The sequence below is a fragment of the Charadrius vociferus genome, unplaced genomic scaffold (genome assembly GCF_000708025.1).
Source record: "Charadrius vociferus isolate BGI_N301 unplaced genomic scaffold, ASM70802v2 scaffold413, whole genome shotgun sequence".
Taxonomy (NCBI): domain Eukaryota; kingdom Metazoa; phylum Chordata; class Aves; order Charadriiformes; family Charadriidae; genus Charadrius; species Charadrius vociferus.
The window spans coordinates 1,705,648-1,772,736 of NW_009647738.1; the positions used below are offsets into that span (position 1 = coordinate 1,705,648).

A 67,089-nucleotide genomic window follows, 5' to 3' on the forward strand; every position below is an offset into this window, starting at 1 on the left:
GCAAACAGATAATGTTCTATGCTCTTAGCAGTTGCTAAACACTGTAATCAAAAGGAAGGGACCTTATAGCAGAGGCAGCTTTTAGACCTTTCCAACCCAAGCTTGTTTCCAGGCTTTTGGGAAGCACTTGATGCTTGAAGTAGGAGAGGAGCGTGTGAAGTGTCTCATAATTCAAGCCTTAAGGCTATGAAATTGTAGGAGGATAAGGCAAAATTCTGTCCATATGATTGTATTCAAATGAGGGGTTTGGGTAATTCTGCCTAGTTCAAAGGGAATGCGTGGCATCTTAACTTAAAGCCAGTGTTTAATTTATTCATTTCAAAAGAATCTGCAGGGAAATATGTAAGGGGTTCTTGAATATTTTTTTTTTTTAAGGTTGGACTACGTATTAATGTCTTGGTCCTGCCCTATTTATGACTGTAGAGATTGCTTTGCCTTCATCTATAACTGTATGGCATCTTTGTGGCAGCTATGTAGTTATGTTAAGTGGCAAAAGAATGTCTTTTGGCATCTGAAATAATGGAAAACAAGCAAAGTTTGACCAGCCTGTTCCTCAGACTGCTATAAACCACAATAAGAGAGCATATTGGGTTAACAGGGAAGTGACTAGTATTTCATTTTTGGAAACAATACTAGGAAGGAGGCATTTGAACTCAAAACAAGGATGGTCTGTCTTCCTTCTGTATTTTTTGGTCTTCTTACATATAGACTGGTGTTGCATGAAAAAGAATATTGTTAACGGTACTCTCATCTGACAGTTGCACAATATCCATGTGAAGATAAATGTCTTTGCCCACATAATTATCTGCACCCAAAATGCAAACTACTAGGCAAACAAATTGCTTCCTAATTTGTTCCTAAAATGGTAATGACTTGCATTCGTTGTGAGTTGCTGTAAGGCTGCAGGAGCTTACTGCACTTACTTCCTTAGCCGCTTAAGGGTTTTTTAGAAATGCCCAGTAAAATGCAGCATAAGCTAGGAAGATAAGTTCCATCTCACGAGCTCCAAAACTTGCTGAATCTGATTCCTCTGGTACTGTTCTTGTGGAGAAGGCAAATTAATGGTTGGTTTGTGGTATTGCTAGTTTAGAGGCCCTGTGGGTTAGAAGCCAGCCTCGAGAATAGCACTGATACTGTGTTATCTTAGCATGATCCTCCAGTTTTTTAGTTCTAGTACCTGATGGGTCTGTTCTGGAGCATGCGAAAACTAGTTTGAGATGGCGATAAGACGACTTTGTTGCTATCATGCAGTAGGGTAATTTTCAATTCTGTTTAAAGTTTGAGGTGCAGACCATCTTTGAATCCCCTCGCTATTTGGTAGTGCTGGCATAAAAAAGTTAGTTTGGTGAGATTTTAGAATAGCTGTGTTAGACTATTTATCTTCTTACTGTGGAAGTTGTTTTCAGTCCTGGGAATAAAAAGGGATAGATGCTATAGAATGATTCCTTGCTGGCTGAAGAACGCAATCTTGCTGTATGTGAGATAATGTGGTGCTCTCCTCCTGTGAGGAATTTGATTAACCTCTCTGTAGCTATCTTCTTTCCTTAGTTCTCTTCAGATCTAGAACTGGCTGGGGATACCCCTTGAAAGATTTCTTGTGGTCTTATGTATTTCATGTCCAAAAAGAATTAGTCTTTATCCCAGAATAAATCTCGTAGGTGTATTGAATGCATGTACTCTAACAGTAAGGGAGTGAGGAATATGTTTCAGTGTAATGTAGGACACTTCAGATGGCTGGTTACTTAGGATTCCTCAGGAAATGATGAAACTGAATTTAGCTGAAGCATACTGCCTCTGTGTCCTGCCTGATTATAGCCAAAAAAGGCAACTGGTTAGATTCTGGGAGTTGCATAGGCAGGAAACTGTGTAATGGAGGGTAGAGCACAGCTGTTGCTTTGCCAAACCTGATACAACTCTGAACACAATTGAATATTTATTTCTTTTTTTTTTTTTTTTTTTTCTTTTCCCCTCCTTCCCTCCACTCCCTTTTTTTAACCCTTTGATCACAAACTACAGATGATACTTTGCAGTGTCATGGAATCTCAGTATCTTTTGTTGAATTGTTAGTCGTCTTTATTTCCTACATACTCTGTAAGGCTAGCTGTTGTAGGGTGGTCTTGGAGCTCTCTTGACAGCTGACATTTTTGATGGCAGCCTCCTGATTACTACATTTTATTTCTGCAAGAAATCTCTTCATTGTGTATCCATTAAAATCTGAATTTTCAATAAAAATATGAAAAGCCAGGGAGGAGGAGTTGCTCTGAGAATCACCATTGGTGACTAAAGTGGAAGTGTCAGTGACCCTGTGGGGAAGGAAAGATGAGGTAAAGTGTGGAATAACTGCTTGGCTTGTCCTGTGAGGCTTAAGACAAAGATTTTAAACTCAAGCTAAAGGAAGTGGTTATTTATAGCGTAATTTTCTCTTTGTTTGCTAAAGAATTTTTGACCGTGAATATACAGCTATCCATACAGTCTCTGGCACAAAGTTGCATACCACCTATAGTGATACATTTGTTGAAAGGAATTTCCCTACATGCTCACAAATGACTGGTGTGGGCATTTGTGCCCATCGATATTATAGCGATGTTTTTCTGGCTTCGTTCACTGCTTGCTAATGCTGGGACTCAACATCTATTGTTGCTGTCATGCATGTTTTGGGAGTTGAACTGCTTCTGTCCTGCTCTCAATACCTTTTTCTCTGCTGTATCTATAGTCAGACTTCACCTATTTGATTTGCAGGCTGGTTCGTAAATATGGGTACGTTCTGTAGAAAAGTTATCCCTGTAGATCCTGACAGCCTTCCATGACATGAATATTGATAACTTCATTTCCTGTTCTTTTGATGGTAAAGAGCTCTAGCTTCTATCCAAGTTATGAAAAGCATAAATTGAGGACACTGGTATCTTTGTGAGGAAGGATCCAAGAAGTAATGTTTATGGGATCTTGTAAAGAGCCAGCTGTTACATGGTTAATAACCCTTGACGCATGCAGTTCTGTCTTCTTATTGAAAAGATACTGAATGGCACCAATAAAATTGCTGCCTTATAAACTAGAAAATCCCTGGCGGTAGTGTTCTGGTTTTGATGAAACACTAAATCTAGGGTGAAATTTTCTGAGCATGCTGCTTAAATCTCCCTCTTGTAGGAGTGGTACTCTCTCCTCTACCTGACCACAGCGTCATAGAAGGATCCCAATAGAGAATTTTTGGCTGTAAAATTTCTTACCACGTTTATTCTTTTACTGTCTCTGAGATATTTTGCTACTGAACATTATATAGAAAAAGATATGAACTGGTGGGCTGGGTGTTGCTGCTAAGCTAGTGATGGAAAGTATCTAATGTCGGTCTTAACTGATGTCCTCAAATTATCGATGATGTCTTTAAGAAGCAAAGTGTGTCCAATACATTGTCTAGACTGGTATATGGCGTTTCTAAGAAGTTGTGGTATTTGGTTTATAGCTTATCATAAGAACAAGGAAATATGAAGTAAAAGTGTTGATTAAACATTTATGATTATATTTCTGAGCTAATATCTCTACCAAGTAGAGCAGTGAAGAGCTAATCTTGACCTGAACGTTACAGACATAGTATCTGTTGTTAAGAGTATTGGCACATCTTACAAGTTGTTTGATGCTTGCCACTTTAATGTGCTTTCTCTTTTCTTCTAAATAATGGCTTCCAAATGCTTAACGGTCAGTGTTTTGTTGTAGGGTTTTCTTTTTAACTGCTTGCTAGTTTGTTATTTTTCATCCCTTGGCAAGCAAAACCTTGACCTTATTGGAAGTTTGACAAGTTACCAGTGCTTGCTAACATGAAACTAAAGGAGGGGGAGGCATGCTCTGATGACCAGGGACTGAGAGTTACTTAGCATATGCCTGTTTGCCTCTAGGAATTTGCAAGGCAACTTGAGGCTTTAAAAATATCTTCTCTCTTCCCCCCCGCCCTCTTTTTACAGGTCCCTAATTCTAAAACACAATGTCGCAAAGAGATGCAGATAAGTACCTTTATGTGGACAAAAACATCATTAATAACCCCCTGACTCAGGCTGACTGGGCAGCTAAGAAGCTGGTATGGGTTCCCTCAGAGAAGAATGGGTTTGAGGCAGCTAGCCTGAAGGAAGAAGTCGGAGATGAGGCCATCGTGGAACTGGCAGAGAATGGGAAGAAAGTGAAAGTAAATAAAGATGACATCCAGAAGATGAACCCCCCCAAATTCTCTAAAGTGGAAGATATGGCGGAGCTGACATGCCTAAATGAGGCTTCTGTGCTTCACAACTTGAAGGAGAGATACTACTCGGGACTGATCTATGTAAGTAATCTTTTCTATTGGGGTAAGAGCTCTTGATTACATAGCATGTGAACTTACTGTAATCACTTTGCTTTTCAAATGTGTATGTTAACCTTTCATTGCCCCTATATGCAACTCTCATGTGACTTAGCTTCTTCCCTCTACTTAAAATTTTTTCACTAAACTATGCCAATCCCCCTCTAGTTCATGTTGAAGCTTTCAAGGAATGCTGTGGTAAATCTGTCTTTACATTTTAATGTCTTCATTTGCAGGATGTTTTGAATGCCGTTTAATTTTCTTTTACCAAGAAGTGAGAGCAGTTGGAAAGTGGTAAACAGGGAGTGTGATCTGAACTGAACCAAATAATAATAAAAACACAGTCCTAATATACCCAACATCTGAATTGCATTTTCCCATGTCTGGAGCTTCAGTGGGAAAGAATGCTAATGCCAAGCTTTTTGTGTTACAAAGATTGAGGATCTCGGAGTGTCTTACTGAGAAGGCACATATGGGCCTGCATGTGCTTACAGATAGGAAATACTTCCTTTTCTTTCCACCCCGAAATGGACAAGAGCAGAGATTCCTGTTTCTTATTGCTGTGGAAATGACGAAGATACCATTTATGGGACCGATGGTCATACCCAATGAAGCATGCAGCAGCTACTTCACTGAACAACGAAAGCGATAAATAGGGAAGGTGGGGAAGGAGAACTTGGAACCTTGACCTGGTTCTTCAGTTCATTTCTGATTTTCCTCTTCATGTGGCCTCTGTTTAGTCAGCAGATGTTGGTCTTGATAGCCTCTACTTTAATAATAATGTAAAATCTGGGTGCAGTGACTGGTTAAAACAGGAATTAGTGTTTGACAGTTTGTTTATCTCAGACTAGCCTCTGCTTACAGAACTAAAACGGGACTGCCTGAGATGGAATCCCGAGGGATGTTGAAATGCTGGATGTTCGGTATTTTTAGGCACTATGAAATCTTCTTCACAGTAGATTAGAAGATCTATTAAAATAAAATGTATTTAAGAATAAATTTCATATCTAAACATGTATATTAATACAGTCCTTGAAGAAAGTCTATCTGGATTTCCCTCTTCCCCTTTTTTGTGCTGCCAAAACCCAAAAGCTACCACTCTTGTCATATGGAGGAGACAACGCAAGTAAAAACTCTCTGCAATATCTATCTGTATGTTTTGGGGTTTTTTTGAATGCTTGCTACGTCTTCATGCCCAAAGGGATATAGTCTTTTCTGTAGTCATCTTATGTGGCAAGCTATAGATGATCTCTTCTGCCCTGACAGGGACTGGTGGTATCTAAGACACCACGTAGCAGGAATTCACCCTGGCTACCCATCTTGGGTAGAAACCTTTGTAAACTGTTGTCTTCTAAGTTAGGGAGCATGAACACAAGCTAGAAACTCTGGCTGGTGCTGTGAGCACTGGAGTAGCACGAAGGCATATAAACAACTGTTGCAGAAGTTATCAGAGAACATCTGAAGGATGCAAAGCTGATACAAATTTAGTGTGACTCCCACTGTCTGATGTCAAAATTTTGAGACCTAATGGGGGTGGAGGTTGATGCAGTTAATTATTCTGTGTTGTCAGTAACTGCTTTGACTATTGGTCAAAATCTATTCTCAGAGGGAAGATTCTTGGTATTAAGATGAAATAAGATGTGTAAGATTATGTGTAACATTTTTAGAACAGGAAACATTGCTAGGTTATGTAGTAAGTTGTTGAAAATTCATCAGCATCTTAAAGGCTGTTGCATACTATGCAATGGGTTGTTTTGCATCTCTTGCAAGATATCCTCTGAAATTTCAGACATGATCTGTGACTGTAATAAATTGAGTTCTTCTAATTGGATTGTAAGAAGTGTAAAAAAAAAAATCCACACACCCTTCACCCAAGTAAACGTAGCATAGTAATGCTCTATCACAGAATCTTAGTCTTGCCAAAACTGTGTTTCTGTGCACTTGTGAAATGGACTGATCTCACCTGTCAGCAGTTCTCAGCAAGTCAGAAGATTAATGTGAAGGCTTAAAATACTTTCATTGGAGTGGCTGTTAGTTGATCATTAATCCTCTTGAAGAAAGAGAATACATGCAATGTATCTCAAGCACAAATGTCTCTGGAAAGATCATAACCATAACTTAGCTCTGCTGTTGTCCTTTCTTTCTTCTTTGCCAGCAGGACTGTGTGTTTTTGTGTTTTTTTTCTTTTCCTTTTTTTTAACTTTATTTTTCTGTCTACCCGTGCTATAAAAGGAATGGGGAAATCTTATGGCTGATGCAGACAAATTTTGAGCAAGGAGTGTCAAACACTTCAAAAACTAAGAGCTTAAGTCTGACACCAATTTGCTGTTTACATGTGCCGATTGGCTCTTCACTGAGGTGACTTGCTAATAGAGTGGTTTTCATATTAACTCTTTCCATGTTGAACGGTTTATTAGAAGATCATTTTCAGCTTCTATATTCATTGCCTGAACTGCTTTGTATTCACTGTGAAACTCAAAACTCAACCTTACACATTCCAGTTATTTCATTGAAGTTAATTTTCTGATGCCGTCAGCTTCGTGCCATGCTTTCAGCTCTTCAGAGCTAGTTTAGCAGTTAGAAAAATAAACCTAGTTCCAGTTTGGCCTCTGTGTCAGTTGAAATAGTTAGTGAAAGGTAATGCCAGAATTCTATTTTGAGATAGTAATGTCTGAAACAAAGTACAGATTTCCAAGCCAGCTATGCTTATAATAGATTAGCCTTTCAATTGGAGCCTTGGGTTCAATTCAGGGATTTATGCATATACGTCTTTACTTGTACTTTAATAAGATGAAGATGACTCTTGTCTTCTCTGTGATAGTGCTGGCACCTTCTGCTTGATATAATTCAACTTGATTCCTGTGTACAACTCTGTCAGTGTGCTTGACCAGCAGTTGTGACATGGTGGTCTCGCTCAGTTGCATATCCCAGCCATGATTGCCTGTCTTTATTAGACAAAAAATTCACCTCACACATCTGTCTGAGATCATTATACTGCAAGGAAACTTCTCTTAAGTATTTCTCCTGGCAACCAGAATGCTGGAAGAAGGTGATGGCTTCTTCCTGCATACCTGCTTCATGGCTTCATCACTCTAATTGAAATTAATGTCTTCCATTTTCTAAAGTGCTGCTCTCATCTGTAAGACTAGTTCAGTTCAGCTTTCAGACCTTTACACTGTTCTTACTTGAAAAGCAACAATTCTAATTTGTCAGCAAACGTGGCCATAAAAAGTCACACAAATACAGACAAGAAAACTAAATTCCTTGTGGAATATTACCACATCACTTGCTGCCACTTTTCTTTTGCTCTCACTTCTAATCCTCAAAAGCAGCAAACAGGGATTTAGCTTTATTAACATTTTCAAAGGAGAGGTAGGTTTGGTCTGTGGCATGAGTAACAGTTTTGTTGCAGGAAGGAACAGGGACTATAGAGGGCATCTTCTTTTGATTACTATGTGCATGTTGCTGCTGCCGTGGGATTTGAGGCAAGATGGTTGCTAATGCAGACAGCTGGAACTGGCAGCCTAGAGGTTTTTTTTTTTTGTTTAATTGTTTTCCAGAACTCTGATAAAATTACAGCTTTTCTTCTAACAGTTCAGTTGACTCCAGTGTCAATTATTTCCGTGCCAGAATAAGGAAAAGGTGTATTGCACGTACTGTGAACATGCTACTGTTGAGTCGACTCCTTTCTACCTCTTGGTCTTACTCTCTTCCACTAGTGTAGTCAAAGGTCAGGAAAGCAGGACGCAGTCTTTCAGCTGCTATTCTGTGCTGTACAAGTACTGTCTGACATGATGGAGAGCTAAGGCTGAGGCAAAAGGAGCTAAAGGAACTAGCATTGCCAAGCTGGTTTCTGAACCTCCTTAAACTGTTCCTTTCAAGCACTACCTCAAACCTAACCTGACTAGAATGTCTCACTGAAGCTGAGCTTCCTGGAACTTTAGAAGTCCTCCGCTTAAAAGGTTTTTAGCCAACTTCCATAGTTTCCCACTTTGGAAAGAAGAAGAAAAAAAAAAAAAGGGTAGGAGGTCTGGAAACATTTCCTGATAGTTTATACTGGGTTATGGAAAAGGAACCTTAAATACCTATAAAAATTTTGCTTTCTGTGGGACATAGAGTGAAAGCTGTATCTGAATCTGCTGCATATAAGAGTGGGCTAATTACTTAATGTCAAGCCAGCGTGTAGAAAATTTGGATATAAGACTGTAAACTGTGTAGTAGATGCTATTTTCACCCTTCTGATCACTGTAGTCTAATCCTTACCTTTATCTAGCTAAAGAGGCTAAATCTGATTAAGTACTCTCTGCGCTCATTGTGGAGAACTCTTTACCACTCTGAAGCACTCTTCATTGAGCAAACAATAGAAGAGATAGTAGTAATAGAAATAAAGTGCCAAAAGTAGTCTCTTCTGGTAGCACCGCAAGTTGCTATAGAAAGCTGCTCCTCTCCAGATGTTTCAAACAGCTGCCTCTAAAATTGACAAGGAGCTAGGGTAGCTCTAAACTCCAGGAGCAAGGCTTGGAATGCTATTCTTAGAATATCTAGGAAATATCTAAGCAGCTACTCCAATTCCCTTTGCAAATAAAATGTTTGTTATGGGTTTTCTTTAGGTATTGAGACCTTAAAGATTTTTTTTTCTCCTTTCAGAAGCTTGGTATTTTCACTAGAAGTATTTTCACAGTTGTCTTCCATTAGAACTGTAGCATTTAAGCCAGTGGAAACCAACTGAGAAATCGAGATTTGCTGTCACAGATCAATGAATTAACTGTTTGAGATTAATTCCAAGTAAACTTTGGCAAATGTTGCTGACTCTTTGAGCATGGAATACTTTAGAAGTGTTTTCTTTATTGACTAGTTCAGAACTATACTACACTAATGACCTTACAGTTTTGAATCTAGTTCTGCTGGTTGTATTATAAATCATAGAATTGTCTACTTTGAAAGGGATCAGGCTGGAAGGGTCTTTAGGAGGCCAGAGCGGGGTCAACACAGAATTCAGCCTAGTCCAGTGATCTTGAAAACCTCTAAGGAGTACACTGGTCTTATTTTTCTTTCAGTAACTATTTTGGCTTGAAATTTATTATGTTGTAGTTGATCAATTACTGGATAAATCCATAGCAAACATGAGGCAGAATGTAATTAAATGCATGTTTCTAGTAGCTGGGCACCTACCTTATATAATGAAATGGACACTTGACAAATATAGAACTTTGAAACAAAGAAAAGCCAGTCTTAGTGGACTATTAATTAGCTAGGGAGCAGGCCAGTTTGCTATCAGTATGACTATCTGTCGATGCTATTTGTGTACTTGGAAAAGTTGAGTACTAGTCAAATTGATACGATTTTAGTTGTTGCTCAGATTCTAATACTGCTTAGTGGGAAGCATCCCACATGGCATCACTGGAAGAAGCACTTAAAAAAGGACTGGTTTGTTTGTTTCTTTTTACAGGAAATATGCTGTTAAAAGGTGCGAGTAGACAAAATTTTTAATTCCTGTCTTTATTTGCTGGGGCGTTTTCTTTCCAGACCTACTCAGGCCTCTTCTGTGTGGTAATCAATCCTTACAAGAACCTGCCCATATACTCAGAAGAAATAGTGGAGATGTACAAAGGCAAAAAGAGACATGAGATGCCCCCTCATATCTATGCCATCACAGACACAGCCTACAGGAGTATGATGCAAGGTGAGTGCTGACTGAGATAATGACACTTGTTGAAATCACAAATCAAGGTTGCAGTCAAAACACTGTAGGAGAACAACTCACTGCTATCAAAAGGCATTGTTGCCCTCCCTGTCCTTGCTTACAGGCACCTGACACCTACTTGGTAAGAGTGTTTGTGTTCAGGTGAATAGCTTTCTCCTGCTCTAGTGGGTTGAAGAACCTTACAAAGAGTTTGGCAAGAGCTAAACTTGACATAAAGAACAGACTGATGTGAATGCACAAGATTCAGAGAAGCAGGCAAGGAGAACTGAAGTAGTGAACTTTCCCTGACAGTGATGAGCCTATGGAACAATAGCTGTAGGTGGGCAAGTATCTGTATTGGTTGATGGAGGTTTTTAACGAGAGTATTTTAAATCCAGTCATATACTCTGGTTGGGTGAAACAAGCTTAATATAACCTGCATTTTGAAGTATGATGGTCAGTGGTAGTTTTACTGATCACGAGTTGTTTGGTTACATTCTTATTCTGTTAAGAATAAAACTTACTGTCAGGCAATATTAAATACATCTGTTGCTTTTCATAGGATAAAAGAAAGCAAGCAGATTGACCTGTTTTTTACCTCCTGTGTATTCAAATGAGAAGTAAAGAACCACATATATTATCTGTTGCTCGTTTGTCATTTGAGGATTTTTAAATATGGAGCTCTGAATATCCTGTGTGTGTCCCCTCTTCTGAGAGGAGGTTTTTTAGAGTCAGTGTTTGTGTTTGGAATGCTTGGAGAATGTTCAGGTATGGAGGTATTTTGTGCTTTTCTTCCTGTTTGTAGCTGGATTATATGAAGAGGTGTGCTTTGTAAGGTTTAAAGGCTATAATGGACAGTTTGATTTGGCATGGCTTGTATGAATTTTATTACTCCTTTATTTTCTGATGACTAGCAATGATTAAGGTGTTTGTCTCTCCCAGGTGTTGTCATTAGCTGTGCTTTTTTGAACAAAAGCCGGGTATAATAAAACCATGCTTTAAAGTATTCTAATTAGAATTAGAGGTTTTAAAGAGTTCTGCTGTTCTCCTGCTCTCACTACCACGTGCATCTCCAAGCACTATAGCATTATGGTTGCCAAGAGTGGAAGGGGAGCAAGAAAAACTCCTTCCGCTTACCTGCAGTAGTGGCTTTAAACAAATTTTACACGTGGAGAATGCTGAGAAAGGTTGGTGAAACCTGGTGCCATGCAGAGCATGTGGAAGAGCTAACATGATGGATTGATTAAGCTGTATTTGTAAAAGCCTTGGGTGGGGAGGGGTGAGCCATGCAGAGATGCTGCAGCGGACTGGTGGCAGGGTACTGATGGCAATTTGTTGACCATGTGGCAGCTCTTGAAGAAATAGCTATACTCTGATGTGTTACTCTGAAAGGAATGCTGTATCCAGAGGAAAAAATCTGTGAAACTGGACCACCATAGGACCCCAATTACCTCAAAGACTGGAACTGCCGTGAAGGACAAGGACAGATGCACTGTCTATACTGTACATGGCAGCATGGTTGTCCATAAACCTCTTATCACTGTTTCACTTCCTTTATTACTTCCTTGTCTCCCTTGCCCACTCCTTGTCAGATCAAGTACCAACGTATATTTTTCTTGAACAGCTTATTGACTTAACCCTACTGGAGTTACTGTTCCCTAAAAAGAAACCTTTTCTACACAGAATCAGGAAGTTTCTTTGACACTGTTGTAAGGAGACTGAAGAAAGTTCTCCCTCTACACACAACACTTAAATCATTTGGAACTGCACGTGCATGCATCTTGTGCTTCATCCCTGCCAGATGTATCAGTATGTGGCAGTGGATATCCAGACAGCTGCAATTCTGCAATAAAGGGCAGGTGACCTTCCCTAATCTGATGGTCGTTCAGAAGCAGTGATTAAAAGGATATTTTCTTTCCTTTTGAAATAGAAGGTGTCTCTGTCAGACCACTGCTTGAGTGATGTCTAAAACTCAGAAATCCCAAACTTGAATTGCTTTGCTATTGCTAAAGAATAGCAGCCCTACCTCTGTTTTCCTAGCACAGGAAAGTTGCTATGAGCTCTGCTGCAGTGTTTATCTTTCCCAGAACAATTCTAGCTATGCAGTATCGACAGTCTACAGGTTTACCCCAGCTCTTCTTTGCCTGGGTTGGGGTACCTTATCGCTGACTTTTTGGAATGCGTGCTGGATATGAATGTCATTTCCAGTTAGCTTTTGAACTAGCCTGCTTTGACCTGTTTAATTAGGATTGGAAAGATTTTTGTGTGTGTCTCCCTTCACATGTGCGCATGTGTGCTAGCCAGAACCCTAGAAATCATTTTAAGGTTATCTGCTTCCCTATTTCCTTATTGCAAAGGGTAACAATAGCATTCTGATGTCTGCTACTGGGAGTGAAGGTGAGTAGGGTGCTGCAGTGTCTCTGGTCCTGACTAGCCTCTAGGGCAATGGAAAGCAACATTCCTATTCCACTTACTCGGTTTTGCTTAGCAGTGGGGGAGGCTTGGTGCAGCAGCCAGTGGTATGGCAGGAATCTGTACAGAGAATAGAAGATGAAAGGGTCCGGTGCTCCACGTGAGCCGGAGGCATTTAGGATTAAGCTGCTTTCCCTAGGTTACTTTCAGAGCCCTGAAGACTGGGAATCCTTCTTGGTCTGGAGAAGGATAGCAAGCTGTTGACTCTGACTTCTGTCAGCATGGGGTATAGTTATCTCTTAAGCTGACAGAGCGGAAAAGCCTTGCATGTTAATTGATTTGGACTCTGAATTTTTTCTGGTTTTCAGTCAATTTATGGTATTCTAATAAGCAGGCCATTCAAAGGAATGTTCATCAGGAGAGGAACTGGGGAGGGAGAGGAAGATGAGAGCTTTATTCCAACCTCTGCTAATCCAGAAACTATTTAACCCTTTTTGGGCATCTATGCTCATGCATTATAGGTGAGCTTAGTCTTCCTTTTGTGTCTACCCTGGTTACTCCATTCACAAAAGTGTCATGTGGCATTTATATATTCCAAGAGGTTAAATTGTTTTTTGTTAAATTTCACCAGAAGTACTTCCTTGAAGCAATAACATGATGGAGAACGTATTCAGAGTGGTTATTTTTTCTTTTTTTTTCTGCTTTCTCCAACCCAAGACATTAAGACTCAGAAATGAGATGAAAACATTATTTTGCTGCATGGTACTTGGAGAGACTTCCTGTGCTTCAAGAGTAGAACTATGGAAAAAGTGTAACATTTTTGTTTTCCAAGAAAACAACCATTTGTCTTAATGTTTCTGTTCCCTGGGTAACCTGGATGCCAGAAGCCTCAGGTCTGACTGCTTTCAGAAGAATTATTCTTCTGGTGCTGATGACTGAAGCACAGTGCCTGCAAGTGGAGTGGTGTCTTGAGCAAACAAATCATTATTCTAATGCAGCAGATGTACACTGAAGGGGTGCATTCTTTACCTCAATTTATAGTCTCCAGGGGATCTATTCAGAAAAACATATTTTAAAGCTGTTAAACAGCACCTGTTTGTCTATTTGGAACACATATAGGGAATTTTCTACGTTAAACACCGGTAGAAGCTAGATTTCATTGTTGTTTGGAGCACTGTGGCTGTTTTAATGCCATCGTCTGAAACTTCTGTAATAGGTGAGATCAATATGGTTATTCTGATTTGCAAAGATGAACCTGCTCAACTAAGAGGCAGATAGGAGAGGGAATAGACAGCACACTGCTAATGAATGTACGCGGTCTCCTTTCTCATCCTGTTTCTCCACATACTAGTGTAGGGCTCCTAACAGTTCACTGAGCAAAACTTTTAAAAGTCATTGTGCGGTGATTAAACCATCCTTGACCTTGATGGATTAGTCTGCAAAGGAGCCTGTGCAGGCAGCACCTTGCTAGTATTCACTTGGGAGTTAGGTATTCTCTGGGTTTGGTGTTTAAAAGAAAAAATTCTGAAGCATAGTAACTGGATGATTTTTATTGGCCTTGTTACATTAAGGGAGGAAACAATATTAGCTATTGTAAGACATATCACTTGCTATTGTAGATCTTCAGGCCCAGTTGTGATTTTCACAAGAAACAGTCCTCTATATCTGCTTCTATAGAACATGACCTTGAAGTATTTTATTTGTAATTCGTAGATGTTTATATATTTCTTAAGTTTCCAAGCTAGTAGAACACTTTTGTTTCAACTTTCTTGGTGTCAGGTCGTCTTTCTCAGCTTGCTTCTTAGCATTGGTCTGCTATGCTGCACTGTATATTGTGCTGTCCCAAAGTGCGTCTTTATTTTCTGTACAATATTCTCTGAGTGTTTACCAATTCAGGGGTACTTGATTGACAGGGCTGTTCAGATTATCTAGAGGCACAGATGTCTCTTTCAAGTTGCATGTAAAGGTCAAGTTCTGTTTCCACTAAACCCAAAAGAATAGAGCTTGTGGTTTCACTACTTTGTTTCCAAGATTTGTCCAAATTTCTGATGCAAAGGGCAATGTTAAGTTTGGATACTAATTGTGGAGGATGTTTGTTTTGATGGTGTTTATATACAAATGGCAAGAAAAGATGTACATAGTTTCTGATTTTCTTAAGAAATGTTTTACGTGCTCTGAATTGCTTGAGATTTCTAAATGCAGCTCTCAAAATCTGTGTCTTGAAATGTGGTTTTCAATAGAACAAGGAGCTAAAAAAGAGTCTGCTGCCCGCTTGTTTTCTAGTAGCTACCACACCCTTTTTGCTTCATTCCTGTAAACCAGAGCAGGAGCTCTCCGGCAGTCACTTCTGTAGTGGTTCAGCCCTTGCTGTCAGTCTCCCTGTAGTTCATTGTTTTAGTATCATGAGCAGCCTGAGCTTTTGCAGGCTGTATACCAGTTTTTCTTTCCTGTCAGAACTTCATAAACATTTGTGTAACCTAAAATTACAGCCTAACTTGGTTTTTCTGTTTTGCTATCTCCAGATTCAGTTAAGGAATGCTAGAGAAAGAGGTACGGGCTTTAGTCCAAAAATGGCTTGGGGAAATAAATATTTTGCATTTGACCCAGTAGGATATATTTCATTTTTTTTTAAATGAAACTTACTTTTCTCCTCGTGACTTCAGATAATGCAAAGTTGAGTTGGCAGGAACACTGCAGTGCCAAGATTCAAGTGATTTTTCTCCTTTTTTACATCTTGAAGTTCTGTTGTTCAAAGCTGTCTTGGATATGCTATGTTTGGCCTTCATTTGATTTCTCTCTTTTTTTTTTTTGGTACATGATGCTAGGTTATTAGCATTTTGAAACTTCTCTGTAATGCATTTCTTAAATAATATTGCAAAAACAGGCTCTCGGGCTCTGTTCTGGTGTTCCCCTGGAGTGTTTTTGATCCTACTGAAACCAGCATGTAGGTTAAAGCACCACAGTGAACATATTTGATCAGGTTTTTATGCCAGTGGGGTTGTTCCGTGTAGCAGAGTGTGTCAAGTGCCTGGGGCTCCTGCTGTGTTAGAGCCCTGAGGGAATGACATAGGTTGTAAGACTATGTTGAGGTCAGAAGAGAAGTTTGAGGAGGGACTGAGGAACTGAAAACACTGCATGATTGAAGCATGTACACGCATTTAAGACTAATTCTTGCTTTAGGTCAACTCTCTAGCTTGGTCAGCCGCCTGAGTCGGGCTACTGGCGTTGACGTTGATGCTAGGGGAGCAGTATAGTAACGGAAACCTAGAGGGCCAGACTGCTCCGTTCTGCCAGACGCTTGGTGGTTAGGAGGTGGGTGGTACCATCTAGCTATGGTTAGGCTTTTAGCCTTAATGAGTCAGCTATAGGCAGGGGACTGCAAGCCAAGCCTTTGCCTTTCAGCTACGCTTCCTCTTAGCTGGAGAGATGATGTCACCGTTGTGTGAATGCTATATTACTTCTCCTTTTATGGAGATGAACAGGCTTGAAACTGGAGTCACTCATGCAGAGGAAGTGGGTGATAAAGGCCTGCTAGGGTGTTCTCTGAGATGTGGAGCTTAAATTGCACATTCTCTTCTAGCCTCTCAACCTTTTTCTTCTCCTATCCCAAGACACCTAAAACCAAAATTCAAGAGTTTGGAGCTCTGTTAATTTATCAATTATGCCAATATATTTGACCACAGCAGTTCAGCATTCAGATTTGTTGTTTTGCAGTAGAATATTTGGCTGAGGACTTTTTATGTAAAAGATGGCTCTCTTGTGAAAACAGATTTTGGTTTAATTAAGTTTTTAATGTATGCTGAAGGTCCTGGAAGCAGTCTAAAATGCAGTCTTTTATTTTTGGACTGAAGAAAGTCAAGAATGAATTAGATACTATGGGTTTTTTTAGATAGTAAAACAAATCTACTGATCTTATTATACCATACTGCTATATAGCTTAAATTTAAAGGATGTTTTGCTTCCTGAATTTCTGGATGCTTGAGGCTGCTGCTTCTTGTGATCACTTGATTACTATGCTGATGAGAGCTAAAGAAGAGCCTACATAAAAAGCATTCCTTTCCAGCTGGTCTGAAATACAGAACTGTTGCTATAATTAACTAATGAGTTGTTATTCTGGATTGTTTGTAATAAGTGACTCTGTTTAGGATTGAAAAGCAGATGCAGATTTCTTTTAATCAGGCATTTCTTGATTGTGTTATTATAAGCAACTGAGTTTATGGTACCCAGCACATTCTCTTTTGCTGAGTAGGTTGCTTGCACAACTGACAATGGAGTAAAGGCAAGCGCTGTCTGAAGTTGTGCAGTACGCCCATGTTGAATGATCCTTTAAAAAAAAAAAAAAGAGGGGTGGAGGTGGCCTCATGTCTGGGCAACTGAATTCTGATTCGTGATGGCACAAGTCAGTATTGTATGGAGAATGAATATTGGCACTTAAAGCAATTCTTAATTGGAAGTGTATCTAAGAGTTATGCTTTTGTATGCGTTAGCTCTTTGGCCCTTTGGTCAGCTCCAGTTTCCTGTTGCTCAACACTTTATTCGAGTTGTCTGTCTGTACACAATTAGAAGAATTCCAGCTATCCCAATGACTGCTGCTTTGCAGTCCTGGGAAAGAATTTCCCCTGGATTGCAAACAGGAATGTTGCCTTTTATGGCAGTGTCTGCACACTGCCGGTGACTTGCCTGCACTCGCAGGTACGTTCCTGCTGGCTTAAAGCAGAGGTGACTAACGCAGCTGCAGCGGGCCACCAGGAAATTATGTTGGGGGAGGAAAACGTAGTGCTGAGAGGATTTTGAACACTGTCTGTGACTTTTCCTGCCTGAGTAGCTTTCAACACCTTGCTCTGTGTTCAGAAAAATCCCATGCTTGCCCCTTGGACACTTCCTCAGGTCACTCCAGGGTGCTTTTACTACATTGCCTCATTGGAAGAAGGCTCAAAAAGAGCTTCTCAATTAAGTGCAACAAAACTTGTCATGGTTAAGAAGTGTTTGGTGCCAGAGAGCTTCTGAGTATTACTTGATGTTGATCACCTTTTTCTGTTGGGCAGTTGGTTTATCTGTCTGCTTACCAACTTTTTTTTTTTTTATGCTGGATTAAGGATCTTCACCAGGAGGAGAGGGAAGGGGAAGGCATGCACTTTTCAAGTGCTTAGGGCTCCATTGCCTATATGAGGAGCCCCAGCTCATAATTCCAACACTAGAGTTGGCTACTAGGAGTAAGGACTGCCTTCCTTCGGGTTATCCACCCACCCCCACCCCAATTTGTCATCTTAGAAGAGCCTCCGTTAGTACCTGAATGCGAGTATAACCTTTTCTCAGAGAAGCGGCCTGCTTGTTTATAGTCAAGCTGTCAAAAGTCAGATGTTATTCAGAAGCATGGTCTTTTCCTTTCACATAGCTGCTTTGTGATAGAGGCTTGCACCCAGGTGTTGCACTACTGAAGAATATGTTTCCTTAGGCAATCCATAAATGAGTCATTAGTTATTCCCCTGATCCACCCTCAAAGTGCCCAGTCACGCAGAGGGCTGGTGTGAGCCTGCTGAGCCCTTGACCCACTGGGAACCTTGAACGGGTGGGGCCTTTGGAGCTGGCTAACATCTACTCTTTGCCTGTCCCTCAGCAACAGGGGTGCATATCTTCAAGGCAATGAATAAAATTCAGCACTTGGAAAAATGAATATGCAATGCTGGTAGAGCTGCAGTATATAGTTTTGAATGCTTAAGAATTTGCTCGGCCAAAACCATTTGAGTGATGATTTTGTTCTCCTTGCTTTCTTCCAGTCTTAGGGCTGATCAGCTCTTGCTGAGAGCAGTATTAACAGGGATAAAACAGATTATTTTACTCTACATTTTTGTGCTCATCTGCATACAATCAGTTTCCAGTAAAGAAGCTTAGGAGCAGGAGTTACCTATCTGTAGTGTGTGACCCTAATGTTTCCATTACTGGTTTCAAAATAATTTAGGAAAAGATAGAATCTCAAATTTGGTAGGTTTACCTGCTTTCATTATACCATGAAAATGAGTCCAAAGGCTAGATATACTTCTGTCTTTATAAACAGAGTTTATACAAGCTTTTTCTTGATGAATATGGCATTGATGACATTAGGACTGAAATGCTAAATTCACTTGCAGTAGCAGTGTTTAAGGGTGTAGAAAGTGGTTTCAGATACTTGGACTCTCTCTGACTATAAAGCCCTCCCTACTTACAGCTCAGTCTCTTGAATGGTGACTCAATTATATTGTCGAAGTACTCTCTGGTGTGGAGAATACTGAGTGCTCTTGGGTTCTTTAAGCTACTGGAGAAAGGAATAGAAAGAAACAGTAGCTAAAATATGGAGACAGTCCCGTCCGTAAACGTACTGATGAAGGTTACCAATTGCTGAAGTAATTTTAGAGCAATCCAGTGAATTTTATACTCTTACGGATGTTTGAGGCTTGCTCTCTCTTTAGAGATTAAACTTCAGTCCAACACAAAATTGGGGCTAAGTGTGGAAAAAGGAAAGAATGACACCAACCGGATAAAATCTAGCTGCTGTGTTAACTGAGGTTCTCAAGCTGGATGATCTTGTAGTCCTCTGGTCTTGAACTGAAGAGGGAAAAAAAAAACAACAACCAAACCCAAAAATCAAACAAAACCAAAAAAGAACCCGCACCCAAAGGGATAACTTCCAAACTAATGGGGATTTTGAGTTTGGTAGCACAGTCTGTTCTGTGAGTGCCCCAATAGCTATTGTGGCCTGTCTGTGAAGGACTTGCAGCGCCCAAGTCTGTTCCATGTCTGAACAGGTCTTGCTGCCCCTGTGATGACTACAAGCTACTAAGGCTGTTGTGGTGTAGGCACAGCACTCTCCAGTCTACCCAGTGCTCCCAGGTGGTTCCTGGTGTGATGGGGGTGGAATGGGATGCAGACTGGAGGTGGGGGGGGCACAGGGTGGAGGGGTGGATGAAAGGTGAAACCAAGGCAGAAGCAGGGGACTGTGTTCATGCAGAAGTGGTGGGGGAGCAGTGGGATGAAGGCATGGTGGAAGGACTAATCAGGATTGCGTATGAGGAAGTGGAATCAGCGGTGAAAGCTGAAAGGAGGTTAAAGATGTGGGAGAAGATAGCGGTGGATAGGCTGGGTGAAGTAAGTTCTGTAACTGGAAAGATGTTATCCACAGCTGGGAATTGAACACAGGAATTAGTATGTCTACTGGTATGTCAACATGAAAAAGAAAAGGTTTCTACTGTTACCAGCTGCTCCATTAATACAATAGGGGATGGTGCCACAAATAAATTAGCTGTATAGGACTTAGGCATCTGCTCAGCATTGTAGTTTTCAAATCCATTCTGTACAAAACAAGTAACAAAAATGTCTCACTGGCCTTTCAGTGTTTCTTTTGGGGATGAAAGCCTCTGTTTGATGTGAGGTTTTGGCACTTTGGGATTTGCAATGGTTCCTGTTACCCTTCTCCCTCCCCCCTTCCATTTCTACTGCTCTGCTAACTTTTAGAAGTCATTACGGGCCCAATATAATGGGGGGAGAGGACTGAAGAACAACAAATGTACATCAAATTATCACTGTGATAAAGAAACATTCAGTGAGAGTTCTGTATTGTTTCTAGAAAAAAATTGTAATGCAAACAATATTCTTTCTGGATGAAGACAACTAAATTGTGATGGTGCCATTATATTTTGGCAGACGGTGGGAGGTTGGCATCTGTTGCCAGAAAAGGGGTTACTTGGCCATATTTCTGAAGATACCTGGCAGAGTTTACTAGTTCCTGTTTTTCTCTTTGGTGTTGATATTGTACTGTCACAGAAATTGAATTTTAGAGTCTCAGTCTAACTACTTTTTTTTAAACTTTATTCTAGATCGAGAGGATCAGTCCATCCTTTGCACGTGAGTATTACAGTTGTCAGCTTGGCTGGATGTCAAAGTCTGTTAAAAATCTTGGTTGGAGGACTGTCTTAATTGTAAATGCCGGGGATGGGTTCAGTAAATCAGGTACTAGTGGAGAGTCAAGGAAGGTGTCAATACATTTCCTCCAATATATATGTAATCCTTTCTGGAGAATAATTTTTATAAGAATTGGAGGAAGAAGGAAGGTTTTGAAACAGCCCCTGTGCTCAAACTCCTAAAGAAATACAGCTTTGTCAATGGAAAAGGCTTGGAGAAGTCCTTCAGATTTGATGCAGCTGTTGTGTTTAGGCATATTCATACTGATGAGGCTGATACAGTAACAGATACTCTTGAAAAGGCAGTTTCTCTTCTAGACACAGCAAAATTTGTTGGTCCTCAGTTCTGCTTAAGGAATTGGTATGTTTCTTCTTGCAGTCAGGAGGCTTCCTTTTGAAAGACTCACTTCATTACCTTTCACCCCTAGCTCTACAGCAGCCTCCGGATTATTCCTCAGCCACCTGGCAATCTTTGTATCCAAATGACTAGAAAGCATAATTCTTTATTGCTTTCCCTCCTCTGTGCACATTTACAGAACCTGCACCCAGTGGCAAACTGGATGAGGGCTAGCCTGCAGTCCAGCTATGCTGCTACCGCTTGCCAGTACAACTTGTTTTTTCTTGGTTTTGAGGGAGGTGCCATAATGGCCAGAATGCAGCTAAGGAGCTCTGTAACTCTTTTGGGATTAGAAATATATGTCCCCCTATGTCTTGTTTGTGAATGAATTGCAGATTTTCTTTACAGAGGTGAATCGGGAGCTGGTAAGACTGAGAACACCAAGAAGGTCATTCAGTATCTGGCTCATGTTGCTTCCTCACACAAGTCTAAAAAAGACCAGGTAAGACCCTGTGTTTAATAATTTATTTCTGTGCTGACTTTGGACAATAAATATATATTGGCTGATGTTGGTAAAAGCCACATTGCTTAATAAAAGCCTAGATACTGACATTTATCAGAGGACTGAGGAGGACAGTGAACTATGAAATAATAAAACTTTGTCAAAAATTGCAAGCCAGGGAACATTGTTCTAAGTCATAAGTCCTTTGAATTCAGTGGAGCTACAGTGGGGATAAACTCATCCACAACCTCTTGGATTCGTAGCAAGTGCATGGGCAAGAGACTATAAATGAAGCATCACCCATACTGATCTTTTTACACAGATGTATTGCTTATAACCAGTCCAGGCAGTGTAAAACCTGTATAGATTAGGTCTGGCTATAATATATACTGTCTCAAAACTGGAGCATACAGTGATAGGCTAATGGACATCAGCTGAAAACTTTAAAATTCTAGGAAAACATTAAAAGGGTGGAAAACAGCCAAGTGTTAGCAGCACATGAAAGGAGGGTGGTGGTGATGGTGGGAGGACTTTTAAGATGTCTCACTTATATTTTTTTCCCCCTCCCTCTCCCCCGATGGACTATTGCCGAATTCGTCAGTTGTATCCTCGTAGGTGAGCTGCACGTTTACTGCACGTTCTGCACCAGGAATGCGTTTTCTGTCCCATTGTGTGATTTTTTTGAGCAGCTTTTCACTCCACACCAATATCACTTTCTGCAGCTAAACCAAATCCATAGACAATTCACAATTTTTTTTTTTTTTTTTGTGTGGTGCAAGTAATCTTTTTGTGAGGATGTTCAATTGGAGACTAAAGTAATATCAAGAGTACTTGTGTTCTGTGCTCAATGCTAGTTTGCATTTAAAGTTTTTCTTGCAAGGTTTTCCCAGATATACCAATTGACAAGTATTCCCCAAAGGCAATAGGACTGGACCAGGCTTTCCTAGAACCATAAGTGTCTAGTGTGTGTGGTGTTCCTAGTAAGATAAATGTAGTTAGGTATTTCACTTTCTATTCCCTGCAGTGAGATGTGGCTGCAGGTTGCCAAGAAATGTCAGGGGGAACGCTGCCCTGCCGGTGTTCCAGGACTGTGAGCTTGTTAGCCAGAGCTGAACACGTTGGAAATGTTCACTGGTGAGCTGTGTAATGAAAGCTAGGTGCCAAGTGTGTCCACTGTACCTCTACATAAAAGTTTTCCCATAGTAGCTTAATGTATAGGCATGTCTTATGTGTGTTGAGTATATGAACAAGAAGGCATCTCTGCATGCAGGCATACTATGTGTTTGCACACACATAGTAATAAGTAACTTCTGGAATCCAACCAAAAAAACACTTTCTGTGTGCCAAACTTCCAGACATATGAAGGCTTTTTCCATGGTCTGTCAGTAGCTGTATTTAGAAACATTCTCCTTTTTTCTTTTTCTTTTTTTAAGTCTGGAAAATAGAATCATGGGGTTGAGTTAAGTATTCTTCCACTGCTTATCCTCGAGCAAAATTTCAACCACCAAAGCAGAACAGGCAGTCTGCTTAGGAGAATAAAACAGTCCTAAGTTGGACAGGTTGGTGATTTGCCCAAGTTTGATGGTTTGGGCCCAAGTTTTGATTCTTCTGAAAAGTCCTGCAGCTCATGTTTTGCTCTACTTTTGTGACTATACGGTAGCACTGGCCTTACCAGAGGCGATTGAGAACTGGAGTCTTTGAATGTTAATTGGAAATGAGTGCTCTATGCAACAATTCTTTACAAACCTTAAACTTGGAACCAGATTTTTAGAGTTTGTGAAGATGAATACGTTAAAATTTTTTGAGGATCTCAGGTAGACTGGTCACAGCAGATTTCTTTAGCGTCGAATACGATAGTGTTGAATCTTTATGCTGCAAGACTAGGCACGGAACTTAACCAATGATAATATAGAAAGCAGTGGTACTTAATCTGTCAGAAAAATTTCTTGACTGTCTCCTATTAGAAGTTTTGGATGTAAACCCCTGTTTTTCCAAGTATCGGACCAAAATCGGATTTATAAAGCATATTCTTCAACTCTAGCTCTCTTGTTTTGGAGGTAGTGGCAGCTTCCACCGATCCCAGTGCATTAGAATATTCAGCTAAATAGCTTCGAGCTGCATGGTGCAACTACTAAGCACATTAAGGCTGCTTTTGGGGACTACTGAATCTAATTATAGAAGCACTTTTTTCAGTTAATGAAACTTTATTTATGGAAGTTGAGGTTGGTGTTTTCTCATGTTTAGTCTCTGCTTCTGTACTGACTTTTTAAATCATGTAATAGTTTTTTCAAGATGAGAATCTTTGCAGCTAATCAGAAATTCACAGGTAATAGTTGCTAATGCTTAAATATTTGTAATAAAGATTAGGTTATTGATCTTTCTCCCTTCCCCATCCAACCTACTGTTGCTGGGACTCAGTTATCTGAGAATATCTCACATAACTGCGGAGAAAAATACAAAAGCAAATCTCTAGAGTGTAAAAACCAAAACAACAAAAAACCTCAAACACCTTCCCTTGTCTTTTAGTTTTTTAAATCGCATGCTGTTAAAGCTAGCTGTGTTTTCTAGGTGCCTTTCTCTGTACTTCCTGAAGAATAAATGGCTGGCAAAACTTCTACCTTGGGTAGAAATCATTCCAAAAAGTGTATGAGATGCAAAAAAAATTCAGAGTACAAGATAGATGTTGAGGATTTTAGTTGCTTTAAATTGGTGGTGTAACTTCAGAGCAGTAGGAGAGCGTATTGAAGAGTGTGAGCTGCCCAGCCACGGGCTAACAGATCCAGTGGCTGTTACTGCTTCTGTTTTCATGAGGAATATTGTACATACTTCAAATGCATGCCAAGTATTAAACAAATTTGTTTCAGGTCAAGGAATGGCAGTTACAGATGTCAGAAAATTGGCAGCGTCTTAGTGATAGGAACCTTAGATTTTCTAGAAAGCTTGTGGTGGACGGCTCTGTGTTGCAGTGGTTTTGCTATGCAAAATTACCCGTTGTATAATAATAAAGTGTCTTACTTCAGTGAAAGGTGACTGTCAAAATTTAAGGTAAAAAAACCTCAATGACCCACACCCCAAATCTTCTTTTAAAATTTTAGAGATAAAAGGATTTTCTTTTTAAACAAAGACAGTGTATAGTGCGTGCCAGTGAGGAATGGATACATGGCAGTAATTGCAGCCACTTAATCTTATGTGCTATTGCCATGGTGTACTGAGAACTTGCTCGTTCCGCTGTATCATGGTACTAAGGCAAGTCATGAGAGCTAACTGACTTGACCAACTAACTCTTTAGCATTTTCCTTTCCCCTGAGCTCTATATTGCTGTGTCGCTGAGCTGGTGTTCTCTATGCATAGTGCTACCTTGGTGGTTCAAGAGACCTAATTGCCTCTAAGCTGCAGTTTACCAACACCTACTTGACAGTAATGACGCTTTCTTCCTGAGGTGCAAAGTAACAGGAGGGTCTGTAGTATGGATTTTATAAACTTTTGATCTTCGTGTAGCTAGGCATGACCTTAGTTTTATTTTTAGCCAAATAATTAAAATAGATACGATGTCAAAGCCTGACTTCTGTTTAGAGGAAAAAAAATGGGCTTTTTTAATCTCTTCCCTCCTTGTTCCGTAGTTGGGTTGAAATGCTATGTTGCTGGCATCTCTCACTTGCATAGTAAGAGATTGCAGTGACAAAGGCCTAGGACTTCCCTCACCCCATTCCTCCTCCCCATCCTGCAGCGAAGAGTGTTCCAGCTTCAGTACATGTACCAGAATAGGAGGGGAAATGTGACTGCCACACACTTTCAAGGACTGAACCCTAGTTTCAAGGTTTTCTCCTTACAAAGCTGCACGCTGGCTCTTCTGTGAGAGAGCAGATGTCCCAGCTCGGGTACCCATCCCGGGCCTAACCCCCTTGTTATATATACTTGACAGTGAATGAAAGTGTTCACAGCAGCTGCCCCTTCTGTATAGGTGCAGTTCTGCAGGGACTGAGGGTCTTGTTTGGCCTTGCACTTTGCAAGCATGACCTGAGGTGATTGTGGAAGTAAGAAATAAAGATTTGTAGTGCTTTGTACAGTTTCTCATGTATCTTCCTCTTTTTCTTTTTTTATTGCATGTATTTTTAGACAGACTGTGTAAGGACTAATCTGTTTTATAATGCACTTTAAGAATGAATGGGAACAATTTTCCTTTAGAAATACCCTTAAATAATTTGCCCATAAATTCCAGTTCTCCTGAATCAAAATTCTTTTCCATCCGTTATGCACAGGAAGTCTTCAGTACTTACTGATAACTGCTAAAAAGAGAAACATTAAACTGTCATTTTCTGTCTCCAGAAGCTTTTTAGGTAATCTTGAAATACATAGAACTCTGTGCTTTTAGCACAGAGGACAAGTAATTTTTAAAAACAGCCAGGGATTTATCTAGAGCCTGCAGGGAAAGGTGTATATGCCCCAATGGTCTAGTACTTGGCAGGAATAAAGGTTCTGAATTTTCTTTTTCTACAGTTCCAGCATTTTGTGTTCCTTGAGGGGAGGAGTGTGCGAATATGGCAGCAGAATGCAAGTGATCATGCAGTTTGTGGGATACCACTAATTCTCTTTTTTTTTTGTGTGTGCCTCCTTACAAAGGAGGTTTTTGCTTGTTTGTATTTTGGAAGATGTAGACTTTTAGTGCAAGCTTTTTGTTTTGTTTTTGGTTGTTTGTTTTGGGTTTTTTTAAGCATTAGACCTTTTCAGACTAGCTTCTTAACCTACTACTAGCAGAATTCCAGCCTAGATGGCAAGCCACTTCTGGGATGAGGGCCTGATCTTGGATGGTACGGTGTTTTGCTTTGATCCTGGGAAGTTTGTGGGATGTTACGGCCAAGTGGCTTTCTTGTTAAAAGAAGAACAGCACTGGGATGCCCTTGTGCTGAGAAGGGAATAAGGCATATTTGTGAATGTTTCTGTTTTACCAAGGTAACTAATGAGTCTCCTTTGAAGGTTTAAGGGATCATCTCCTAAGGTTTAATATGGCTTCTCTACAACAGATGACAAGCTAGTGTGAATTGAAACTTCAGCGCTGGTTTGACCCAAAGTTAATGCGGTAAACCACTATGTACTTTATTAATTTCTGACTTCTCTCTAGGGAGAACTGGAGAGACAGTTGCTCCAGGCTAATCCCATCCTGGAGGCCTTTGGAAATGCCAAGACAGTAAAGAATGACAACTCCTCAAGATTTGTGAGTATTACTATGGCATGGGTGCCAGTATTCTATACTTTCCAGAGGGAAGACTTGGTCTGCTTTTGGGTAAATTGCTGTCAGGGGTAGGACAACTGTCTGTGAGTGACTTCCCTCAAGTTAATCTGGGATGTGAATTTTAATTCAGTGAATTATCTAGAATAGATCTGATAGGTCTCTGGAATGAAGCAACCTGACACTGTGCCGGGATCATCTATGCTGATTCTTATTGTAAGTTTATTACAGTCAGTTTTATCTCGGAGAGCAAATACTGATCCTTATTTCACTTGCTCTGGAGAGCAATGGACGGTGTCTGAGAGGCAGATGGGGGAGCTAGAGCTGGAACTAAATGCAAATGGTTGAAGCTAACATCGAGGGAGGCAGAACTGTCCAGATCATATAGCACGTGAAACTGAAGGGACCCTGGTTGTGGGAAATCTAGGCTGAAACATAATGGATTTGAATTGTAGGCTGTCTGAACGTCAGAAATGTCTGAAAGTGTTCAGTGTCTTGTTAAATCGCTGTTGTGATCAGGAGGCATTGCCTATTGGCTGACCTTCTGTTTTGCCTAAAACCTGCCTGACCTGTTCTGAATTTCCTTTGCTGGATTAAAAAGAGGTTAACCTTCGCTGTGTTTACTGCTTTTACCAGATAGAATGAATACTAATTTTAATGCTATTACCTTGCTCTTAGGGCAAGTTCATCAGAATCAACTTTGATGTCAACGGCTACATTGTTGGAGCCAATATCGAGACCTGTATCCTTTCTGTAACCACTTAAAAGAAGTTAAAGGCTACAGAGGTGGCAATAGTGGTACCTAGCAATCTGTTCACAACCTACTTTCTGTTTGCCAGGTTGAGAAAGTGCTAGGAAACACTTAAATTTATGCTAGCGAGATTACTTTTGTAGTCTTCTGTTTCTTCATATTTTGTGACCTTTGTTATCATGGTGGAAATCTTTTCTGAATGAATGAATTCTAATCTTAGGAGGCTGAAATGGAAGCATAAACTGGAATAAGATTAATAGCTTTGGAATTTCATAAGCCATTCTGACTTCTGTCCAAGGCAAGTAGGGATGCATGTCCGCTGTTTTGGGGTTTTTTTAATCAATTAAGTCTCTCTTACCATAGCCATCATTCAGAGGCTGGCAGAACTGAGACCAGAAGCTCAGTGGGTTGTTGACTGGTTGCTAAATCAATACCCCTGTTAATTGGCATGAGGGGAACATCAGGTTGTACGAGTTTTGTCTCTTGCCACAAAATAGGAAGAGATTTTTATGTCCTGCTGTGTGCCTTGACTCTCTGAAGATCTACTGGAGAAGTCACGTGCAATTCGTCAAGCCAAAGAGGAGAGAACTTTCCACATCTTTTACTACCTGCTATCTGGGGCAGGCGAGCATTTAAAGAGTAAGTATGATTTTGTTGTAGTTACAGATTCCTTCATCACAATGACGGAAGGTCGAAAACACTTGTAGACTAGGACTGTTCCTTCATAGTTTCTAGGCTCTGCCTTTTAGATATGGTCACCCCTCCTCCAGCTCTTCGCTACACTCATACATCCCTCTGCCCTCCCCCTGCACTTCTCAGTTCCTGAAAACTTGCTTCTCTAGTTCCTTCCTGCACTTGTCTCCTTGCCAGCAATGACTCTACACCCTTCCTTATCTAAATCACTGTCCCATGTTTAGTCTCGTCTTGGATGATGCAAACCCTTCTAGTGCAGGAAGGGTCCTACTGTGATGTGTTTGGCATTTAACTGGATGGAGCAAAGCTGCTGGCACCTAAGCAGCTCTATAAGTCTCGGATCCTAGTGCACCTAGCTCAGCCTAGTCATCAGGGTTCATGTTGTGTGAGTGCTGCAAATTGATTTGGAGGAAAGACAGAAAGAGAGGACTTTTCTTATAGTTACTACTGTTTCAAGAGCTATATATTAACTTTCACCTGACTTGAAACAAATGAGGTGTCTGAAATTAAAGGCAAATTTACTTTCAAGTTAATCCCTGCTTCTTATAGACTTAGGGCATAATGATGATTGATGCTTCTTTGGTGAAGTAGTCCAGAGAAGGGAATAGAAAGAAATAAGGCAGAAAAACTCTAATTTTATCTAAAATACATTAAATGTTCAGCCCCCGGTAAAATTGGGCTTAGTTCCAGATCCATCCACGACCTGCTGGCACATGCAAGTCAGAAATTTGATCTCAGTGGTAGCTTGTTACCTATTTGGGGAAAAAAAAAGGGAGCGCCATAGTAACTTCTTTCTCAATTCTTTCCTAAGCTGATCTGCTGCTTGAGCCTTACAACAAATATCGCTTCCTCTCCAATGGGCATGTTACGATCCCGGGTCAGCAAGACAAAGATATGTTTCAGGAGACCATGGAGGCAATGAAGATCATGGGCATCCCGGATGAGGAGCAGATAGGTATGAATCCTCTGAAGGGCTTGAAAATGGAAGGAAATGAAAGAGAGAACAGATCATATCTCTGTGGATTTTTTTTTTTTTTTTTTTTTTTTTGTTCTGGGGTTCTTTGGTTGGTTTGGGGGTTTTTTGTTGGTTTTGTTTTGTCTGGTATGCACCCCCACCCACCCCCCTCATCCCCCCTCAAGTGAACAGTGTGTATGTAAAAAACTTTAGTGACTTCAGAGTGATGCACCTCAGGATCTACCAGCGCAGTTTCACTTTATACAGTTAAGGTTAGAAGTCAAGCAGCTAATGAAAACACGCTTCTGCTTGCTGTTTTTGTTCCCAGTTTTAAGGCTGTATATCCAGTTTGTGAATAACACATCCAAGATACAAGAATCCCCTCATTCTCTTGTGCAATGCGTGGCTTGTGTGCTCCCCCTATCCCTAAGCAGTGGCTTTAAACTATCTAATCCAACCACTGCTGGATTAGTACTTTGAGAATAGCCTGGCCGTAGTGCTTTTCTTTCCAGCTTAACACTGAACTGCTGATCAGAAATTAATATTGTCTGATTCTGGGAGCACAGTACCATGACAGTGAAGCTAGAATTGCACGCAGCCAACACAAAGTGCAGTGATACGTATTCACTAGAGCTCTGTGCTGTCGCATTCATGATCTGCCTCACTGGTTGGGAACCAGTGTTCTGCAAAATCTTAGTGTCTAAATGTATAAGGTTTTTTGACTGTTTTTATTCTACACTGAAGCAAGCATCTGTGGTGGTTTGAGGTCACCATGTCCTCTGCTGGAGACTGCAGCTCTTTTGGCTGTAGGGGGTATGTGCCTGTGCCTTAACTATAGCTTTTCATGGTCCAGCCTGCTGTAAATCCTCACTGTCGGTATCCACAGTTTAATACGCTTTTTGATATCCTGAAGCATCTGAGACTGAACATGCTGTATGGACGTGAAGAGAAATTTGCCTAAACTGAATAGTTCTTTAACTGACAGACTAATTTATTGTCAGGATGTCCTGCTATGCCCAGTTTTTTTGAGTTGGGGTTTTTAATGTATGAGCTAGGGCATGTCTTTGCTGTCACATAGATGAGCTATTGGTTACAGCCACTACAGCAAAGATAGCTTTAGTGTTTTGCACTTGCTGTTCAAAGTGTGAAGTGCATTATTGTTCCTTATAGGCTTAGAACAGTAATATGTACACTGTCTGGCTGGATGGTAGTCTTACTTAGTTTTGATGTAAAGTCCAAACACTAACTACCCTCATTTATGAGACAACATCAAAATAGGCTGTCTGTCCAAGTGCCAGGACTCCAGATTCAGCTGTGAAACCACTGGATTTCATAACATGCCCCTAGGAACATCTATGTTTCTTTTCTGTTAGTCCTGATGTAGCATATATGGAGCTTTTGTTCACTCTGCTATCAAAAGGATATTGTTTTAAAACAAATGTTTCTGTAACAGATAGAAATTAGGGGATGGAAGAATCTTTGGTACAAGATCCCTTTTGCCAAGTGACTGGCAGTTTACTTTGCTCAAGGCAACTAGAAGCTGTTATGCAATGAGCTTTGATTGATAGACGGTGGAAACTGAATTGATGCTATGGTATTGAAAAATGTCTTTCCTGTTCTAGCATCTGATGCTGCTTTTGTGATGTGCACCATTTGAAGAGTATGAATATATCATTAGCAATGGGTGGGGTGCTTCAGCATGCAATTAGTATTGGTTATGGTAAAGGCACTTTCACCCACATCCCGGTGCCCTTCATACATTTGAATGTATGTCTGTATGGACTACAGACCTTGGTCAGGGAGCTGAAAGTGATGTGTGGTTAAAGGAACAAAATCTACCTTCTCTTAATTGGTTTGTACTCTTAATAACTGTCTCTTTCCTGTGTTTAACAGTAGTCATTGAGGAAAATGGTGAATTTTGGCTCTCTAACAGAGAACAAACGTTTTATCAAAAAAGTATAGATGTCGCAGGATGTCACATTACCCTCAATCCTGTCTCTTTACTCACTGTACTATAGTGATGTTGAGAATAGGTAATTTCTAGACTGTATAGTCTTACATAGGAGGGACAGTCCTGTGTCCTGAATGGGAGTTATGTAGAGGAATTATCTGTGGTGTTTTTTCCCAAATGCCAGAAAGATCTTTAGGATGTTGAGAAGGGCCTCTTAACCATGTCAGAAAAGGTAGCTAGGTCTTATCAGGGCTTTTGGTGGTGTCTGACACTAAGCTATTATTATTACTTTAAAAGGTCTGCTGAAGGTTATCTCAGGTGTTCTTCAACTTGGCAACATAGTCTTCAAGAAGGAGCGTAACACAGACCAAGCCTCTATGCCAGACAATACAGGTAACCAATCTCCTTTTCCCACCCCAAAGAAAATGCAAAAAAAAAAAAAAAAGCCTACAGGAAGTTCTTGCAAGTAGAAGAATGTATTACAGTATGTAGAGAATGCTGGAGTCTTGTTTTTCTGTGAGGTGAATTATTTGTCAAAGGAGCTGACATGCTCCTTTGTACAAATACGCACTGTTTTGCCAGGCGTGGGTTTGCAGCCACCCATGGGCTGGAATGTGGCACTGTTCTTGTGACAGGGCTAGGCAGGAAGAACACGTGATGACCAGATGAAAAGGATTACTCCACTGGAATATGTAGTGTGTGTGTGTGTTTTAACCAAGCTAGGAATGATTGCTCCTACAAACTTATATTTTCAGGCTTTAAGGAGTGTTTTTTGCTGACTTTGTAGGTAGACTTGTAACTGTAAGAGTAAGGTGTATAGTTTGTGGTGGGTATAAAGTACGTGTACATATTTTAACTGCACTGTCCATTGTTGCATGTGTCTATTGTACCATGTTTCATGTGACAGAAGGCTATCTGTTGGAAGGCTTAGCTCTTAGACCTTTATTATAGATGTACTGCAGAAATATAAGAGGTTGCTAATTTACCTTTAAGTGTTTATATTTTGGGCTGTTATTATTATGGAAAATATGCTCTCTTTTTTATATTTTATATTTTTGGCTGTTATTAGTATGGTGTTATTTGGCTGTTATTATTATGGTCTTTATATTTTTGGCTGTTATTATTATGGAAAATATGCTCTAAATGGCATTTTGGGGAGGAGAGTAAACCATTTGGCTTTTAGATCTTGAATCTGAAATACAAAGTTACCTCAAAGACTAATCAGTAGGTGAAGGCAGAACAGTTAGCTTAAGAAGTCCGTTACTTGACATATCTTTAAATTGATTACAGACTATGAACTTTCTAAAGCTTGCGTATTATGACTTAGTGGTATGAGAGTATTGCTTCCAATTTACTCTTGTGGCTTCAATAACCTGTAGTATGGGTTGCCAGAGTTTTGGGGGAATTTTTTGATTTTGAAGATGCCTTTCTTTGTCTTATTAACCGGTTCTTTATTTAACATTTTTTAGAAGCAGTTTCATAACTATTGGGAAGGCAGTTGCAGGAATGTTTTTCGTTTTCTCTTGCTTTCTGTGAGAAAAACAAAAGAATGATAATCTCTTTGTTGTTTCTTCCTACCATCTTCAGCTGCTCAGAAAGTCTCTCACCTTTTGGGTATCAATGTGACTGATTTCACTAGAGGTATCCTGACTCCTCGCATCAAAGTTGGACGAGATTATGTCCAGAAAGCTCAGACCAAAGAGCAGGTATGCTAAAAATGAACGAGTACTTTAGGCTTTAATCTTACTGCCACAAAGCTAACAAACATGGTAGAGATTTCTGTAACCATCTTTATGCCTGCAGTGTATGGCAGCCATACTCAAATAATGTGGCATACATATTGCTTCTAGTATTTGCTCACTTATAGTATAGAAATCACCCTTTCCCTGCAGTTCTTTTTGTCATCTGGACCAAAAAAAAAAAAAAAAAAAAAAAAAAAAAAAAAGAGAAAGAGACCACAACTTCTCTCATTTTAGTGACTGGCTGTCCCAAGGAAGTAAGTTCCTTCAGTGCTGTATGAAAGGATGACATTTTCAAGTTGCTGTAATTTAGAATGCACCGGTTTTGAGTAGGTCAGCTACTAGGGTGGAAGAATTTGCTGCACATCCTTGAAACTGATTGTAAATTTTGTGACACTCTTGAATCAGGTTGTGCTCTAAATGAAACCTGACCTAGGAACTAGTGGCCTCCTGAACGGAGCAAAGCTCCTGTGCTTACTCACTGCACGCCTTCTTTATGAACACAGCCTTATTCTCTAGATAAACATGCCTCCATAACATGGAAGGGATTGGGAAGAAAGTGAAGTCTAGAAATAATCACAGGCTGCCTTTCCATTTTGATATTTAATTTCTTACTGTACACAGTAGTTCTGTGTAAATCACAGGTAGGATAGTGGCATGGGGGGAGGGGATTGGGTTTCACAAATCCTAAATTACAGAAGAATTTACATGCTTTTCTTTGGGCCTATGAAACATGCTATGTTTCTGTAGTCTTTGAAGGTGCCTGGGCATCACTTTTCTTTATTGAATACTAGGCATTGGTTTCTCCAACAGGCAGGATCATGAAATTTGGCTTTGACAGACTAATTTAGTAAGACAAATTCTTCACTCTTTGGAGTATCGCTATGCCATCTACTTTTCATTGGGAACATACTCTGAAATGAGCCTTGTTCAGTGAGTTTGGTGGTGGAGAGAAAAATTGCAGACTAGAGTTGACCATTAGATGCCAAAACAATGTAATCTTTGCCTTCCTTTGGATTATAATGTAGCTTGTGATCTTTGTCTTTTTTCTATTTAGGCTGACTTTGCCATTGAAGCGCTGGCTAAAGCCACATATGAACGTATGTTCCGGTGGCTGGTTATGCGTATCAACAAGGCATTGGATAAGACCAAGCGACAGGGTGCGTCCTTCATTGGAATCCTTGACATTGCTGGCTTTGAGATTTTTGAGGTAAGAAGTCAGGCCCTTGCACTCAGCACAGTTTACCATGGAGCAAAGACCGCTAAAGGAAATCACTTTAAAGCTGGAAAAGAATAGTATAGTTTTGGAAAGGATGTGTATTCCACATTTGTTATTCAAGACCCCTGCTGATGTGAACTGTCAGATATGTTATTAAATAACGTAAGTGGTTCATTCTTTAGTATTTTATGTATCTGCAAATGTTTTATCTCATTGCTATATATTTTGGTGCTTGCATCTTTTTTGGCACATGCATCAGAATTATTTTAATTTCACAGTTCCAGGTTTTCTTGTTTCTTTATAGCTCACAGCTTAAGAGTTTGCTAACCTACCAAAAAGTCTTTAAAAATGTCATGTAGAGTTATGGATCACCACTGGACTTAAAATTTTATGTCCCATTAATCTGTCCCAAAACATTTAAAGAATTGTCCACTGAAACCTTTTGGCATCATTAAAAATTGTAAGAAATTGTTTCTTCTTCCTCCTGATGAGTTTTGGAAAAAGACAAAGACAGGGTAGACCAAATCAGTGCCAAATATATTCTGACCTATGTATGCTCCTTTCTGCAAGAAGCATGAAAATCAGGGATCAAAAGTGTGGTTTCACATATGGCTAAACCGATTTAACAGCTCCTTGATGCAGAAAAGGGGTGAACTTGCTCCTTTTCCTCTTTGCTGCTCCTGGCTGCAGCTGCTTGTAGTGTTCACCTCTAGCCCTGCAGAGAATATTTTCTTTGGGTGTTTTATAATTGAAACAGTTTGCAAAGGGGAATCTGAGCATAAAAACTGATGCAAGGTAAATGTAGGAGAGAAAGAGCTGGAAGAAAGTTGAGGGAGAGATAGAAAAGAGGGGAAGTGGTAGCCCCCGCTATAGGTGGCAGTGAACTGTTAGGCCAAACCATTATGTCTATGAAACAACAATTTTAGAATGTGGTTTTGCATTATACTTAGTAACCACAGGCTGCAATCAGAAAAGGACTATTCTGCCATCCCCAGTATCCCAGCCAGGCAGCTTCTATCAACCTGTGTTACGCTGGATCTAGCTCATGTGCAGCTGCAGGGTGAATTGAACCAATTGATTCATGAAGTGGAAAACTAAGCCACAGAAAAGTTGATTTTTATTTTTATTCCCGCTCTCTCCCTTCCCTGTCCCGATCAAGTCTACCTTTGGTTTCATGGTGGCTTGATCTCATGAAAACGAGGGGAGTGGAAACACATGGTTAGGAATTACTGAAGCATGGAGGAAGTAGAACAGGACCATTCTCTTCAGCAGCTGCATTGTATTTAGTGTGGTCTAACATGAAAATGCACCCTTGGTTATTAACCTTGTCCGTACAGTTTGAAGAAATCTGGTGATATTGAAGAAATTTCCCTCACTTTCCTTGCTCTGATTTTATATATGAGGATTAAAAAGGGACTTTCCAGTACACATGCTTCTAGGAGTGCGTCTTCAGGCTTCTGTTGTTTCCTCTTCCTATGAAGAGGACCTGCCAGCTCTGAGTTTGTGAGAAAACCAGAGTCTTTTCTGCTGTTTACAACTAAACATTCTTTTTCAAAGTCTGAGGAACAGTGTGTATGAACTTCCCTAGGGATTGCAGCAGTGATGCAGTAGCACATGACAGGAAAGGCATTTCATAAGCAAATGGGGTTATTGACAAAGGGCTGTCCACCCCACACAAAACACTAGCTTAAATTCCTGAACTATGGATGTGATCTTTTGTGCTAATAGAATAGTAGGTGTGTCTTCAAAAGAATTGTTTAAACGTATTTCTATCTTTTTCTTCATTAGCTGAACTCCTTTGAGCAATTGTGTATTAACTACACCAATGAAAAGTTGCAGCAGCTCTTTAACCACACCATGTTCATTTTGGAGCAAGAGGAGTACCAGAGGGAGGGCATAGAGTGGAATTTCATTGACTTTGGCCTGGATCTGCAGCCCTGCATTGATCTCATAGAGAAGCCGGTAAGCTTGTTCTTCTACTGTTGTGCAGCAAGAAATGGCTGCAGTAATTTTGTCATTGAGTGCATAACCCCTACCTTTAGACTGGAAACTAGCTTTCTAGCTTTTGTAATCCTCTACTGACACTGTGGTATGCTTAGAAGCAGAAGTGAACAGTTTCCTCTCTGTCTGAAAGTATGTCACCAATAAATCTGTTAGTATCAGTTCTGTAGGAAATACTGTGTGAAAATAGATCTAGTCAGCCACTTCTTCCTCTCACAAAATTGTCTTCATCTGTGTAGATCTGCATGGTGCTAGATGTATGCATGGCTTACCATAAGTAGTGTGAATTTCCTTACTTAACTATAAGTGTGATGAGAAGTCGTGAATCTCTGTTGCTTCTATTCTGGTCTAATGAAACTTGGAAAATTTTAAATTTCATAGTAGATGTTCCAATAGTAAGGACTGATTTGTGAAATGTTCTGCTGTGGTCTTCTGCATTTAGACACCTGGATATCTGCAGAACAGTGTGATAGTGTTCCTTCTATTGAAAAGATTTTTTTTTTTTTCCCACGTAAAACAACCTACACAAATGTCGTGGAAGAGACCTTCTCATAAATATCTTCAGAATTTAGTTGAAGATTTTGAAGAATTATCAACAATTTCTATTAGTATGGAAGTTGTTGAACTGATACCACACAATAGGTGAATGTGATGGGGATCAGGCTTAGGTACCCTTTTTTTTTTCTAGCCATCTAAAGGTGTTAATTATTGGTGTAGTCATGCATTTAATGATGTTTTGATGTTTCTTTCTTTAAGGCTGGGCCTCCTGGTATACTGGCCCTGCTGGATGAAGAGTGCTGGTTCCCAAAAGCAACAGACAAAAGCTTTGTGGAAAAAGTTGTACAAGAGCAAGGCACCCACCCAAAATTTCAGAAGCCAAAACAGCTGAAAGACAAAGCTGACTTCTGTATCATACATTATGCTGGCAAGGTAAAGAATTAGTAGTTAAAATGTGAACACTGGCATGTCTGCTGTATTTTCTAATGCGTAACACTGCTTCTTAGAAATGTCTGCTTACCAAAATGGCTGCCTATGGGAAATCAGTGAAAGATTTCATGAAGTTGTTCCATTGCTGTGGACCTTACAAGGGCTTAAGGGGATTTGCTGGCAATTTGTATGTGTCTAGTTGAAGACGTGTCAAACTGACACCAATATAAATTTTTTCGATATGACTTGGTGAGATTGGACGTACTTTTCAGAAACCTTGCATCAAGACTTCATCACAAAAAATGATGATGCAGTTGGTTTTTTTGTGTCACACCGGGTGGTGCAAACTAGCATTGCAAATCTGTTCCCTTTACTGACAGAACATGCAGCTGTTTGTTAGGGTTTGAAACTTACAGGTATGCTTGCTTAGATGGCAAATCTAAGAATGATTAGGTAATCTGGTGTTGATTGTGCAAACCTCAGTGTTACTTTTATAGACTTTGCAGGATCTTGCTGAATCTTGTGCTGCAAAAAAATCCCCCCCCAAGTTTCTTGACGTGTTTATCTTCTCCAGGTGGATTATAAAGCAGATGAATGGCTGATGAAGAACATGGATCCATTGAATGATAATATTGCTACTCTTCTCCACCAGTCATCAGATAAATTTGTGTCTGAGCTGTGGAAAGATGGTATGTAATTAAACTTAATCTCATTTGTTTTCTCTTGTTTTATGTGGAAGAGTTTGATCATCAAAAGTCTGTGATGAGCTGTGTTGTTTTTTTCCCTGAAGACTAAGCCACCGAAATGAGCATTACCTGGAACATCCTTTGCTTAGATCATGGTATTGCATTAAAAGTTCACTGTAACTCAAGAGAAAGGTTCACTTGCATCAACTTATGTTAATCTTACTGCATATATAGCAATTATTTCTCAAAACCAAGAATGCCAGGATAAAATATGAGTGCACTATTATGTCCCAGCAGCTTGCATAGCTGCAACACTCAAACACAAGATCTGAGGTTGAGTCTATGTTTTCAGTCCTGCAACTAGTGTGTTCTTTCTGCAGTGTTGTTCAGTATTTTACTCTATCTTCTCTGGGTTTATCTGCTTTTGAGTCTTACTGTTGCTGTCACTTTCTGTGGTGGGTTTTCTTTGACGTCTCTGTCTGTTGCAGAGATGCAGAACGTTCAGAGAGCCTATTTCTATCAACACTTTCCTATTCTTCATCTAGAACCAGGTGACTGAGAAACCCAGCTGTCGTGTCATGTGTGTAATGCATCCTAGAGCCATGCAAGAAATGCTTCCTTTAACTTCTCTTTGTCCCTTTGTCATACCTGCTTGTCTTTCTTGTTCATTTCCTCTGCTTTGTGCTAGTAGCTCCTCACAGACTTTAAAACAAAAGCAAAACTCTCACCTTGCAAGTGGGTACAAGAAAAATATGGACATATTCAGGTGCTAAAGGTTGCTCTTGCAAGACTTTTATAGGAACAGCTAAAAGCAAATCCCTGTCTACTGCTGGAACATAGAGTTAGCAAGGCTGTCTTTCTTGCAAGATTTGGAAGGAAGATTTCTGAGACTGTGTTTAAACTGAAATCCAGTTTAACGTTGATTCTAGTATTGGGATTTGACTTCAGCTGCTGATCGTCATTTAAAAGAAAACTAGTTTGGCAAAGGAACATGTACTGCATGAAAAATGGCCGTCAGCAACTTCTGCCTAACAAGGCCTTTGCTGTGTAAGACTCCTTTTGGACTTGAAATGTCAGCTGAACCACAGCTGAGCAGTTCTCACTTATTGTTCTTAGCTGGATCTTCTGTTGCAAGTGACTGTCCTTTTTGCTATCTTGATGTAGATTGCAGGGCTCAAGATTTTTAAGAGGATTGTTCCAGCCACAATCTGGGACACTCTTCTGTGGATTTCCCTGTGATGTCATGTAGTAACATAACCTTCTTTTCTTTCTGATAAGACAACCTTGACCCTATTCTAACAGCCACTCTACAAGTGAGCAGTTCTAAACTAGTATTAGATGTAAATCAGAGTATCGTTTCTTGTTTCTTCTCTTGTAGGGGTTTCTCCTGACAGTTGTTCTTTTTTTTTAATCAGAAGCCAGAGCACAAATTGATTTTGTGAAGATTGGGAGCCTGAGTGTAGGCATCAGCCAACCACTAAAGATAAAGTGAAGTAGTGGCTTGAAGCCCTTAATAAGAATGTTCTGGGGATGTGGAAATTTATGGTGATCCAGTTGGTTTTGGTTGGGTGTGTGAATTTTTATCTCCATGTAGAAGAGCAATGGGAAAAAGTAATGCTTTAGTTTCTTCTTGCCCCTGCTACTTTCGGATCTAGCTGGCTTCTATTGAAAAAAAAGGATCTGTGGAGTCCACCGTCAAGCTGATAGCTTCATCAGTGCTTGGATGTCACTGTGGCGTAGTGGAGAAACTGTTGGGGCAGGGAGTTCTGACTTTCTCCTAGGGGTATTGTTCATGTCTCTGTCATAGAACACTTGTACTCCAAAAATAACTCAAACAGTGGTATCTTGAGGTTTGGTTTCTATCATGCCTCTTACCATGCCATTTACCATGTTTGCTCAGTTTACAAGTAGATATGGCTCTTCTGATCACCGGTCGTGGCCATTCTGCCTGTAATGCAAGAGTGAAGCTGAGCTTTTTCCTCTTAATTGTGGCGCCTTCTGGGTCAGAGTTAACTAATAGTTGACTCTGCTGGGCTAGCAGCTAGAACTCTTGGTTTGTTGTTTTTCATTGTAACCTAAGCAAGTAGAAGCATCTGAAACTCACTTCTAGATTGCTCTTCCAGAGCTGCCATCCAGAGCATCAGTAGAATATGTTTGGGAGTAAGTTTGACTCCATCGCTCAAACTTCCTGTAGTGAGCTGTTGCTTTTTTTTCCTTCCTGCTCCTATCCCTGCACAAATTCTGTACAGGAGTCGACATCTGTGTAGAGATGAAGCAAAAAGGATCCTGCAGCTCCTCTCATTTATCCTGTTCTACCCAGATGTTCTTTGTACGTTCCAATGCTTCCTTTGTTTGTGGCAGAATTTTAAAACTCTTTCTTGTGCTCTCTCTAGTTGACCGTATTGTTGGGCTGGATCAGGTAGCTGGTATGTCAGATACAGCATTGCCAGGGGCCTTTAAAACCAGGAAGGGTATGTTCCGAACAGTGGGACAGCTCTATAAAGAACAGCTGGCTAAACTGATGGCTACCTTGAGGAACACGAACCCCAACTTCGTCCGTTGTATCATCCCCAACCATGAGAAAAAGGTAAAGACAGTTTTAAAAGTACAGCCCGTGCAGTCTTACGTGGGCTTCTGGGGTCATGTTGCTGGGTTGCTATCCTTTGTCAGGTTTTGCAAGAGAAAATGCAAGAAACAGCAAGGTGCTGTTTTCTCAGGATATCTTTTTAAGGTCATCCTAAATAACTGTATACTTACCACAAATTAGGAGACTGATCTTTGCAGTTCTTAAGGTGGCATAGAGGCCTTCAGTTGCTTCTAATGGGAAAAGACGGAACTGGCTGCTTTATGAAACAGAGGGGGAGGCAAGGGGGTAAGCCCCTTTTGTAAAAGTTTTGTGGTATTTATAAAATATGTTTTTTCCTCACTAGGCTGGAAAACTAGATCCCCACTTGGTCCTCGACCAGCTTCGCTGTAATGGAGTGCTGGAGGGAATCCGTATTTGTCGTCAGGGTTTCCCCAACAGAGTTGTGTTCCAGGAATTCAGACAAAGGTAAGGCCTAGAAAAAAATCTGAAGCAGTCTTTGCCCTGGCAAAGTTAAGACATAAGTGCAAAAACTGAAGTATTTTATTGCAACTAGATTGCCACTGTTTTCAAAGGCAGCAACAGTCCCTTGGCATTCCCTGGCACAAAGCCTCCCAAAAGCATCTTTGATTTCTCTAGTAAGCATGGAGGTAAGGTGAGGTGTAGAGGACCCCATCTAAGACTGCTGCTTCATACTCTGTTGTCTAGAGATGCAATTTTTTTCCTTCTAACAAGACTGTAAGATGTCGAACTCATAATGCCATAGGAATGTGTTACTGATTTTTTTTGTTGTTACTGTTGTTGTTTTCAAATATTCTTGTGTAACTAGTCTACTGCTTTCTCCTTTTCAGATATGAAATCTTAACTCCAAATGCAATTCCCAAAGGATTTATGGATGGAAAGCAAGCTTGTGTGCTGATGGTAAGGCATGCTAGAAACTCTACTTGAATAGAATAAACTTTATGGGTGTGGTGGGAAATCTGAGTTGTGCATGTTAAATATATCTTATACTCACAGACCAAAATTCCGAAGTCAAATGTTTTGTCTGAGAGAAGGAGGATGCAGAAAGCTGTCTCTTGGCTTTGCAGATGGAGGCTTTTGACTAGCATGAGGTTCAATAATCCTATGTAAAGAGGATCTTTCTGTTTTCCACAGATGCATACACTTTGAGATGCCAGCAGTATTCATGGAATCAAAATGCTTAGAAGCATTAATGTTATCTTTAGCACATGCTTAAAGTATGAGCTTCAACAAACTTTTTGTAATGGCCTGCTGATGACAAATGCTTTCAGTGAAGGCTCCAATTAATTTCTGCAGAATTGCCTGCTTCAAAGGGAAAGCTTTGGCTCTGTAGCTTGAAGACTAGGGGAGACTGAATTGAATTTGGCTGTAAGGGATTGCTTTTTTCTGTCTTAAAGGAATATACCTTATTCCTCTTAACTAGTATAAGTGTTGATAGCAAATCCTTTAAAGGATGGCAAAATTGGTTGGGGTGCCTTTTTCTGACAAAGATTGACTGGGGAAAAATAAATAGGAAGGATCAACAGATGTGTTTCCTTTAGGAAAGGAAGAGGGCTCTTGGGACTAGGCCTGTGTTCCTCACGGCGTCCTTGTAGTGCTGGGTACTTGATGTGGTGTTGTATTAATGCTTTCTATCATATTTTCTGTCTCTGGTTACCTCCATTTCATGCTGTGCTTGGCTGAGCTCCAACTCCTCTAATTGGGACAGGACTTTATTGGGAGCCAGCAACTTTGGTTGGCCTGAGTGGCTCAATTGTAGGGAAGGGGTTTCTTACGCCATGAGACACAAATGTGTTTTGTGATGTTTCACGTGAAGCAGTCTTTGCAGGTGATGAATTCTTCTCTCTCTCATTTCAGATCAAAGCATTGGAACTGGATTCCAACCTTTATCGAATTGGGCAGAGTAAAGTGTTTTTCAGAGCTGGAGTCCTTGCTCATCTTGAAGAAGAGAGAGACCTGAAGATCACAGATGTCATTATTGGCTTCCAAGCATGCTGCAGAGGCTACCTGGCCAGAAAGTAAGGACCATATTTTGTAAAGTACATTATAAACTTGTATTTCTCCCATTCAGGTACAAGTTTCTCTTCAAAAAAAAACCCAACTAAAATTATTTTTTGTCAGAAAGGCCATGATTTATTTGTTGTATGTAACAGTTGATGGTTGGTTTAGGGTTTTCTGATCTCTGTAACGCTGGATTTTGGCACCTGCAAGAAGCTAAGTGTGCTGCTATCCCATGTACTACCATGTGGTAGACACTGCTTTACCACCAGGGTGGTAAAGTGTCTATAGCAATACTATACACCAAGCAAAGTTTTTGAGAGAAGAGCTGCAAACGGCAAATGTGAAAATGAAAAGCTCTTAGTACAGTACTGATCCAGGAGGTGTAGGATTTCTCTTAAGCTATTTGGTAGGACTGCAAATAGTTCTAAAAACAAAAGTAGTATCTGTCAGATTGGCAGGAAAACACGCCTCTGTTTCAGATCTCCCTTTTCTGAAATGAAAATAGTGAGGCTTTTCAGATTAGAAGACATTACAGAAAACCTTTATTATAGGAAATTGAATAAAGGAAAGGATAACCACTCTTAACTGAGCAAAAACAACCTTTAAAATATAGAGGAAGTTAATGGGAAATTTTGCTGGATTTTTAGGAGGGAACCTTCTAAAGTAAATATGTAGAGGTATCTAAGAAAGGGCTTGGTGGAGAGAATTGCATGCTGCTGTGGGTTCCTTTGTCTGACCTCCACTTACCTTGCAGAGCCTTTGCCAAGCGCCAGCAGCAATTGACAGCTATGAAGGTGCTTCAGAGGAACTGTGCTGCCTATTTGAAACTGCGGAACTGGCAATGGTGGAGGTTGTTCACCAAGGTAGTGCTTTTCCCTTTGCAATTTTGACAGTTTGGTTGCAATTTCAGCTTCTCAGGTTGAACCAGAACACAAAGCCCAATTTGTCTATAATTGGGCTGGCTTGCAACTACACCTTGATTCATTTAGGCAGAGAATCTCATACCACACTTTATAGCTATGCAGTATGCTGGCATAAACCGAGTGCAAGGCTATATCCAAATAATGTTGCGGAAAACCAGAAGTCATCTTTTAATGCTTTGAGCCTAAGAGTAAGAGAATCACTTGCTTTGGTGGTATGACACTTCAAAGAGTCACGAAGTAGCTAGTCAATTTAGCTAGACAAAAATGTTAATAAAGGGATAGCTTGTCATCTCTTTCTCCACAGTGGTAAGAGCAAAGGTAAAGCACTGATCTTGTTGTTAGACCTATAAATATTTTACCTTTATAAAGACAATGAACACATGAAGAAATGGTCTCATTTCTAAATGTATGAGATTTCTTGCTTTGTAGCCATGAGACTTTGCAGCTAAATGAGAGTTGAGAGCAGAGTTTGAACTTCTCCTTCCTATGAAATTACTTCTAAGGATATTTGATGAGGAAGCACAGAGATGGGTGTTGTTCGTTTTTGTTCACATTGACCTACTTGTGAATTTCTGCACTGTATGGCAATTTTTTTATTCTCCTGCTATCACTACTTAGCCCTTGAGGGTCTGGAATTTACCCAACCCTTTCCTGATGCGTCCCATCCTGAAGGAAAAGTTGGGCAGGCAGAAAGTGTTTTACTGACAGAGTAGATGATACCTAGTCCTTTGTGCTTCTCCCGGTGTTCACAACAAAACAAATGGTCAGTCCTTCAAATATGACACTTATCTAAAATGTTGTTTTATTCAGTGCTTATCAAATCCAAGAGCATTTCTTCATGTTTTCCTTGTTCCTTATACACATCTCACTCCCTTGGTTTCTCTTTCAGGTGAAGCCCCTTCTGCAAGTAAGCAGACAGGAAGAGGAGATGATGGCCAAGGAAGAAGAGCTAATAAAGGTCAAGGAGAAGCAGCTAGCTGCAGAAAACAGACTGAGTGAGATGGAGACCTTCCAGGCCCAAGTGAGTTTGCAAATCTCATGTGTAAAAGTCATTCTCTCTCTACCTGGCCAACTGCTTGAGAGCTCCTCCTTTGGTTTATTGGTCTGATGGATAAGCTGCAGGATTCCACCTTGTTGAAATATGTGACGTGGCTGCCATCTTGTTCAATTTCTTTTACCCCTCTTCCCAGCTCAGTTCCTCTAGCAGGTCATTTTGTGTCGTTACCACCTATTGCCCTTCTATAGCCATTATGTGAAGGAAAGTCTCCTTTGGCTGAGTGTGATAGTAAGCTGGTTGATTTCAACCTCATCATTAATGGAATCCTTTTTGTTTGGAACACAGAAGGTGGCAGCAGGATTGTTTTTCTGTAGGGCAGGTAACTATTTGTGTTACTTTTGCAAGGGAAAACTAGGCAATTTCCTTATTTCAAATGGATATAGTCTTGAGAAATTTGTTAAGACTAACATAATATGTGGTTGCAGTGCACAGTTTGTGAAGGAGAACAAACTCTTAGAAACTATGTTTTGATATTTAGGTTTTGATTAGCAGCAGGAGACTGCTGCAGTGATTAAGACTGTAACGGTGGAACACAGGGGCACATAACTTCACTTAACACAGGTTGCTAAGTGCTTTGGTAAATTGGAGCTTGTCTTATTTCTGGCTTTGTGTCCAATGTAGCTAATGGCAGAGAAGATGCAGCTGCAGGAACAGTTGCAAGCAGAAACTGAACTCTGTGCTGAAGCTGAGGAGATAAGAGCCCGCCTGACGGCCAAGAAACAAGAGCTAGAGGAGATATGTCATGACCTGGAAGCAAGGGTGGAGGAAGAGGAAGAACGGTGCCAACATCTGCAGGCTGAAAAGAAGAAAATGCAGCAGAACATCCAGGTAATGCCTTAGCAGTGCTGTCTTTTGTCAGTAAAGAGGATAGTAAGGGATAGAGTGGTTCTTTTGTCTCAGGTTGTAGCGAAACAGGTAGAGAAAGAACAACAACAAAAAAAAAAGCATCATAGAAAAATCTATCTGTGGAAATAGCAATAGAACACAGCAATTCTGGTGCTGAGCCTGAGGCATTCAGTCAGTCATCTGGAATGAGCTGTTCCATTCTTGGAGATGAAGATGTCAAATAACTAGATAAGTCTTTGCTTAAGCCAGGTGTTTTAGGAATGGTAGCGTTCTTCTCTGCAAAATAGCATTGTTTATTCTGTTAAAAAACTTGTTTGTTAGAGTGCAGTATGTTGCATTAAGTCATGGCAGGGATGTCGCTTCTGGAAAGTAGTAATGATACCTTGAAGGAAGGGTAAAGAAACCATCCAAGTTCCAGTATTGCTACTGTGCTGTTACATTGGTTAGTGAGCAGCACTGACAAATGCCTTGCTTTTCTGCGGGTGTTGTGAAGGAACTAGAGGAGCAGCTTGAAGAAGAGGAAAGTGCAAGGCAGAAGCTGCAGCTAGAAAAAGTGACCACAGAGGCCAAATTGAAGAAACTGGAGGAAGATGTGATAGTTCTGGAAGATCAGAATCTCAAATTGGCTAAGGTAAGACTCCTGCAACTTCTTATGCAGTCTAAAGATGTACAGGTGTTTCTCCTGGAGCCACCCACCAAAAGTTGACCTTTCCCATATTACAGGGAAACTAATTAATTCAATCTTGTCTTTGGCAACTCTGACCTGAATTTTTAAAATTAGCTGCCTGCCTGTGTTCTTTACAAGTCAGTATTGCATGATATTTAAATAGCCTTGACTAAATAACGATACATGAGCAAACATTTTCTCGTACATTGTTACGCCAACCAGTATCAAGTTATTTCATAAACAGACTTCCCTTTCACCTTTGAAAGGGCTATCAAATACGAATCTTTAAGTAACCATTTATTTGAATACTATTTGCAATCCTGAAAGGATCTCTCTCATTCCAAGTTTCCTTGTAGCAGGAGTAGGCACTCATGACATTGACATCTCTAAGCACAGACAACTCTGGAAAAATCTCCTGTAATTCTAGCAGCTGCTTTGACACACTGCCTTCTCAATTCTGCAGGAAAAGAAGCTGTTGGAAGACAGAATGTCTGAATTTACAACCAACCTGACAGAGGAAGAGGAGAAATCTAAGAGTTTAGCCAAACTCAAGAATAAGCATGAGGCCATGATCACAGACCTTGAAGGTGGTTTTGGCTTTGTTTGTTTTGTTTTTTTTTTTAAATGCAGATCCTGCAAAGGACTTGCCTGTTAAGTTGTAGGTGGTTTCTTGTTAAAACTTGTTGAACTTCAGTTTCATTTCTAGAGTTTTAGTCCTCTCCAGTTTCTGAGGGGTTAAAAATTAGTCTATAGAGTGTATGCTATTGATCGGTTTGATAGAGCTGTTCAGTCGCTGGCTGAAGGTTATGTGCCTTGTCAGCTGAGCCCTTGATCTAAATAAAAATCCTCTCTAAAGCAGCAGGCCAATGGAGAAGAGAGGCTGGTTCTCTTTCTTCTCTTGCTGTGGAAGTGTCTCTACTTTTCTACTTCCAGCAGCATCAATCTGTCAGGGTTAGTGCTGTTTCTGATATCCTGCTTGCACAACTTCTTCAGCGTTCAAGCTAGAGGCACTTCATCTGGAGACTGCCCAGGTTAACACAGCAGGAGCCAGCCTATTTAGCTTCAGTAAAGGGAGAGCAGACCTTGTGTTCAGCATCACTTAATGAGTGCTTATGCCTATGTGGTGTGGGTGTTGGGAGAGACTGGCGTTGTGCTGGCATTGTTTATTACAGTGAAAGGGGGGAAGGAGGTTTGGCTGTAAGGTTAGGGAAAGGGAAATTGCCCAGATACGCTTTGAGGGCAAAATATAGGGGCAGTTGCATGTATAGGTCCGGACAGAATAATGCACTTCAGCTACTGTTTGGACAGTTGTATTATTAGGAAAGAAACTATTGCTTAAACAGCTTTATTTTTTCTGCTTTTACGTTCTTGGAGTATGTCTCATCCATTTAACTTAATGTGTCCCCATTTCCATCAGAACGTTTGCGACGTGAGGAAAAGCAGAGGCAAGAATTGGAAAAGACTCGTCGAAAGCTTGAAGGGGACTCCAGTGATCTGCATGACCAGATTGCTGAGCTGCAGGCTCAGATTGCAGAGCTCAAAATGCAGCTGGCCAAGAAGGAAGAGGAGCTGCAGGCAGCCTTAGCTAGGTGAGAACCTGACCTGCAGGTTTCAGGGACCACCAGGTTGGGAAGTATTTCTTGTCTTGTGTCACTTTGGAATAGGGACTAAATGGAATCTGTGGCTGTTGTATTTCAGCCTGTGGACTGTTAAGATCCCTGTCCTCGGCGTCAGAGTTCTTTGGCTGCTGCTCACTGCCATGTTCTCTGTACAGAGCTAGACTATGAATGTAACATGCACTGCGCATGTTTCACTGGAGCAGTAAGATTTCAGAGGGGGTGAAAAAGTAGTGGCAACACACTGTCTCTCTTGTAGTTGCTGTATTCATCTATTCACTAAAGTGTCCAATTTCCAATGTAAAATGGTGCTTTCTCTTCTGCTTTCTTCTGTTGTCAGTCTTTCTCTGTCCCCTTCTTTAAGGTAAGTAACTGTGTGCTCCCAAGTTATTGGGAAGTAGAACTTAGAATTTGTAGATGATATATGGATCGAAGTTTGAATGTAATATTGTAGAGCTGACCAATACCAGCTTTTTTCCTTGATTATTCTTGGTAGGACAGGTGGTTTTAATTTACATATGGTTTAAATCTGGCTCTGACCAGAACCCTATGTTGAACACAGGGTGGAAGAAGAGGCAGCTCAGAAGAACATGGCCCTGAAAAAGATCAGGGAACTTGAATCCCAGATCACTGAGCTGCAGGAAGACCTAGAGTCAGAGAGAGCATTCAGGAATAAAGCTGAAAAACAGAAGCGGGATCTGGGAGAAGAGCTAGAAGCGCTGAAAACAGAGCTAGAAGACACACTGGATTCTACAGCTGCTCAGCAAGAGCTCAGGTAACTCCCAACATGTAGCTGTGTTGTCTTATTTGGTTTTGGTGTTGACTTTTTTAATAAATGCTGACACATCCAGTCTTTTACCAAAGCAAGTCTTTGCCTTTATCAGAGTGGGTTGGTTAGCAGCCTCGCTGACTACAGAAGGAGGTAGCGTGCAAGCTGTAGTCAAGACAGCATTACCTGACCTGATAAAAGAAAGTTAATTTGCTCCCGAAACATAGTGTTAGTGATACCCCTGAAACAGTCATACTTTCTGGCTATTACTACTTGGGCTGAAAGTAATCCTGCCAGCTGGCACTTCAGAAGGGTGCAATGCGAAGTTCTAACTTCAAAAAGTATCTTTATAGCTTGTAGAACTAAAGGGACCTTGGCATTTTTTTTCATTAGAGGTGCTGTGGGTGGATATACACATCTGTTTGAGTCTCTCCTTGACATCTAAATGGAATTTGTGAATTTTGCAGGTCAAAGAGAGAACAAGAAGTAACGGTTTTGAAGAAGACCCTTGAAGATGAGGCAAAGACTCATGAGGCTCAAATCCAAGAGATGAGGCAGAAACATTCACAAGCTATTGAAGAGCTTGCAGAGCAGTTAGAGCAAACCAAACGGGTATGTGGAACAGAAAACTTAAGGTCAAAGCAGTCAACCTCTCTGAAATGATAGCTGCTCTATGACCATATCTTAAAGTTGCAGGAGAATGTGAAGTGTTCATGATACTAGGTTTCTGATACATGTGCTCTTCTTCCCTTGGTAGATTTTTCACTATGAAGAATATATAAAGTTGTTTTAAATAGTTGCATTCATTCTCTTTTCCCCTCAGGCATGTTATACTACATAGCCAAGATGTTCTTTTCACTGCTAGTACTTGGTGACTTGCACAACCTTTAATTTGGAAATCTGATGGTGCAAGACTATCTCCTATATTGTTGTCTTCTCTGACTGTTCGATTGTCTTTTGCTTATCAGTGGCAGGCTGATCAAATTGTTTTTTTCTGAGTAAGCAGTCTACAACTTAGCTGCTAAACATGCAACATTAGCTTGCTTGTTGGGGGAAAAAAAAATGTACTCGATGGAAGCAACCTGCCATATCTAAAGTCTGAAGGGGTTTTGCTGATTTTTTTTCTTCCCCTCTTCAGGTGAAAGCAAATCTTGAAAAAGCAAAACAAGCTCTGGAAAGTGAGAGGGCTGAACTGTCCAATGAAGTGAAGGTTCTTCTGCAAGGCAAAGGGGATGCTGAGCACAAGCGGAAAAAAGTAGATGCTCAGCTCCAAGAACTGCAGGTGAAATTTACAGAAGGTGAAAGAGTGAAGACCGAACTGGCTGAGAGGGTTACCAAATTGCAGGTGAGCAGCATGGGTTTTCCTTAGCTTCTCATTCAGCCCAGGGCTAGAGAGAAAAAGCTGTAGGATGGTACCTCCCCATAGGTAGTTCAAAAATCTTGTTCCTCCCAGAGGTAAAGTTCCTACAAAAAGCAAATCAATGGTTTGCTTCCCAAGGACTATGTAGATTCCTTAACTCCTTGCGAGGGCAGGACATTTGGATTGATGCTGTTTATCACGAGCAGCCCTGAGAAGGTGAAGTAACTAACCAGTTGCCATTTGAGTTTTGTAAGCCTTAAACTATTATCATGTCTGCTCCCCTTCAGCATGCAGCAGTTTGTCCAGTACGGTTCTGTAAACATTCAGCTGCTTGTGAACCTAGAGTGGCATAAACAGACTAATGATTGTGTAACTAATTTGGAAGACAGTGTCTTGAATTTTTGTAATGTGGTTGATGGTGATGAGGGGTGGCTCAAGGGTGATGCGGAAATTTAGGGTTTTCTCCTCCTTTCTTCAAGGGAACAACAAATCCCTTTGATTTACATGGAGCATTGTCTTCTGCTGCCTTCTTTATGGAGGGTTGTCATTAAAAGTTGAGCATTGCTTGTGTGTGCACTATCTTTTGCAGTGCAAAAATGTAATTTTGAGACTCTAGATACAGTCCTGAAGCAGATACTATAAAATAGAAGAGAGTTAGTTCAAAAGAAGCTTTTAAAATTCTTCTCAGGCTGCCTAAAATCTCATCTAGACCTTAAAAAAAAAAAAAAAACCAACAAAAACCCACAAAAAACCCCAAAACCCAAAACAATCAAAACCAGAAGGCTGTTGCAACAGAAGTGATCCTAAGTAAAAATGTCTTTTTGACTCCTTGTATTTCATCCTGGGATTTTGGAAATGATACATTCATTCCCCTGAGCGATTATACACATATCTTACTTTTGAGAGTTGTCTTGGCTTTCAGTTTTGGGTCTCTAGTTGCTCACCTGCTCCTGGCTTTGTTTTTGCTCATGCATTTACTAAGTGGTACTCTGGTCTCTCCTTCAGGTTGAATTGGACAATGTCACAGGTCTTTTGAACCAGTCTGACAGCAAATCGATCAAATTAGCAAAGGACTTCTCTGCTCTGGAATCACAGCTTCAGGATACACAGGTGAGAGCTTTGGAAGCCAAGGCCATCTGTGTGTGGTGCAGGCAGTGTCCATTACAAATTCTCAAAGTGAAAAGTCACTCTGGACACCGTTAAATACTGGAGATACAACACTTCAGAGGGTTGGATCTGGCTGTTTTTTACTAAGAGGTTATGTTGCATGGTATTGGGAGCATTTCTACAGAAACAAGCTGTTTATCTCCCTTCCGCTTCCTCAGTATGTGGACCATATGTAACTTTCCCTGTAAGTCCTCTTTTATCGCCTTTCTGCTTGAGAGCTCTTTAATGCTAGAACTGCACTGGAATTCTAGGTTCTTGTTTGAGATCTTCATAGTATTTGACAGGGTTGTTGCATGTGTGTGATTTCTGGTACATTTGTAAAGTTAAGCAGAAAATTTTATTTCCTAGTGGATGTTGGGGAAGTGATAGATTCAAATAATTTTTTTTTTTTAAGGAAAAAATCATGCTTAGTCTTATACTTTGGGATAAAACAACCATTTACAGTTAATAGACTATAACTCTTTTGGTAAAGCATGGAGTACCAAGCAGAAGGTTGGAAGGGAAAGGAAGAGCATGCCAAACCTCAGATACTAAGTAGCCATGAACAGTCATTGATGTTTTGTCTACTTATTACTCTTTTAAAAAACCAGACTCAAAGTTAATGCCCAATACAAAAAAATATGCAGTAGTTTGAAGACTGGTCTTACTAGTCTTTACAGATCCTTCAGCTGAAGCGCTGGCAGCATAAGTAAAAATCTTGGTAAATGACCAGTGTCTTACAATTCTGCAAAGCCCAATGTTGTTTTTAACCATGCTAAATCACTTTAGCCTGGTGTCTGTTTCTTTGGTACTTGAATATGAGAAAGTCATGCAGCAGAGTACAGTCATGCTGTTGTTGGGAAAGGTTTTAATGCTTTGTGTGTTACTCGGAAGACTGCAGAGAGGACTGTGGATGGCTTGTGTAGTGAAGATCCTTTAATCATTAGAGTCTACAAGAGAATAGGACCCTTCTGAATATTTTGTTTCTATACTGACTCACTGGAAGACAATTATTTAAATTCTCTCTTTGGTTGTCTTATCTGTGAAATAAGTTGCATATCTAAACTCAACTTCAAAAGTACTCATTCTGGAGAGAATGTGTGAGGATTGTGAGCCTTTAAAGCCAAGGAGCGCTGCTGAATTCCACTGGGGTGTTTGCTTTACAGGAGCTGCTGCAGGAGGAGACTCGCCTAAAACTGAGCCTCAGCACTAAGCTGAAGCAAATAGAGGATGAGAAGAACAGTTTCAAAGAGCAACTGGAAGAAGAGGAGGAGACAAAGAGAAACCTGGAGAAACAGATCTCTATTCTTCAGCAACAGGTACGGAGTCCATCCCACAAACCAGTGACTTTTGAGAGGAAGCATAAGTGCAGGTCTGTCTTGAAGGAAGTAAAATCTAAATGCAGAATTGACTTCCAGTTACAGAACCTTTCCTGGGAAAGGGTGATCTTGCTGACTTGGGTGAGAAAGGAAATGGAAGAGCTCCGATGATAATCATATGAACTGCTTGTAGATTTCTATCCAGGAATTACTTTGGGGATTCACTTATATAGTATTATTTGAAGGAGGAGTAATACCTTCAGGAATGAGCAGATTTCTTTCCTCAACTTCTGGTGCAAGTCAACTACACGTAGTGTTATCTGTGGCGTGGCTTCACGCGTGATCTTTTCTGTCCTTCAGGCAATAGATGCAAAGAAGAAGATGGATGATGGTCTGGGCTGCCTTGAGTCAGCAGAGGAAGCCAGGAAGAAGCTGCAGAAGGACTTGGAGGGCTTGAGCCAGCGTTATGAAGAAAAGACAGCTGCATATGACAAGCTGGAAAAAACAAAGACCCGCCTGCAGCAAGAGCTGGATGACCTTGCTGTGGACCTGGATCATCAGCGGCAGATTGTTTCCAACCTGGAGAAGAAGCAGAAGAAGTTTGATCAGGTATGACTTCAGTCACTGGGCATTCAGTAGGTGCATCTTATTGACAGGTCTGCCTTAAGAATATCTAAGCAATGCTGCTTGGAGAATGCATACTTATTTCTGAACTAAGACATAGCATATAGAGTGGAGGAATAAGCTTTCATAGAAGGAAATTAATTCTGTTCCATGCATAAGAAATTTAGTGATGCTCCTTTTCCCAAAGGTATAACCGTTATATCAAGACCAAGATTAGGTTCAAAGTGTTGTTTGCAGATCAACTTTGAGAGGAAGTTGCAAATAATAGGTTGGAGGCCTAGGAAATCAGAAGTTTCTTCCTTTGGGGTCAGCACAGTTATTAAAGGTGGGATGGCATGCTTCATTCTTTGAAGCTGCATTTTCTTGGTTCCTTCTATCCATGGCAGAGCAGTATTAAGAAGGCACTAATGAAGAGATGCATGTTTACCTTCTTAGAGGATTGTTGGTAATTTCTCAGAATACTGATGCTGTGCTCTTGTAGCTGTTGGCAGAGGAGAAGAACATCTCTGCCAAGTATGCAGAAGAGCGGGACCGTGCTGAGGCAGAAGCCCGTGAGAAGGAGACTAAGGCCCTCTCCCTGGCCAGAGCCCTGGAAGAGGCCATAGAGCAGAAAGCTGAGCTAGAACGAATCAATAAGCAGTTCCGCGTAGAGATGGAAGACCTGATGAGTTCAAAGGATGATGTTGGGAAAAGCGTAAGTATGAAGTTAAAATATCTGGGCAGGAACTGTCACACAGGTGATACTGTTAGTTTAATATTGCCAAAAGCTTATTCTAGTGTGAACACAGAGGAATGTAGAAGAGACTACTGGACACATTGTGAGTTTGTGAATGTTATGTTTATATTACATTAGCAAGTGAGAAAGATGGGTTGGAAGAGCCTGGCAATGACCCAAATGAGGTAGTGGCAAACTGAAAATTAACAGGTATCGTTGCGGCAGAGATGAAGGTATGATGTGAGCCCGGTATGTAAAATACAGGGATTAGCCAGGCAATGGAAAACAGTAATCCCAATATTTCAAGACAAAAAAATGTTGTGATAAGCAGGAAGGAAAAGAAAAAGTTCAGAGGCTAAAAAGTATTTTCTTGAATTACGTCAGAACCAGAGGTCTCCAGCTCTGATAAGTCTGCAGTAGGTCAGGACTGAGCTAACAAATGCTTTCTCTTCCTCCCCACCACCATGCATACAATACCAGAACTAATAGGTAATTGTGATTCACACTGGCAGCTTGCAGGTGTGTGAGCAGCTGGCTTTGAGGGGTATCTCTGCCTTAATACAAGGGACAGATGCAGTGTTCTTAGACTTTTTTGCTCTTAGGATGGGTGAAATTGTCTGCAGTCTTTGAGGAAAGCTCACATGTCGTACTGTGCTGTAGGTCCATGAGCTGGAGAAAGCTAAGCGAGCCCTGGAGCAGCAGGTGGAGGAGATGAAGACACAGCTGGAAGAGCTGGAGGATGAACTGCAGGCCACAGAGGATGCCAAACTGCGGCTAGAAGTGAACCAACAGGCCATGAAGGCACAGTTTGACCGGGACCTCCAGGGACGTGATGAACAGAATGAAGAGAAGAAGAAACAGCTGATTAGACAAGTAAGAATTGCTCTGTAAATCCTGAAAGTGTTCCGTACACAAAGGCACTTGTGTCCAAAGATGGTTAGACAGACAGTGCCAATCCACAGATTCTTGTTAATGGTAACTCTCCAGGCAGCGCTGCAAAGCTGTGAGAGATTTTCCCCCTTGTGTGCATGCTTGTTCAAACAGCCTTTGTCTATCAAAGGAACCCGCCTGTAGCTTTATTAGTGAGGAATGTTAGTCCCATCCCCCTGCCAGGAAGAATGAAAACAAGTCACGTGCTGCACTTAGGTACAGTTTGAAAGGGGGCTGCAAAAAGGAGCTGTTGGGAAATCAAGGAGCTGAAACACTAATGCCTATATTTCTCCATACAGGTGCGGGAGATGGAGGTGGAATTGGAAGACGAACGAAAACAGCGCTCCATTGCAGTGGCTGCCAGGAAGAAGCTAGAGATGGACCTGAAGGATTTGGAAAGCCATATAGACACTGCTAACAAGAATCGTGAAGAAGCCATCAAGCAGCTCCGCAAACTGCAGGTGAGAAGCTGCAACTATTTTAGTTGTCAGTGTAGCACATTTACCCAGGGAAATGGGATACAAAATTTCACCTCATGAGAACCATGCATCAGTGTCACAAGAGCTGTAGAGCCTTGTAGCAATTTACCACAAAAGATTTATTGGCATTTCAGACATCCTTCTAACCCCAGTCTGCCTGTTTAACTCCCTGGGAGACAAGCTGTAAGGAAAGTCCACTCTAGTGCTTGCCTCATGTCAGTGTTTTTGGAAAGGATTAGAGGGAAAAGCAAAGCTTAGAGGGACTTAAATATCATTTAGGCCTTCTACCCCAAGACAGTTCTGTTATGCTTTTGTAATTCCTACAGGTATTTGTCTGATCTATTCTTAGGAAAAACTCCAAATCCTCCTTAGACTGTCCATTCCATTGCTTCACTAGAAAGCTTCCTGTACCCTCATTTCCCCCTTCTCTGTATCTGAGAAGACACACCCCACCCCACCCCCCGCCCTGCAATTTAAGCAGTCCTGTTTTCCTCTCATTACTACTTCTCCCTGTTGCTTGTGAAATGGCAAAAGGATGATTCCTTTTGTTTTCACAGCAGCCTTTTTGGTAGCTGAAGATTGATGAATCCCCATTTCTGTTTTCTCTCCATGTTTCCCATAAGACAAAAAACCACCAATTTGTTAATGTGGATGCTCTGAAATTCATCTTTTTTTGTTCTCCCTTTTCAGGCACAGATGAAGGATTACATGCGGGAACTGGAGGACACACGTACTTCCAGAGAAGAGATCTTGGCACAGGCCAAAGAAAATGAGAAGAAGCTGAAGAGCATGGAGGCAGAGATGATCCAATTGCAGGAGGTAATGGCATATGCATACAAGTCAAGGGTTTGTTTGTTTTCTTTGGACAAGAACTAAGTGTAGCAGTCTAAGCGCGAGTGGTTATTTCCTTTCTTTTGTACTTTTTGCTCTGCTTAAATATGAGGTCCACTTCAAAATGCAGAATTTGGCCCTTTCTTGACAGCTGTGATAGGATAGGAGCATTCAAAACAAAGGAAGCTGTGGGGTGGGCAGGGAACAGACCATGTCTTATAATTAAGTCTGGAACTAGCTAGAGACCATACCTTTACCAGTAACGACTTTTTCCTATGCTGTATTAATTGGTAGCTTCCCATTGGATCACTGACCGTCTCGTTTTTGTTCCAGGAACTTGCAGCTGCTGAGCGTGCCAAGCGCCAGGCCCAGCAAGAAAGGGATGAGCTGGCTGATGAGATTGCCAACAACAGTGGTAAAGGGTGAGTAACGTTCCGTGTTTAAGGGCGGAGGAGCTGGTTTGAGAAAATACTTTGCAGGCTGTTATTTTTGTGTAGACTGCAGCGCGCACTGTATCCCCTCTGCTCTTGAAAGACTGAGCTTATTTTGTAAAATTGAAAGTGGTGAATTTTCCCCAAGGCATTAACGCCACCAACACTGCTTTAATGATTCTGTGTCCTATAGAGCACTGGCCATGGAGGAAAAGAGACGTCTGGAGGCCCGGATAGCTCAGCTGGAGGAGGAGTTAGAAGAAGAACAGGGCAACACCGAGATAATCAATGACCGGCTCAAGAAGGCAAATCTTCAGGTACCTGTTCAGGCTGCATGCACCAGTAGGGATTCTCTAGTCTGTGTCAATTGTCAAACTGCACTCTGAGTAATGCCAGCTGCTGCTTTGTGTACGGTACCGGCCCTCACAAGTCCATAGATGCAAGCAAGGTGAAACACCTGAATACCAAAATACAGAAAATAGGGTGGGCAGTCAGAGGTGATGTTAACTCACTGGTTTTGATCATTTTGATCACTGGGCAGCTGGAACAATCTTCCAGGTTTATTAAAAAACAAACAAACCAACCAAACAAAAACACACACACAAAAAAAACCCCTCCCAGTCCCTTTTCTCTGTATTAAAGGATTATGAGAAAGATGATCTGTAGCATGCTGCTCCAACTTGGCATGCTGAACAGTGCCACAATGTGTTTGGAAAATGACTTTTCTGCCAGTTCTATGCTTCTTCAAATGGACTAACCATATGGAATTTGTTAGGCTGCTATAGAAACCATGATCTTAATCTGCCTGTTCTCTGCCATATTTTATCTGCCCAACTTTGAGAATCAAGCATGTTGTTTTCTTAGCGCTCCAAAGCCAAGGAGCTATGCTGATGGTTTTCCAAACAGCTTGTTAACTCTGGTGGAGGAGAGCATAATTCTCTGCTTGGTTGAATGTTAGCCAGGGCCCTGGCTTGGAAGTGAATTGAGTTCTCGCCCTTTTGCCTTTGAATGTCAGTATTTCTAAGCTGCTTCTTTGTAGTGGAAGTAGACAGACAGCAAATAAATGATAAATTAGTAAAGCACATGTATTGGATCCAGTTGCCTCAGGATTTTTGTAATTCACTAAGACTGATAATTACCGTGTTAAGTGCCAAATCACAGCCTTCACCCCAGAGAGCATTGTATGTGACTGGCAAATTTTAGCCTTAAGAGGAAGTTGATAAACCTGTTATTCAAGGAATTACTTTGAAAATCTGGGTAAACTAAGATATTTTGAGAAGTACCCTGCCTACAGACAGCTCCCTCTGTATCAGAGTTATTCCAGGTATTCAACTTGCTCTGAGGGTCCTTTTTCTTTGTGTGTCAGCGTGTGTCTGAGAAATAAATCAGCCTTTCAGGCTGGAGCGCTCGATATGCTGAGTACTACTTCTCTCTGCAGATTGATCAGATGAATGCCGACCTGAATGCTGAGCGTAGCAACGCACAGAAGAATGAGAACGCTCGCCAGCAGATGGAGCGCCAGAACAAGGAGCTTAAGCTTAAACTGCAGGAGATGGAGAGCGCAGTGAAGTCCAAGTACAAGGCTACCATCACGGCCTTGGAAGCAAAGATAGCGCAGCTGGAAGAACAGTTGGATATGGAGACAAAGTATGTCCTAGTAGAAACTGTTTTACAAGCCTCCACCCACTCTGGCATTTTAAGTTCTTCTGAACAAATTCTGATTTGTGTGAGTGAGGGCTTCATCCTAGGTATACTGGGTACTATAGATGTAAGACCTTGGCAAACCTTCCTTGTTTTTCACTGTAGAGACGCCTAGCTTCTTCCAGACTTAACCACTCCTAAAACTGCAGCTCTGATGCACTTGCTGTCCCTCTGTAGCTTCAGGAAGGGTCATACCTGTAGGACATCAGTACCTTTTGGTGAATTCTGGGAAACGTTGCCTCCCATCCCCTTTTTTTCCTGAGTTAGGAGGACTTTTGCTATCTTCCTTGTTTCTGACTTGCCCAAGTCAGGTCACGTTGTTGGGGACAATGGGAGTTAAGTTCTTGTCTGAGCATCACTGTATTTCTGTGTAGGGAGCGCCAGGCTGCCAGCAAGCAGGTGCGCCGTGCCGAGAAGAAGCTGAAAGATATCTTGCTGCAGGTGGATGATGAGAGGCGTAATGCTGAGCAATTCAAAGATCAGGTGTGTATAGTTACCTGCAGCATTGGTGAGTCTTGTTGGTGGGAGGACTTCCTTTCTATGACTAAGGCATCATCTGCATGTAAGAGGGCTCTAGCATTTAACCTTCCTGTAGATTTCTTTTCCCTCACTGTGATAATTACAAGATGACACAGATGAAAATTTAATGCTTTTAAGCAAAACCTTGGAGCTGTCAAGTCTTAGCTCCCTTCAGCAAGGGAAGAAGGGGCTTTGGAAACTCTTTTTGCTGTGCTAACTACTGAGCTGTAACTCTGGGGAAATACTGATGTCTTTTCTCTCCCCTCTACCCTGCCCCATACGCTCAGGCGGACAAAGCAAACTTGCGCTTGAAGCAGCTGAAACGCCAGCTTGAGGAAGCAGAAGAGGAGGCCCAGCGAGCCAATGCATCCCGTAGGAAGCTCCAGCGTGAGCTAGAGGATGCCACTGAAACAGCTGATGCAATGAATAGAGAAGTCAGCTCCCTGAAGAGCAAACTCAGGTAAGGCAGAGCATTTTGTGCGATACCGTGGCAGCCAGGCCAGTGTAGTCTTGCTGTAACTGCTCACAGTGCCAGCTGCCCACAGCAAACAGCGTGGCCAGGTAGTTCCTTACCCCTTTCCAAAAAGGTACTGGCTGGTCACCCTGTCTGGTGAGTTCACTGTTACTGATGTACTGTCTGTCCCTCCCTAGGCGTGGGGACCTGCCGTTTGTCGTGACACGTCGAATGGTCAGGAAGGGTACAGGAGAGTGCTCTGATGAGGAAGTGGACGGCAAGGCAGATGCTGGTGATGCCAAAGCTACTGAATAAGTCCTCCCATTTGACCCAGGTTACACGTAATGGAGTGACCCATCCACCCTCCCCTCTTCCATTGGACTTTCAGCAAACCCTCTCCTCCTAAATTGGCTGGGGATCTGCAGAGCAAGCCCAGCTCTGTGTATCTGGAGCCACTGGGCATCTGCGTTCCTAGTTTCCTCCTCTTTCCAGTTTCCTAATCCTCTTTGTATTTAATGCCAAAGAGTCGGGGCTCTGAAATCTGACCAGCAGTTTGGCCACTACAAAGGCCTGTAGAACTGTCTGTGCCATGTCTGCTGGTGAATCCTCACACAGTTTGGAGGGGGGGGGGTTAGGGAGAGCAAGCCCAGCTCTGTGTATCTGGAGCCACTGGGCATCTGCGTTCCTAGTTTCCTCCTCTTTCCAGTTTCCTAATCCTCTTTGTATTTAATGCCAAAGAGTCGGGGCTCTGAAATCTGACCAGCAGTTTGGCCACTACAAAGGCCTGTAGAACTGTCTGTGCCATGTCTGCTGGTGAATCCTCACACAGTTTGGAGGGAGTGGGGTTAGGGGAAGAGTATTTTTGCTGTAAATCTCCTTTGTCTTCGATTCTAGCTGCAGGGAAGCTCCTTTCTGTATTCTTTCCCCTCCCTCTTTGTTTGCTTTTGGCAATCATGTTCAGTGACCTCAGACTTCTGCCTCTTTTAATCTGCCCACCCACGTGGTTTGGGAGCAGTTTCAGGAAAAACGGTGTGCTTTGGCCATGGCAATTTGCCCTTTCTTCTTTCATATGTTTCCAGGGAGGGGTGAAGAGGGAAGCTCCTCTTAGGACCAGTTACCTGGAGGACTTGCCAAAGTTGTCTTTTTTTCTCTTTTTCTTTTTTTTTTTTTCCCTCTTCTTATTTTTACTGTCTGGACAGATCTCTGAAGTGCAATGATGTCCTGTTAGTGTCTCTGCCTCTGAGCGGTTTCATCTAAGGTAGCGTGGACCAGTAGTTAATGACAGGCTGGGGAAGCAGAACAATGTCCTTGTGCTTGTCTGAGAATCTCTGGGGGACCAAATATATTTAATGGTAATAGACAGAATCTAGGGGAACTTAATAGGGTAGTGGGCAGAGGGTGGGGATAAGGGGAGGGAAATCCTTCTTTTATTGACATGTCCAAGCCTCTTGCACCTGCTCTGTAACCAGGGGTTGGGATTAGTTATTGTGCACCATTGACTAAGAGTATATTAAAAACTGTTTAATCTGCACAGATATATGTAAGGCCTTTGTATCTCTCGTAATAAGTAATTAAGAAAAAAAAATAAAGGTCTTTATCACTGCCTTTCTATTGGGACCATGGTTATATATAGATAGTCTTTACTTTTCTACACCGTACACTGGTTGCTGGATTTACCTGTATTCTTAACCATATTGTATATGCTGCATTTAGACCTACTTATGAGCGAAGTAAAAATAATTAAATATGAAGCGCCATACTGTATGCCTGAAGCGCTCTAAATGCAGGAGCCTCGTGTCCCAATTGCTGTCACAAAAAAATTTAAATTTTTTTTTATATAATAAAAGTGCCTTAGCATGTGCCTCAGCTGTGTGTCACCACTACGGTCAGTAATGGTTTACTGGTGCTCCACTGATGTTACCAATAAAGATTATCCATGTGCTGCAGTCTGTGTGTGTGTGTGTGTGTGTTGCCGTTCGGCCCTTCCATAGGTGCAACAAAAAGCATACGCGTCACCTCCGAAGGCAGTGGTGGTGGCATCAGAGCATCGGCCTGTCCTGTCAGCAGCACCGCAGACCTCCCCTGATGCCATGTGAGTGACTCTCCATAGCTGAAATCAGGTGTTAGAGTACCCTCAGTGTATCACCGGGGCAGCTGGCAGTGGGCAACACTGGGGATTTCGGAGGAAGATAATACACTTTGTTTATGTGCTTTCAGAGAGTTGCCTATTCAAAACATGAGGCTGTGAATTTGAGCTGAGCTAGTTCTGTCCTTGGCCTGAAGATGGTGTTTCTGAGTCTGTAACTAACAACTGTGCAAGTAAACTCTCTTCTTCACTTTTATTTCCAGTCTCTGGAGTCACTGGAAAGTGAGGTTAGCGGAGGAGGTGATGGATGTCTAGAAGTCTCTTTTATCGATGAATTGTCAAAATTGCCTTTTACTCGTCTTCCAGCTTATCCACAGAAGATCTACTTTTTGTTGCATTTTTGCTAGAAATTTAAAAATTTGTGGCTGTATTCATCTTCCAGTCCGTGGCCCCAGGTGTTCATGTGTTCTGATGCTGCAGCCATAGCATAAAAAGCTAGAGCGTGACACCAGCACCTGACAATTGCACCTTTGTCCCTTTCATCCTGTGTTGGCAGAGTTTTAAACCTTGGTGAGAAAGTCTGAGTTAGAAGTTGCAGCTGGGGCTGGGTGAGACCCTGGGTGGAAGCGATGGGGAAGGAAGTGCTGGTGTTCACCACGAGGAGTACGGTGCAGCCAGCAAGCGCTGCTGCCAAGGCCGGTGCTGGCAAACAAGGAGCAGGGAGGGTGCAGCTTACAGGAAACTACTTCTCAGGGGAGCGTATGTGTCTACTCAAAGGGTGGGATTTCTGTCTAAGCAAATGTTGAGAGGGGAAAAAAAAGTCTTCTCAGTAAGAAACTTAAGTGTAGGTAGAATTTAAAAAATAAAAAAAAGGGGGGGGGGGGGGAGATGTGTGGAAGGAGAAGGCGTGAAGATTCACTATGTGCTGCTGCGTGTGTGGGTGTAGGCACATTAAGGGGTCAGTGTGAGCATGAACAACTTCTGACATTCTGTTACACAGGCTGCAGCTTTGGAAAGCCTGAATAGGGATTAATGCAAGAAGGGATGGAGGTGTGTTCGTGATGCGTGGAACACAGGCGCTGCTGTGCTGATGTCTTGTATATACACTTAAAAACAGGACTGGAGTTACTCTAGTCTGGGAGTTTATTCGTTCAGATACTTTGATGTTTTTTCCAGAGTGTTTTGCAGAAACACGTAGGGTATCTTTGTGAAGAGCATGCCCTTTAAATTACATTCAATTTGCTTTCCAATCATAGGATCATCTTGAAATAACATCAGCTGGCCAGGCACTGCTGTGATACAGAGCGGAACTGCCCTAACACCTGTGTGCTGATGGCACACCGACCCTTTTAAGCTCAGGCTGCTTTTTGTGCCCTTTGCTTTGCTGTGTGTGAGCGGTGTACTGCTTGGATGCTGCTCTGTCCTGTGCAAGATGGAGAGAGACTTGTGTCTTTTTTTCCACTGGCACCGTACTTCCCTTCAACTTTCCACCTCTTTGTGTATCCCCGTAGAAGGGCTAAAATTAGTCTCCCGCAACATTGCACTTTGCAGAGTGCAACCTTGAGCTAGCAAGTTCTCGTGGCTCCAGGTTAGTTGCTCTTCTGTGGATCTCCAGAGTTGCTAAATGCCTCACACAGGTTTTCCTGAGATTTTGGGGATGGTCCGAGTAGGTGAGCGGTTACAAATGCGGTAATAAGAGTGGAAAAGAGATTGAGTTGGGACCTGTGAAGGAGTTGTTCCTGGAAGTCGGTGCTGGAGCTGTGTGTGTTGCCTGTGTGATCCAACCTCAGGGCTGATCCCAGTAGGCGTTGGAAGGGTCTGAATGAGAGGGGGGCATGTGGACATAGTTTCAGCAGATACAAGGGATGGTGGTGAAGTTGATTTCAAACGTTCCTGTCCCCCACCGGACCATTGTGCTGGCACAAAGAATCTGTAAACCAGATCATTAAATGTAATAAACCTGGCTAAAAATACAATTGATGCAGGTTACAGCGTGACCCTCACAGGCTGTTGTCACTGTAGAACTGAGGGGCAGAGCAATCAGCCCTGTCACAGCCTCAGGGAGATGGAGGTAAATCACTAGCAGGGAGAGCAGCTGAGCGCTGGGCCTCCTGCTCCAGCTTCCCCCAGGGCAGAGTGAAGACAGCGGCCATTAGAGCCAGTTCCAGCTGGGTTCCCAGGCTGCAGCAGCAGTCACCTGCCAGGTTTAGGATTTAGCCCTCCTTCCATTTCCTCCCCAAACTGTCTCGAGTACCATTTTGATGTAAACAGAGAATCACTTTGTCAAAGTCCCGGGGTGCAGATTAAATGGCTGCGGGGCTGGGACGCCTCGGTCACAGGCACGGGAGGGAGGGAGCTGTGGTGGAAAACTGCAGCCTTCCCTGCCTGGAGGGAGACGTGGGTGAGGGACGCCTCAGAGCAGTGGTCTGAGTGATCTGAAACTAAAACGCAGGCTGCTGCTCAACTAGAGATCAGCGAGCAACAGGCCCCAGGGGCATTTAAAGCATTAATTGTTGGTCTGTGCTGTCCAGGAGCATCCATCTGTGCGGATGCACAGCCTGGCTCACGGCACGTGGAGCGGGGAGGAGGCTCTGGAGCTGGTGTGGGTCCCTCAGCCTGGCTGGGTGCAGGGCCGGGCTCCCTGTCCTGGAAGCCCAGACCAGTGCTGAGAGCTTCCCAGCCTGTTCTGGAGGTGCTTTATCCCAGCCCTGCTGGCAAGACTCCAGCTGTGTTGCCTTCCCTGAAGAGCCTGAATCCATGCTTTGCCAGGGGCATGTCCTTTTAAACTTTGTCTTCAAGCACAGCTGGAGACAATATTCCCAGTTCCAGGACAGATAGATAATGCTAGTATATAACTGGTCTCTCTGTCTGGACCTATTTCTTTCCTTCCTCTGATGCCAGCAGTGGGAGCAAAAGCAGAAGGAAAAAGAGGAAAAACCAAACCAAACCAAAACCCCTCCAGTCCTAAATTTGTGATTCTCCCGTCCTTGCTACCATTTTAGCCAGCGTGGCTGAGCAAAACAAGCTGCTGCGCTGCTGCTCAGCTTTTTCTCATGAAAAGAAAAATGTGAAACGTCTCGAGCGATGATGGTCTGGCACGTGAGAGGAGATGTGCTGGAGCCCCTTCTCAAGTCACCTCCCTGCGGTGGGGCGGCTTCCCTCACCGAGGTTGGGGAGGGCTGGCCTACAGTGCCTTCAATTTGGGTAAAATGTGCGAAGGAGGGGACTTAAAAGTCAATTAGGGATAAGTACGGTCACTCCCTGGACTGGGCGATCGCTTGGTTGTGCGCGAGGACCATTTAAGACAGGCTGCCTTCTCCGCTCACCTGCGGCTGCTGAGGACACGTGCAGGCAGCAGAAGTCTGTGGGACGTGGTGCTGCCTGGGCACACGCGTGCCCTGCGGGAGAGGTCTGCCCTGGAGGTTTCGCTATTGCTCAGCTCCGCAGCCTGAAGGAAGAACGAGGGAGGAAATGGAGAAATGATGATGGAGTGGCTGGTCTCGCAATGCTGTGTTACTCATAAGGCGGTGGTGTGCTGCTAATTCATCTGGAATTATACTGTGAATGGCTTCATTCACTACAGCCTTAATTGACTTTTGATGGAAATTGTGTGGAGTCTCGTGAAAGAGGGTGTTATGGTTGGGTGTATCACTCGGGATCGCTCCCTTAGGCTCCTTTTTAGGAGAGGAGCCATCACTCAAATCGTGTAAAGCCAGGCTGAAGTGGGGCTTTGCGGCCAGAAAAAGTCTCACTGGGGACAAAGTACTAATGGGGGGGACTGGTGGTGGTCGGCTGAGAGATTTGCCTAAAGCAGCGAGATGCTGAACCCTATAGCCAAGAGTGGGGCTGACCAGCCTGCCCCTAAGGCAGCCTGCACCAGCTTTGTGGGTGAAGTGATGACTTGATGGGGAAAAAAAACCCCAAACACTCACACCTTGGAGCTGTGATCAAAGAAATGTGCATCCTGCATTTCATTCCTGCTTTATCCAGGGAAGCATCTCCCGGTGTTGCCTTATAAAGAAACGGCATCGCACCAGAGCCGAGCCCGCCTTTCACTTTTCCTCCCCCAAACTTCTGGCACTGAGCTCTGTGCAGCAGCAAGGGAAGCATCCTTCTTCCTCGCCCAGGTTCTTCCCTCCCAGATCCCTTTTACCAATCCTGGGCTGTCCCCGGGGCTTGAAAGGACCCTGACAAAACCTCCCAGCCCTGCAGGCTGCTGCAGCCTCCCCAGGCTGCCCCACGGCCAGCAGGCACGGGTCAAAATCTTGTTGTTTCATTTCCTTCTCAGCACTTCCCCACTGAGGGCTAAGAGGGGCACAGGGGCTGCGTGCACCGTGCCTGTGCTGCCAAATTCATCTTGGGTTGGAGCCGACTCTTTCAGACCCTGGTTCTGCCTCCCAAAACCTCCCCTGCTGTTGGCACAGGTGCGAGGAGCTCACCTCTGGAGGAGAGACCAGCTCCCGTCTCAAGCAAGGTGCTCGGCTTGCCTAAGAAATGCTGCTGTTGTCGCTGGAAACTGCAGCAGGCTTTGAAGCAGAGGTGTCGGCAGAGCCGAAAAAGGTTTTAACGAGGTAACACGCAGCCCAATTTGCTGTGCAGGCTTTTGATCCTTTCTGCTGTGGATGTAATTGCGTGCCGCGCAGCTCGTCGCTCGCCAGCTCATTGTTTTCGGAAGCAGGAGGCACCCAGCTGTCTCGCCCTGATGTGTCCTTGTGGGTAAGGCACGGATAAAGCTCTTGATCAGCTTTTGCTTGAAGCTCGGCTTGCCGTTTCCCTCTCACCTGGGAAGTTTCTGGGAGGTGACTTCAAGGACACAGCTTCGGCTCCAGCAAGGATCCACAGTTTCTAAACTTGGGGGGGACCCCACACGAGGAAAGGTGCTGGGTTTGTGCCGTCCATCTTTTCTCAGGCCACTGCTGCGAAGCTGAAGGGAGTTCATCTGCGCAACACCTCCTCCCTTTTGCTAAGGGCAGCGCTCACCTCTGCTGCCGCCAGGGAGTCCGGGTCAGAGGAGAGATGGCCACCGCAGCCACCAGGCCTGTCGCTCCCCTGGAGGGTAACGTACAGCATCTCTACAACGTAGGAGGATATCTACACCGAGAGTAAAACCTCACCGACCTCAGAGGTCGTTTGCCTGCACCTCTTCCCCAGGCGGGCGGTGAGAAGACCAGAGCTGTTGGAACAGAGAAGCCCGGCGGAGTGGCTGGGGACCAGCGCCTGAATCTGCAGGGCTGACTGGTGCAGGGCACGTGTCCCTGCTGCCACCGACGGAGGTGTCAGGACAGGGATGGGACCAGCACAGGCGCTCCAGTGCCCGAGGATGTGGCACCATGTGCAGTGTCGCCTGCAGGGCTGGTCCTCCCCGTGCAGAGCATAGCACAGCCCTGGTGTAGCTTTTGGGGGACACTGAGGACAAGTAAAGCCTGGCACCATGTCCCCAAGAAGGGACCCACCTTGTTTACTTTGGGCAGCGGATGAATGAGGGTTAGGGAGAAAATCACGGAGGGAGACTGACTGGATTGCAGCTTCTCTGTGGCTCCTCTCTCATAACCCGGGAGCAAAGAGGTATGTGATGGAGAGAAGAGGTGGGCACCCACTGCACGGCCATGGGGCACAGACACGGGCAGAGCTGCATCCAGGATTACTGTGCAGGATTGTCTGGAAATAGCCTCTCTCCAAAGCCAGATTTCAAGGTCTGGGTCCCCTGGGTGGACAGATCAACTGTCCCCCGCTCTGCTGTCTGTGCTCTGACCGAGCAGTCCCCCAAAATCTTCCCTCAGCATCCCTCCGGCACCTCTGGAAGCTGTGCTACAGGAGTCCTGCTCTCCCTAGGGCCGCTGTACCCACGGCTCACCCAGCAGGAGGGGCTGCCTCACTACACCCCCATGAGCTAGTAAAAGCAGCTAGATGATTAAAATAAACTGTCACGGGACATTCATACCAAACAAAAAGCACGAGCTGGACTCCTTAATTTCCTAGTGAAGTTAATGAGCAATTGCAGGCAGGGGAGATGCCCTGGAGTCGGGAGGCGGTTGTGCCGTGCCATGCCAGCAGGATGCTCCCCAGCCCCGCTTCTCCATCAGCAAAGCGGTGTGTGGGCAGGAACACTGCTGGGGGCAGCTGGGTCCAGTTTCCCCTGTCAAATGAAGCCTTTCCTGACTGTTGGGGCAGAGGGAAGGAAACACCTCGCAGCACGCACCGCAGTGGGAAGAGCCAGGGCTGGAAAGGCCGGTGCTCTCCTCCCGGCCATGGCAGAGCTGTGGCTGTGCTGCAGGAGGGTGAGAGGTGCCCGGGTGGGAGCCCACGGGGGACACCTCTCAGCCTCAGTCCGGCTTGTGGGGGTGCAGGGTCGAGCCCTGCATTGGTGTCTCTGGGGTGGGTGTATTTCACAGGCAAGAAACCCTCCTGTCCAGCACTTTCTCTGGGCTCAAGTTGAGCTTCAGACAGCCCCGTTCCCACCCACCAAGGCAGAGAGTTGTAGTGGGTTGGTAGGACTTTCACCCACCCCGGGGCCAACCAGAAGAGCCCACAGCTCCCTCCTGCACTCAGTTCCCTCTAGCACAGGTTAGAGATTCCCTGACATCCCTCCAGCTGGTCCCAGCAGCCCTCCTGCCTGCCTGACAGGGCCCCTGCCTCTGTGTGGGCAGGTAACCCCCCTGCCATTGCTACAAA

General features: G+C 42.3%; 1 protein-coding gene across 1 annotated transcript; it reads left to right on the forward strand.

Annotated features, from left to right (window-relative positions):
• The first annotated feature begins 3,950 nt into the window (after positions 1-3,950).
• On the forward strand, positions 3,951-60,277 carry MYH9 (myosin, heavy chain 9, non-muscle). Its single transcript, XM_009881869.1, has 42 exons — positions 3,951-4,306; positions 9,848-10,004; positions 20,267-20,294; positions 21,096-21,189; positions 26,309-26,401; positions 27,095-27,158; positions 27,708-27,806; positions 28,672-28,815; positions 31,064-31,159; positions 32,354-32,472; positions 33,563-33,715; positions 35,513-35,686; positions 36,482-36,655; positions 37,227-37,341; positions 37,827-37,889; positions 39,732-39,925; positions 40,269-40,390; positions 40,774-40,843; positions 41,801-41,961; positions 42,699-42,807; positions 43,757-43,888; positions 44,546-44,752; positions 45,264-45,401; positions 45,901-46,024; positions 46,855-47,026; positions 47,616-47,828; positions 48,290-48,434; positions 48,961-49,167; positions 50,188-50,292; positions 51,495-51,647; positions 52,008-52,256; positions 52,753-52,965; positions 53,647-53,859; positions 54,216-54,377; positions 55,086-55,214; positions 55,560-55,648; positions 55,851-55,974; positions 57,096-57,304; positions 57,733-57,841; positions 58,165-58,337; positions 58,529-58,899; positions 59,114-60,277. Exons 1-41 carry the CDS (start codon positions 3,974-3,976, stop codon positions 58,644-58,646), a joined length of 5,946 nt encoding a protein of 1,981 aa, XP_009880171.1. The 5' UTR covers positions 3,951-3,973; the 3' UTR covers positions 58,647-58,899; positions 59,114-60,277.
• Positions 60,278-67,089: the final 6,812 nt, after the last annotated feature.

Excerpts from the sequence above, each read along its gene's own strand:
- MYH9 (XM_009881869.1), top strand. The coding sequence starts at position 3,974 with ATGTCGCAAAGAGATGCAGATAAGTACCTTTATGTGGACAAAAACATC. Across the intron at positions 31,160-32,353 it reads CTCTATGCCAGACAATACAG|CTGCTCAGAAAGTCTCTCAC; the intron begins GTAACCAATCTC and ends TACCATCTTCAG. Across the intron at positions 47,829-48,289 it reads GCTGCTCAGCAAGAGCTCAG|GTCAAAGAGAGAACAAGAAG; the intron begins GTAACTCCCAAC and ends TGAATTTTGCAG.